This window comes from Phoenix dactylifera, unplaced genomic scaffold, assembly GCF_009389715.1.
Source record: "Phoenix dactylifera cultivar Barhee BC4 unplaced genomic scaffold, palm_55x_up_171113_PBpolish2nd_filt_p 000316F, whole genome shotgun sequence".
NCBI classification, from domain to species: domain Eukaryota; kingdom Viridiplantae; phylum Streptophyta; class Magnoliopsida; order Arecales; family Arecaceae; genus Phoenix; species Phoenix dactylifera.
In genome coordinates, this window is record NW_024067786.1 from 243,879 (window position 1) to 315,967 (window position 72,089).

The 72,089-nt window shown below is 42.8% G+C and overlaps 3 protein-coding genes and 1 long non-coding RNA gene across 6 annotated transcripts in view; 1 reads left to right on the top strand and 3 right to left on the bottom strand.

Moving 5' to 3' along the window:
• The first annotated feature begins 233 nt into the window (after nt 1-233).
• On the top strand, nt 234-2,306 carry LOC103712420 (3-ketoacyl-CoA synthase 11-like). The gene is made up of 2 exons (XM_008798937.4): nt 234-1,213; nt 1,342-2,306. The coding sequence occupies exons 1-2, from the start codon at nt 545-547 to the stop codon at nt 2,119-2,121; spliced, it is 1,449 nt and encodes a 482-aa protein (XP_008797159.2). The 5' UTR covers nt 234-544; the 3' UTR covers nt 2,122-2,306.
• Nucleotides 2,307-23,459: 21,153 nt separating this feature from the next.
• LOC120105591 (ATPase family AAA domain-containing protein 5-like) lies at nt 23,460-30,813 on the bottom strand. 3 transcript variants are annotated; one of them, XM_039118179.1, is made up of 5 exons: nt 29,690-30,014; nt 29,518-29,609; nt 29,278-29,407; nt 23,901-23,978; nt 23,460-23,799 (listed from the first exon to the last, which is right to left on the bottom strand). In XM_039118179.1, the coding sequence occupies exons 1-4, from the start codon at nt 29,937-29,939 to the stop codon at nt 23,911-23,913; spliced, it is 540 nt and encodes a 179-aa protein (XP_038974107.1). In that variant the 5' UTR covers nt 29,940-30,014; the 3' UTR covers nt 23,460-23,799; nt 23,901-23,910. The 3 variants fall into 3 exon arrangements, 2 of the variants coding, with proteins under 2 accessions (XP_038974107.1, XP_038974106.1); XR_005507943.1 differs by lacking the exons at nt 23,901-23,978; nt 29,518-29,609; nt 29,690-30,014 and adding exons at nt 30,514-30,639; nt 30,721-30,813; XM_039118178.1 differs by lacking the exon at nt 23,901-23,978 and having other exon boundaries at nt 29,690-30,003.
• Nucleotides 30,814-37,346: 6,533 nt separating this feature from the next.
• LOC103712474 (wall-associated receptor kinase-like 20) lies at nt 37,347-38,185 on the bottom strand. The gene has a single exon (XM_008799004.3). It carries the CDS (start codon nt 38,120-38,122, stop codon nt 37,499-37,501), a length of 624 nt encoding a protein of 207 aa, XP_008797226.1. The 5' UTR covers nt 38,123-38,185; the 3' UTR covers nt 37,347-37,498.
• Nucleotides 38,186-55,888: 17,703 nt separating this feature from the next.
• Nucleotides 55,889-72,089, bottom strand: part of LOC120105592 — an 18,240-nt gene continuing 2,039 nt past the window's right edge. The window contains exon 3 of the long non-coding RNA XR_005507944.1: nt 55,889-55,902. This is a non-coding gene — a long non-coding RNA (uncharacterized LOC120105592). The remainder of the gene's footprint in view (nt 55,903-72,089) is intronic.

The window sequence follows — 72,089 nt, forward strand, 5'->3', positions numbered from 1 at the left end:
AGTCTCCTAGCTTGCAAAACTAAAACGCTGATGGGATGACCACAAATATTTAGATCTCAATTAAAGACTCCCCAAACCTTCTGACTGATGGGGGTGATGGGTCAGTCTCATGCACATGCTTGCATTGAAACCCAGTTAATGAAACCTACCACCCTTGGTATGGGTGATCGTAATTGCATCGATCCTTTCTCAGGCTATTTATTGAAGTCCCTGCTCCTCCACACCCGCTTCAGACCCATCTCAATCCCTTCCCTTCCATCCCTCTCCATGCATCTCTTCTAACCCTACCTATCACTCTTCTTCGGAATGCTGGTCCATCAAACAGTTCCATCTCTCCCTTCTTAGCCTATCCAAGCTTCTTGCTTGTTCCATTTCTCTGTTAGTTCTCTTCCCAGTAAAGCTTTCAAACGATGAAGTTGCTATAACGAATAGAAGCCTCAGATTAGCTATGCTCTTACCTCACCTCACTCCAACTTGTTTTTCTTCCGGTAATACCCGGCTTTGAGCATTCAGTCCTCTGAAGGTTTCAAACTGCTTATAAGTCATGCCGAAGTTTGTGAAGCTTGGATACCACTACTTCATGTCATATCTCATGCCGCTATCCCTTGTTCTTCTCATCGGTCATCTCTGGACACTCTTCAGGGGAGACTCTCAGGAGATGTGGAGTCGCCCTCTGACCAAATTCCACACCATAGTCTTCTGCTCTGCTCTCTCTGCTTGTGCTGCCATTATTTACCTCATGGTCCGGCCGAGGCCGGTCTACCTGATAAATTTTTCTTGCTACAAGCCCGACGACTCTTGCAAGTTTAGCCACGAGGCCTTTGTCCAGAGGAGTATAGTCTTAGGGACCTTCACCAAGGAGAACGTTGCATTCCAGAAGAAGATCCTCGAAAGGTCGGGGGTCGGTCAGTCGACATACTTCCCCGAGGCCGTCGCAAGGCTTCCGCCGGATCTTCGGATCGTCGAAGCGAGGAAGGAGGCCGAGATGGTGATATTTGGAGCTGTCGAAGATCTCCTAGCAAAGACTCAACTTAAGGCCAAGGATATAGATATCTTAGTGGCGAACTGCAGCCTGTTCAGTCCCACCCCTTCTCTTTCCACCATGATCATAAACCATTATAAGCTAAGGGAGGATGTTATTAGCTATAACCTCAGTGGTATGGGATGCAGTGCTGGCCTCATTTCCATGGACCTCGCCAAGCATCTTCTCAAGGTAATTAGCCTCATTGCAAGATGGTGGTTATCATTCCTTTCTCCTTTTATGACTGCTTATCATCTATATATATATGTGCATGTGTGGAACTTGGCCTCATGGCCATGACGAACGTTATGGAAGTGCAGGTGCATCCAAACTCGTATGCATTAGTAGTGAGCACGGAGAACCTTACTCTGAATGGATACTATGGAAACAACCGCTCCATGCTCGTCACTAACTGCCTCTTCCGCGTGGGTGGCGCGGCGATCCTTCTATCCAACCGCAGATCGGACTGCAGCCGAGCCAAGTACAAGCTCACACATGCAATTCGCACCCACAACGGCGCCGACGACAACTCCTACAGCTGTGTCCTTCAAGGGGAGGATGACGCCGGGAAGGTTGGCGTCGCCCTGTCGAAGGATCTCATGTCGGTCGCAGGGGAAGCACTCAAGGCTAATATTATGACCTTGGGGCCTAAAGTCCTCCCCATTTCCGAACAGCTTCTCTTCCTTGTTACGTTGGTGCGTCGAAAGCTCTTCAAGATGAAGATTAGTGGGTACGTTCCTGATTTCAAGCTCGCGTTCGAGCACTTCTGCATCCATGCCGGCGGGAGGGCGATACTCGACGAGCTAGAGAAGAGCCTTGGCTTGACTGGGTGGCACATGGAGCCTTCGAGGATGACGCTCTATAGGTTTGGTAACACTTCAAGCAGCTCATTGTGGTATGAACTAGCTTACTCTGAAGCTAAAGGTAGGATCAAGAAGGGTGATAGGGTATGGCAAATTGCATTCGGTTCTGGGTTCAAGTGCAATAGTGTTGTTTGGAGAGCACTGAGGACCATCAAGCCTACTGAGAACTACCCATGGCTGGATGAGATCGATGACTTCCCTGTTGATGTGCCCAAAGTGACGCCTATTAACGTATGATTAAAGTTATATGCTATTGTTCAGGATTAAAGTTGTTATTTATGAGTTTGTGCTGCATCTCGATGGCTGGTTGAAAGAGTTGAACTTTATTGTATGACGGAATTGAAGGTTGATCTTAAATATGGTTGATTTTTTTCCCTATTAAATGAAAAGGATGGGCTGTACGTTGCTGCATGGGTACCTGACACTAATCAATAGCATGAGTTATAGTTGCTACAGCATTTGTCTCAGGTTGCTGAACTGCCTGCTCGCTCTCTTAAACTGCCGCATTGAAGGCATTTATGAGGCCGGAAATGGGGGATTAATTTGCTTTGACCTGCACTTGGCTGTTAAAATATTTTTAACAGAAAAAAAAAATAATTTTATTTTTTGTTCTGTTATTTTTTATATCTCAAAAATTATATATATTTGTATATAAATTTTATATAAAAAAATATAGACTGATATAGAATTATACTAATAATAAAAAATATTGTTAACTCACGTTGTTATGTAATTTCTAAAATTACTTTAATTAAATTATGTTAATAAAAAATATGCTAAAAAAATTATGGACAATATAAATTGTTATGTAATTTTTAAAATTATTCTCTGCCCCCGGGTTATCTTATCCTCTTGGAACTTTCTCTCCTACAAAGCTAGCTTTGGCAAACATATATAAAAAAAAAAAAAGAGAAAAAGAAAAGTTAGCGAACAAAGTTTGGGGTGTGTTTATCTCTCTTAACAAAAGAAAATGTTGAAATGATTGCTATGAACTAGGTTCATCAAGATGAAATTGGAGTTGTCAAAGAACCTGATTGCAGGTCATTCAAGGGAGGTGGTGCCACTACAGCAACAATAGATTTTCTCGACTCATAAATAAAAGATGATCATACTAGGTAACAACATGCGCCGAGAAAAATGATTCAAAGATGTGGAGTTCCAACAATCTCAAATGGAATCATCTCTGATCAGTCCCAACAGTCCTATAAGCCCCAACAATATGATTTCAGTCTCAGTACAAGCCTCATGCTGATTACCCAGGCAAGAAGGCTGTTATGTGTGATTTGCAAATCCAGAGTAATTTGATTGAAAGTCCATGTATTAAGTTTTGTTACAATCTAATTATTTTAATTCATTTACCTTCATTGTTTTAATGCATATTCTATTACATTTTAACAAATGGACAGGAGAGAGTGAGGACGAGATGATGTGTGGCAGCTTCGTAAGGGTGAGAAAATCATTATTCGATGCAACAAATTGGGGCTGCCCATCAAGAGGGTTGGAAGCTTTTTATTAAGTTTTCTTAATCGGTTGCGCATAGGGGTCAATTGTGTCCGCTAAACTATATGAAGTGGAATGATATGCTTTCTTCGTATAAGGTTGAGCTTCTTAGAGTTGTACAAATAAAGAATTAAATTTGATATTATTAATTTGATACCTTCTTAATGTTAATTTGTTTACTATCATAATTTTAATTTTTGATTTAACATTGTTATAACATTCTTTACTTTGATGTAGAGTAAGTTTGTGCTCCCTTCAGAGAACTATGATTGGGTGCTAAAGTTTCTTAACTGCAAATAGAAAGAATATAAGGTAAAGTCGAAGACGGACAATAAAGGCGAGGGTAAGATAGAGGAAGACGTTGTTCGTGTTTATCCTCCTGATATATATCCTCATCAGTGGAGGGAGCTTGTTTACTACTGATTTTTCCAAAGAGGACAAGTTGTATATACGCTTTCAATACCTTATATTGTATTTATTATTACATCGAATATATTACATTGTTTACTTTTTTTGGGCAGACATATTCCGATATTGGTAAAGCTGCACGAGCATCTCAGACAGTTACTCACACTTCAGGCTCAAAGAGTTATGTGAGGCATAGAGATGAATTTGTAAGTTTTTTTGAAACTCTTTGAAACTCTTCTATTTTATAGCATATATAGCTTGCCAATATACTTTAGGTTGTAGATGGAAGAACATGAGAGAGAGCTTGGTGAGGTGAAATTCTATAGGATGACTCACATTCACCGAGATAGCAGCTTTATCTGGAAGGAGTCGAGAGATATAGTTGTATGTATCCATCTTTGATTTGCGCCACAATTTTTTATTAGTTTTATTTTTTTCAACCATTAATATGTGACTATTTTTTTTCAATAGATATAAGACAAGGCTTCATCCCTTATTTCAGAGCGTGTTGGAGTCATCATCATCTAGCACTATCAGTCACGTCGAAGCTCAGGTGTTCGCCGAATTGATATTTTCGAAGTGTTATGGTTGAGTGAGGGGTTATGGCATTGGAGTTACCCCCACTCAATTGTTTATAGTGAGCAGATATACCTAAGATGCCATAGAAGGTGGTAGCACTACAAATTCTTGTAGTCTGAAGGTAGCGATGGAGGAACTAAGACAAAGCTATCATACAGAGACGGAGTAGATGAGGTAGAGCTATCAAACAGATATAAAGGAGTTGAGGCAGAGCCATTAGATAGAGATACAATCTTTGAAGGCTCAGCTTGACCAGATTTCATCTATGTTGCATAAATTTGCTCCTCCTTGTAGAGATGATGAAGATGATGCCATCGACCCCTGATATATCGTAGACTATTTATTTAGGAGTTCTATATGCATACTTTTTATGTTTTCGAAGCACATTATAAATGTAAATTGACAATATAAATGTAATCATATTTTACAATATGAATTTTTCGAATTATCCATTTGAGCGACGTGTGATTTTTGTTATACATGTGTTTGGTAAATGTATACATAATTTTTAAAAAAATTTAAATAATTATTTTTTAAAAAAATAACTCTAACGATGCTTTTAAGCGTCGTTAAAAAGTAGCTCAACTTTCCGACGCCTATTAGCATCGGCAACTGCCCGATGCTAGTAGCGTTAGCAGTTGCCGACGCTTATAAGTGTCATCAGTATTTGCCGACGCTTTTTAAAAGCATCGAAAAATAAATTTTTTACGCCTATATTGATGACGTTTTTGTGATGTTTTAGAAAGCGTCGGCAATAAAAATACCGACATTTATAAGTGTCGATATATGCATTAAAAAGCATCAAAAAATTTTCTTTTTTCAGTAGCATTCTACCAGTGGAAAACCTTGAAGAATATGGAGATGGAATGATCTAGCTTCTCTAATAATGCAATTGATGATGATTGCGAGTCAAAATTTATTATTAAAGGAGCTATTTGGATAATTCTATTGGATTCATGGATTTAGAATTGGATTGCTAGCATTAAGGAGTAGCAAGCCCATCCTGTCCCACATTACCTCTTCCAACCCATCCTTAAAGGAGTAAAAAAAAAAGGACCAATAGACGCCTTTTTCTCTCCTACAAGATGTAAGTTGCAAGTTGCGAGGGTATTGGATTGATATGGTCATACCCAAATGAGCCACCTAATTCATAAATATAGTAGGAAATTTAGTTCAATTCTCTTGTATTACTCAAACAAGCCTGAGGAACCTAACCTGAGATGGCAGTTTCATATTTATACCATCACAAGATAGCCATTTGTAGTTTGGCTCCGAGACCATTGCAAATAGGGACGATGTTGTGACAAAGGGACCCTGGATTATCGCTAGCCAGCACTACAGGAGAACTTACCTTTTTCGACGCTTTTTAGGCCTTTAGCGACGCTTATAAGAGTCGGCGATACCGGAGTGGGAAAACTTTTTGCCGACGCTACATGAAAGCGTCGGCAAAAACGGCTTTGCCGACGCTTTTCGCCGACGCTTTAAAGCGTCGGCCAATACTATTTTCCGACGCTATAAAGCGTAGGAAAAAACCATCGTGACACGTGGGTTACGCCTAGGCCGTGGGTTTTTACCAACGCTTTAAAGCGTCGGGAAATGTAATTATTTTAAAAAAAAATTAAAAATATCAAACTCCATAAATTTACATTTATCATAAAACACGCATTATACAATATGAATACATTGAGATTGACACAAACATTCAGATCATTCGAAATATTTATATTGTCATATCTGATTAAATTTACATAAAAAGTTATGAATTACAATGTACTTTGAAAATATAAAAAACATATACATATCAAACTCCATAAAAAACAATCTACAAAGTATCAGGGACGGGATTCAGCTCCACATCATCATCTCTGCGAGCATTTGAAGTATCAATAATCTACACAAAAAAAAGAGAAACCTTAGATATTTGTAAAAATGGGATACATTAACTTATACATCATAATTGATAATATGTGAAGTATTCAAATATATATAGTTAGTTACATGAGAAGGAAGAAATCGTTATAACAAATATGAAATATTCGTAAACTGAGACTGTAAATTTTCTTGGTTCGGCACTGGATCTCGACTTATTTATCCAACTTTTGTCCATTCTATTAAAATACTGATTGAGCTGCAACTAATATAAAAAAATTAGACAACTGAAATTCATATCTAGTTGTTACGGGGGAACTAAGCCGCCATGCCCCACGTGACCGGCACGCGCGCCCAGGAAGACTACGGCTGCCCTTTGATCCAGCAATCCGACCCCGAGTCGGACGTCCTCGGCTCCGCAGCCCGACCCCGAGTCGGCTGCCCTTTGATCCAGCGCTCCGACCCCAAGTCGGACGTCCTCAGCTCCGCAGCCCGACCCCGAGTCGGCTGCCCTTTGATCCAGCAATCCGACCCCGAGTCGGACGTCCTCGGCTCCGCAGCCCGACCCTGAGTCGGCTGCCCTTTGATCCAGCGCTCCGACCCCGAGTCGGACGTCCTCGGCTCCGCAGCCCGACCCCGAGTCGGCTGTCCTTTGATCCAGCAATCCGACCCCGAGTCGGATATCCTCGGCTCCGCAGCCCGACCCCGAGTCGGCTGCCCTTTGATCCAGCGCTCCGACCCCGAGTCGGAGATCTCTTGATAACGACAGGCTATTCCCCAGAGGCACGCCGCGGCCTCCTGCTCCACTACTCCCTGCAACGACTGTATCCGATGCTGCTCCACGATCTCCTGCATCAGCCGTACAAAACGGAGCCCCACTATGCCCTGACGTGGCCGTACCCGGTGCTGCTCCACGACGCCCTGTAACGGCCATGTCAGTGGCCACACCATCGTGCCCCACGATAACGAACCCCCCTGAGAGACCCCCCAGCCAGGTATATATGCGGCTGGGGGGAGAAAGGGGGGAGGTGAGCAATATCTCCCAGAGCACTCTCTTACTTGCGATTATTACCTCTCCTCCTCCTCCAATCTCCTCTGACTTGACCGTCGGAGGGCCATCACCACCCTGGTGGTGGTGCAAGGCTTGTTTGCAGGTTTCTTGGCGGAAGGTGGAGCGCAACCAACACCAACCAAGACAACTCAGACGGAACCCCGTTCACACCGCAGTGCCAATCGTTCTCGGTTTGGACCACCAGCAACAGTTGGCGCTAGAGGAAGGGTCGAATCTTAGAACGATCGTAATGGCACGGCGAGGTGGTCGTGGAGCTTCCAATGCTTCCGGTCGCGGAGCCTCTCGCGCCTCCGGCCGAGAGGCTGCTGCGTCCCCAACGCACTCTCAGCAGCACTCCACCGCCCCTTCTCCCATTCAGACGGTCGAAGCTGCTCAGTTCGACCAGCTAGCCCAGCAGGTTCGCACCCTCGCGGAGGCAGTGCAGGATCTGCAGGGTGTGATCTCTCGGGTGCCGCAACGGGCTCAGGAGCCGCTGCCCCCCGAGCACTCGCCTCTTCCTCACAACCCGCGCTCCTTCCTCTCCCATGGAGAGGAGCGCCGGCGCGAGGAGGATTCTCGAGTGCGGTCCATTCTGCCAGGACCTTCTCATCGGAGCTGTGCGGGGTACGAGAGGCGGACCCGGGCGCGTTCTCAAACACCCCAGTCCTCGAGGGGCCCGCACGCCAGTCGGTCCCCCTCGCGCCGCTCCTTGTCCCCCACCCACCGGTCGCGCTCCCTGGACCGGCGGGTGGACGATCTCCACAGACAACTCCAGGTCCTGAAGGGCCACTCCAAAGATCCCTTCGCTGACTTGGAGATCTCCTCCCAGCCGGCGCTTGCCTCGAGGATCCTGCGGACCCCGAACCCGCCGGGGTTCAAAATGCCGGCGATCGAACCCTACGACGGGGCGGCGGACCCGCGGGACCATGTGGAGAGTTTCAGGACTCTTATGCTCCTCCATGGAGCATCGGATCCGCTCCTCTGCAAGGCCTTCCCGGCGACCCTCCGTGGCCCGGCAAGGGCATGGTTCGCCGGCCTGGAGGCTAACTCCATCCAGTCCTTCGACCAGTTCACCCGCTTCTTTATCAGCCATTTCGCCGTCAGTAGCAGGCGGCGACTGGTCTCCGACTCCCTCTTTGATGTCCGGCAAAACGAGGGAGAAAGCCTGCGGGATTATCTCACCCGCTTCAACAAGGCTACACTGGAGGTCCGGAACCTGAGCCAGGAAGTGGCTCTCTCAGCCCTGAAGCGTGGCTTCCGGAAGGGCAGACTCACCTTCTCCCTGGACAAACGCCTGCCGCGGAGCTTCCCGGAGCTGTTATCTCGGGCAAACCAGTATGCAGACGCCGAGGAGGCAGCATCCCACCGGAACAAGGAGGCCGCCGAGGCCCCTCTAAAGCCCGGGAAGAAAAGGCGAAAAGAGGCACCCCAGAGGAGGAGCCCGACGCCTCAACGCCGGCGCAGAAGCCCGTCACCAGCAAGGAACCACGGCGCCACACGCCCTCGTTCACCGCCCCCCTCTTAAGGTGCCTCCGCCCTTCGGAAGCGGCTTACGCCCTCAGCGAAGTCCACGAAGGCATCTGCGGATCGCACCTGGGGGCTAGGTCCCTGGCACATAAGATCATGAGGCAAGGCTACTATTGGCCGACCTTATTGGAAGACTCAAAGGATCACGTACGGAAATGCGACGCCTGCCAGCGCCACGCCAACATCCAGAGAGTCCCCTCTGTTCCCTTGGCGCCAATCACCGCCCCCTGGCCCTTTGCACAGTGGGGAATGGATATCCTCGGACCATTCCCCATCGCTTCGGCCCAGCGGAAATTTTTGATTGTCGCCATCGACTACTTCACCAAGTGGGTGGAGGCAGAGCCACTGGCCACCATCACGGAGGCGCAAGTCCGGAAGTTCGTAAAGAAGAACATCATTGTCCGATTTGGGGTACCTCGGGTCCTCATCTCGGATAACGGTCGACAGTTTGATAACAAGCATTTCCGAGACTTCTGCGAGGAGTTCGGGATCGAACATCGGTTCACGTCCGTGTCGCACCCCCAAACCAACGGCGAGGCCGAGGTCACAAATCGGACAATCCTCCAAGGTATCAAAGCGCGGATCGGACGGACGGGGCAAGCTTGGGTCGAGGAACTCGAGAATGTCCTTTGGGCGTATCGGACCACGCATCGGACTCCTACCGGGGAGACGCCTTTCAGCCTAACCTATGGCACGGAAGCCGTTGTCCCTGTAGAGCTCGGACTTCCCTCACCTCGGGTAGCCGCACACCGACCCGAGGCCAACTCGGAGCAACTCCGAGGGAACCTGGATCTCTTGGAAGAAGCAAGGGAAATGGCGCAGGTTCGGATGGCAATGTATCAGCGGAGGGTGGCCCGATATTACAACTCCAAAGTCCGACCGAAGCTTTTCAGAATTGGAGATCTGGTGCTGAGGCGAGCTAAGGCATCTCAACCTACGGAAGGTGGGAAGCTAGCGCCGAATTGGGAAGGCCCGTATAAAGTTCGTTGGGTAAACCGACCTGGCTCCTACCAGTTGGAAGCCCTAGATGGCCGAGAAATTCCAAGGGGCTGGAATTCCGCTAACCTGCGGATGTATTACCAGTAGAACAACAAGGCCAGAAAGACAATTTGAAAAGGTGCAACACTTTTCATTTCAATAATTTCTGGTTACAATGGCGTGCTCGTGTGATTACAAGGAATTCCCAGAGGGGAATTAGGGAGTAAAGAAAGCAAAGAAGAGGTGGAGAATTCGTGGAGCTGAGGACCGAGGATCCCAAACCCTCAATCCAAAGCAGCTGCAATCCCACCGGAAGTGGGTGCTTCTAACCGGAGGCGCCATCCAGCACCTCACCAAAAAGACGAGGAGCCGCCGCAGAAGAAGCTCCCGCTGCCCCCAGGGGAACGCCGCCTCCAAAGGATATTCCCATCCTCCCCAGTGGTAGGAAAGAGAAGGAATACGAGGGGGAAGAGCATATGGAGGCACGGTCCCGGACTGAGCGTCTGGTGCAGAGCTCGATCGGGAGGCTGAACTTCAAGGAGGGGAGATGTGATCCCGGATGAAACGCCTAGAGCGGAGCTCCGCCGGGAAGACCCTCCTTGTTGATCCCAGATGAAACGGCTAGTTGGCTGAAGTCGCAAGGGGAGCGTCTCCCCTTTCCTTCAACAGGAGTCTCTCAGTCATATGCCAAGGAGGAGGTCCGCGATCCATGGCAACCTGAACAGCTCCGGCTTGGCAAACTCCATCGTACCTGCACCTGTATTTATAGCCAAACTGCGGCCCCCTGGTCGTTCCGATGCGGGTGGCTCCAATAAATGCAGGCGCATTGAAACCGGAGCCGTTCCGGCTCCCGAGGCGTATCTCCCCGCGATTTCCTAAGCGTCATTCTCCTTAAACCGCATTCTTTGTGCAGGACAATCCGGGTGTCATGTACCCCTAGGTCCACATATCTCCGCTCGCGCCCAGGCCGTATCCTCCTCGAAGAACCCGCGTATCGCGGCCGCTCAACTAACACTCCTCGCAAGCAGCAGCTGGCCATCCGATTTCCCAGGTAACGCATTAATTAGCGTTTAATGCCCTTCTCGTGTTCCCCCAGGCAACGCTTAGAGAAAAGGAGAAACATGATCGCGGCTGGCCACGGAGAAACCCCGTCGGGCAGCGAGCGACAAGCGCACGACCAGCGAGCGGAATTTCCCGAGGCTCGGCCCTCGGATGCCTGGCTAGCCCGATGATCATCCCGGGAGCAGACTAGCCGGAAGCCCCGACCGGTCGCCTCGGCTTGCGCCAGCCTTGGCCGACCAACGAGTGGAATGTCCCGAGGCTCGGCCCTCGGATGCCAGGCTAACCCGATGATCATCCCGGGAGCAGACTAGCCTGAAGCCCCGACCGGTCGCCTCGGCTTGCGCCAGCCTTGGCCGACCAACGAGCGGAATTTCCTGAGGCTTGACAACCCTCGGATGCCAGGCTAACCCGACGATCATCCCGGGAGCAGACTAGCCTGAAGCCCCGACCGGTCGCCTCGGCTTGCGCCAGCCTTGGCCGACCAACGAGCGGAATTTCCTGAGGCTTGACGGCCCTCGGATGCCTGGCTAGCCCGATGATCATCCCGGGAGCAGACTAGCCGGAAGCCCCGACCGGTCGCCTCGGCTTGCGCCAGCCTTGGCCGACCAACGAGTGGAAGGTCCCGAGGCTCGGCCCTCGGATGCCAGGCTAACCCGATGACCATCCCGGGAGCAGACTAGCCTGAAGCCCCGACCGGTCGCCTCGGCTTGCGCCAGCCTTGGCCGACCAACGAGCGGAATTTCCTGAGGCTTGACGGCCCTCGGATGCCTGGCTAGCCCGATGATCATCCCGGGAGCAGACTAGCCGGAAGCCCCGACCGGTCGCCTCGGCTTGCGCCAGCCGTGGCCGACCAACGAGTGGAAGGTCCCGAGGCTCGGCCCTCGGATGTCAGGCTAACCCGATGACCATCCCGGGAGCAGACTAGCCTGAAGCCCCGACCGGTCGCCTCGGCTTGCGCCAGCCTTGGCCGACCAACGAGTGGAAGGTCCCGAGGCTCGGCCCTCGGATGCCAGGCTAACCCGATGACCATCCCGGGAGCAGACTAGCCTGAAGCCCCGACCGGTCGCCTCGGCTTGCGCCAGCCTTGGCCGACCAACGAGCGGAATTTCCTGAGGCCTAACCCTCGGATGCCTGGCTTAGCGCCGGAAGAGTTTCCTGGGGCCTAACCCTCGGATGCCTGGCTTGGCGCCGGAAGAATTTCCTGAGGCCTAACCCTCGGATGCCTGGCTTGGCGCCGGAAGAATTTCCTGAGGCCTAACCCTCGGATGCCTGGCTTAGCGCCGGAAGAATTTCCTGAGGCCCAACCCTCGGATGCCTGGCTTAGCGCCGGAAGAGTTTCCTGAGGCCTAACCCTCGGATGCCTGGCTTAGCGCCGGAAGAATTTCCTGAGGCCTAACCCTCGGATGCCTGGCTTAGCGCCGGAAGAATTTCCTGAGGCCTAACCCTCGGATGCCTGGCTTAGCGCCGGAAGAATTTCCTGAGGCCTAACCCTCGGATGCCTGGCTTAGCGCCGGAAGAGTTTCCTGAGGCCTAACCCTCGGATGCCTGGCTTAGCGCCGGAAGAATTTCCTGAGGCCCAACCCTCGGATGCCTGGCTTAGCGCCGGAAGAGTTTCCTGAGGCCTAACCCTCGGATGCCTGGCTTAGCGCCGGAAGAGTTTCCTGAGGCCTAACCCTCAGATGCCTGGCTTAGCGCCGGAAGAATTTCCTGAGGCCTAACCCTCGGATGCCTGGCTTAGCGCCGGAAGAGTTTCCTGAGGCCTAACCCTCGGATGCCTGGCTTAGCGCCGGAAGAGTTTCCTGAGGCCTAACCCTCGGATGCCTGGCCTAGCGCCGGAAGAATTTCGGGAGCCAGGAGTCAGCAAGACGCTACCGAGAGTTAAAAGAAATAGAAGGATGAAGGCGAGATGAAGAAACATTCAACTTGCATTAATTTTCATTGTTTCAGGGCCGAGGCCCATACAATTTGGCAAAACCCCGGTATACAAAAAAAAAAAAAAAAAAAAGAGAAGACAACGAAAGGTACAAGAGGTCAGCTTGGAGGAACTCCCGGGTCGGGAACGTCGGGCTCGTCCGCAGGAGGTAGGGAAGCAGCAGGAGAACCAGCAGGCAATGGCGCCGGAGAGGAGTCGAGAAGGGAAATCTCGCTCAGGTCAACTTCGGGGTACTTAGCCGACACCCTTGCCAGGCCCTCCTCGAAGCCTAAGATAAAGGCTTCGGCCCCCGCGTCCGACGCGTCACGGACAAACTCGTCGGACTGACGATAGGTCTGTACTGCCTCCGACATATCATGAGCGAACTCGGCGGACTGGCGATAAGCCTCTACCGCCTGACGCCCGATTTCCGCACTCCTCTCGGCCAGCGCCGCCTCTGCCCGCTCCATAATCTGGGCTTTCGCCTCCAAGACCTTCGCCACAATCCGGCCTTCCGCCTCGGTGGAGACCCTTAGCAGCTCAGCCCGAGCCTCCTTGTGCTTCGCTTCGGCAGCAATGCGAGCAGCCTCAGCCTCCGTCAGGCGCGAATGAAGCTCCTGATCGCTCGCACGGGACTTCTCCAAGGCCGACTCCAATTCGCCCAGCTTAGCTTCAAGAGACCGGATTCGGTTGCGGGCGTTGTCGGCTGACCGCTGGGCCTTCTCCCACCTCTCCCGGTAGTCGGCAGCCTTCCGGGACTGCTTCTCGGCCCGCTCATCCGCCTTCTTGACCTCGCCCTCGAGACCCGAGGCAAGCTCCTGAGCCTCCAACAGTTGCTTCTCGAGGGCAGCAAAGCCGAGTGCCCGCTCTTCGGCCTCCCGGAGCCTCGCCTCGAAGTCCCCGGTTGTCCTGCCTGCCACAGCCTGGCCTCCCTTTTCCACTGCTTTCAGCCGATCCTCGGCCTTCGCCAGAAGCCCCGCCTGTTCCTTGTAGCACTCCTCCAGACGGATCATGTACTGGGCGAGCTAAGAAATAGGAAAAATAAGGGAGTCAGGCGGAGAACAACGGAGCCAATAAATGGTGAAAAGCGGCCAGAAGAATACTCACCGACATGAGACAGACACAGCTGGCAGCCCCAACGTCAGAGACCTCCAACTCCCGGACCCGCCGACGGTCCTTCTCCAGCAGCACTGTTTCGATGAGATTTCGGGCGCCATCGGTAGTGAAGGCAGACCCCGATTTCTCCCCAGAGCCGGACGGTGGTTCTGCAGCCTTACCCCTATCCATCGCCTGGGGAAGAGTCCGGCCGATCGCGCTCGGGGCGGGGGTCACCCCAGGAATTGATAGGGTCCCGCTCGGTCGGGGCCTCGGCGCGTCCCTCCGCGAGTCATCAGGAGCCGACCGAGTCGAAGGCCGGGTCGGGGACCGATCACGTCCGACCCGTCCGTCTCGGGCGGGCTCGGATGATACCTCCGGAGTAGCGGCAATCTTACCACCGGAGGGCTGATACAGCGTCAGCTGCCGGTCCGTGCCCACGACGTCTCCCTGATCGGTGGGCCCAGACTCGTCGGTCGGCGTCGGAGGCACCTCCTTACGGGACTTCTTCGCCGGTGGGGCCCCGCTCGGAAGAGCTCGTTTCCTCCTCTGGGCTGCTTCCAGGAGGGACGCCCTACCAACAGCCTTTGTCTTCACCGACCGCATGACGTCGTCGATCTCTGCAAAAAGGACGGGATAGTCGGAGACGGAGAAACCAAAGAAAAGAACGGGACGAAAGAAGGGAAAAAAGTCAAGAAAGAATCGGTGGCGGACTCACGGTCGGTGGGGACCGAGCTCAGACCGACATTCACCAAAGTATCCTCGGAAATAAGGCGGGCCACCGGGGGGAGCTGGCCCTCGGCAACCAACCCCTTCAAGGCGGCCAAGCCATCGGACTCCTCCCTTGACAGTCTCGATAGGCCGATTGGAGACTTCATCGGGGTCTCCCAGGTCGCCCTGATTTCCCAAGAGGGATCTGCATCAACAAAAAAGAAGCGCTCCTTCCATTTGTGAATGGAGGTAGGAGCCTCCTTGACAAGGCCGCATCCTCGCCGCGCTGCGAAGCGCCACCACCCTTTGTCCTGGGGGTGGCCGCTCAGGCTGTAGAACTCCCAAAAAACATTCAGGGTGGCGGGGATCTCGTGCATACGGCAGAGAACCTGGAAGACCGTCAGGGCCCGCCACGAGTTCGGCACCAGTTGCGTCGGTGCCACTCTTAAACCCCGTAGCACCTGCATGACCAAGTCCGAAGGGGGAAAGCGGAACCCGGCCTGGAGAATGCCCTCATTGATGGCGATCTTCCCTGGAGGAGGATGGGACATCCTCTCCTCAGGCCCCGGGAGCGTGGCGTTGCAGGCCTCGGGAAGGTGGTACCGAGCCACGAATCTGTCTAAATCTGTGGTGACCAGCTCCGACTTAATTTGGTCTGCTCTCACTTCGCCCATTCCTAATGGCCAATAAACCTACGGTTAGGACGGGGACCGGAAGGGGGGAAAGACCGGAGCGACTGGAGTACACTAGTATAAGAGGGGAAAGTATGGAGAGCCCTAAGCAGAAGAATGGGGAAAACTCACCGGAAAAGAGGTAAGAACGGCTCCGAGAGCGCCAAAGGAGAAACGAGTGAACAGTCCGACGGCAGCAACAGCAGCGCAAAGGGGAAACTTGAAAATATCTGTAAAGAAGAAGACGGACGGGGAAAGGCCCCCGATTAAATAGGCGGAAAGGCAAGTGACGCCTCAATGACGCCAGAGGACGCCTGGCTGCCGAAGGGTCGCTCGCGCCCCAAAGGCGAATCGACACCATTAGGGAAGGATGTCCGCCGAAATCCTCAGACTGCCAGGTCAGCAATAACCGCCATACGCCATAAAAAGGGCGGGGAGCTCGAAGCGCGCGCGCCTCTCCGAGGAACGGCGGCAATCTCGAAACATCACTCCCTTCACCTGTTCCCCTTCTGGTTCCAGGCTCGGAAGTGGGGGGCTACTGTTATGGGGGAACTAAGCCGCCATGCCCCACGTGACCGGCACGCGCGCCCAGGAAGACTACGGCTGCCCTTTGATCCAGCAATCCGACCCCGAGTCGGACGTCCTCGGCTCCGCAGCCCGACCCCGAGTCGGCTGCCCTTTGATCCAGCGCTCCGACCCCAAGTCGGACGTCCTCAGCTCCGCAGCCCGACCCCGAGTCGGCTGCCCTTTGATCCAGCAATCCGACCCCGAGTCGGACGTCCTCGGCTCCGCAGCCCGACCCCGAGTCGGCTGCCCTTTGATCCAGCGCTCCGACCCCGAGTCGGACGTCCTCGGCTCCGCAGCCCGACCCCGAGTCGGCTGTCCTTTGATCCAGCAATCCGACCCCGAGTCGGATATCCTCGGCTCCGCAGCCCGACCCCGAGTCGGCTGCCCTTTGATCCAGCGCTCCGACCCCGAGTCGGAGATCTCTTGATAACGACAGGCTATTCCCCAGAGGCACGCCGCGGCCTCCTGCTCCACTACTCCCTGCAACGACTGTATCCGATGCTGCTCCACGATCTCCTGCATCAGCCGTACAAAACGGAGCCCCACTATGCCCTGACGTGGCCGTACCCGGTGCTGCTCCACGACGCCCTGTAACGGCCATGTCAGTGGCCACACCATCGTGCCCCACGATAACGAACCCCCCTGAGAGACCCCCCAGCCAGGTATATATGCGGCTGGGGGGAGAAAGGGGGGAGGTGAGCAATATCTCCCAGAGCACTCTCTTACTTGCGATTATTACCTCTCCTCCTCCTCCAATCTCCTCTGACTTGACCGTCGGAGGGCTATCACCACCCTGGTGGTGGTGCAAGGCTTGTTTGCAGGTTTCTTGGCGGAAGGTGGAGCGCAACCAACACCAACCAAGACAACTCAGACGGAACCCCGTTCACACCGCAGTGCCAATCGTTCTCGGTTTGGACCACCAGCAACACTAGTTTTAATAAATAAAATATTGTCTAGAAATTCATGTGGTAATTCAAATTTGACAACTGAAATGTAAGAACTCTCAGAATCACAATTGTAGCATCAATAAAGACCACTTGGTGCAATTGGGATGCATAATTCACCATATGGTCTGCCTCTGCACATTCCAGATCAGGGTAATGACATTTTGGTAGATGCTAATACATGTTCATTACTAATGCAACCATTTGAAGAGGGATGGAAATGTAAATGGTGTAAATGGTAATAATTTTGTGCTTACAGTCCTAGGAAATCTAGTCGTATATATGCATAATTAAAGACAGGTAGTCTTACTTTATGTTTGAGCTGGTTGTGCTCGATCCCTTGCCATTTCCTTCTCACGTTTTCTTCCATCTTTTCTCCCACTCTTCTTTGTAGTTTTATCTTGTTTTCTTCCTGTCTTCTTTTTATTTGCTCACTTAATGTGTCGAGATTTGAATGGACTGGATTTGACAGGAAGAACACTTAATTCTGTTGATCGTCAATTATCGACATCCAATTTCTAATGTACTTTACTGAGTATGTTTGATAAACAGAATACTGTAATCTAATTTTCGAAGAAACAAGAAAAGTCTGCATGGATATGAGATATTATTACGAAATTAAAGAGATCTTAACCTTCCATATTACCTCTGATGCACCATCCAGCAGCAGCTATATAGATACTGAGATTGCCTCAACATCATCTGCATAAATTTTCTAAGCTCCCTAGCGCCATTGTAAATGGAACAAAACCTCTCACAAGAATGGACGTAGTTGTATAGTATCGATCATCTTCCTATCATCAGTTCCCAAAGAGAAACTAAACTAAACTACACTTTGGAAGCAGACAAGAAGCTGGTTCCAAAGGACAAGAATGCAAGCTTCAAATGGTACGATAATTTACTTCTGCACGTTGAAACCTGCTACTTTGCAACGACACCAACACTAGAAACAGAAATCTGCAAGCTATCTCTACAAAGATCTGGTTGTGTCACCAACATAACTACGACAATAAACCTTGTCAAAATCTAAATTAGAATCCTAAGAACACTTCTATCTTGCCATCTCCTAGCTTATTAACTTCAAATTATTTTGGTAAATCAAGATAAATGTTGATGTAAAGTAAGATTGATTTATGAGGAGATTTTTACATGCTAACCTAGATTAATCCAAAAAATCACAGCATGATTTAAGGACCCCAGGCCCAAACCAAGGAAGCAAACCAACATATGCATACAAGCTCAAAGCTTTCATTATTACAACAATAGAGCCAAAAGAATTTTTTCTGAAAAAAAAAAACAATGTACCTCCATAAAAGACGTTATGGAAATATCTAAGAAATATAATTTTAACTGCCCATTAAAAACCAACTGACTGCAAAAGAGTGGAAAAGACAAGTATTTTGAGAGAAAACGAATTTACCTTGTCGTCCCTTCAGATACCGATCGAAGAGGTTTTTGAACTGCTAGTTCAGATACCGGGAAGGTTTTTGAACTGCTCCTCTCCTATGAACTGCTTGTAAATCAGTACTTCCTCTAAAAGATCGTGTCATAAAACATGGAGGAGGGACGAGAGAAGGGGGATGGGGCAGTATCTTTTTCTCGGGCGGAGGGGGATGGGGTCGGCCGGTTGGCGCCGCAGAGAAGGGAGGAGGAGAGGAGGTTGCGCAGCAGAGGAGGGAGGACTAGAGGAGGTCGCTCGGCGCCGGAGAGGACGGGAATGGAGCAGTATCACTTTCTCAGGCGGAGGGAGATGGGGTCGGCCGGTCGATCGGCGCCGCAGAGGAGGGAGGAGGAGAGCGCCGCAGAGGAGGGAGGAGGGAGGAGGAGAGGAGGTTGCTCGGCGCCGGAGAGGAGGGTGAAGGACGAGACAAGGGTTGGCGCCGGAGACAAGGGAGGAGGAGGGGACAAGGGTCGGCTAGCTCTATTAGGGCTTGATCGATCGAGGATAGAGGGAGAAGAGGGGCGGCCGCGGGTTTTGATGAGATTTGGTTTTCAACGATGCGCATAAGTGTCGTCTTATCCCAACTCTACGACAACGCTAATAAGCGTCGTAATTAGCCGACGCTTTTTACAAGCGTCAGCTATTTTTGGCAGTAGGTCGGAAATTGTTGACGCTTGGAATAAGCATCGGCAAAAAAGCGTCGTTAAAACCCATATTTCTTGTAGCACAGGTTCTTGTATTGGATTCATAGCACTTGAATTTTTGACTTGGTTTTTGTTTGGAGAGCTTCCTTGTTGGTTTGGTCCTTAAATTTTTATGAGGTCTTCATAGGTTTTCATGCTAGGACTCATGCATTAGTCAACATCACTAAACTAACCCAGCATTATCATCATTGTCAAGGGTGGAATAACATGGTAGCCTATCACTCGCAGCTGTAAATAGGTCGAATTCAGGTAAGATCTGCTATATTCGCATCCGAACTTAGTAAGAAACATCGAGTTCAGATCCATCGAGATGAGTAAGCTCCATACATATTCAAACTCGATTAATAATTAGATCTAAGCTTTTTTAAAGATTCAATTTAGCATGTAATTTTAGTCATAAAACTAGCCACAATTTCCAAACTAAAATGACTTTTATCACAACAGTCTTTGGTAGATTTTAATAAAAAGGAGTGGAAAATGAATAATTAGTTTTGAAAAAAATATCCGATCACTTCTCAAATGGATTTAAATTTTTGTTTACATTCAGTTTGGCTGAAACAAAACAAAATCTAAATTTTGGTAATTAAAATAGCAATTGCTGAGAATTAAGGAGTGCATGCATGAGAAAAAGTGTAAATACAAATATGAAGAAATGAATTAATACAAATCATGCAGTCAATTTTATTTAATACAAATCATGTGGTCAATTTTATTTATTTCTATGCACTACAGATAGTTAAACGTTTCTTTGGGAAGACTTGAGACCTTAACGTGATGACGTCTGACTTTGAGAAGATTAGAGGCCAAGGATTGAAAGATAATCAGGTTGTGAGTCTAAGGGATTTCCGAGGAACAATCGACTTGTGTTTCTCAAGTTCATATTTCACTTAGTGCGACAACAGGCAATCATGAGCAAGAATGTGGAAGAGGATTGATAGAGCCGTGGAAACTCAATTTTTGGATTCATATGAGATTCCAAAGGCCGGTGTTTATGAGGTAGTAGCAAAAATCTATTCATCAGCAGCAAGACTCTTCAAGCAACTAAAGGCCACAGTAGGGAAACTCTGCAAAAGTGGAACGAAAACAGTATTGGTGATCCATCCAATAAAGCTGGAAAAATTATAAAACAGCATGTGATGATGATTTGTCTATTTGAAATGAAAGTTGAAGGTAAGGTGGGGGAACATTAGTTATGTTTATTCAAGAGGTTCAAGAATTTCTAGAAGGCTAAGACTCTTAACCAAAGGGTAGAAGGGTACAAGAGGAAAACAACATGGAAGTTGTTTAAAAAAATGAAGGTAAAATGTCACATCTCCGACCCAAGATCGCGAGCCGGAAGTTGCCGCACACTCATAGGGAACTCTCACCACGAGCATGCAAGGCATCTCATCATAATATCAAAATCAAGCAACGGAAATAATTTTACTAATAATATGTAATTTTTACTTTATTAACTAACATAACTTATAATGTCTCATAATTCTAACATTAGTCTAAGGTAATACATAATTTAAATAAACTCTAATATAAGATAACTTGTGCCACAGTTCTTTTACTTGCTCTCCTATGTTGAAAAACTCCAATAAGCTAGTTTTTTGGATCTGTAAAGATAATAAAAAATCATATAATAAGCTAGACAATTTAGTAAGTAATGAACACTTTAGGTAGATAAATCAAGCAATAAAATAATAATAATATACTAAAATTAAGCATGCTAAATACATCGATTCAAAGCTAAATCGATATGCTAATCAGTCATTTCAAAATTTTAAATCTTATTTCATAAATCAATTATCTTTCAAATCATCAAGTTTATTTCGATAGCCATGAACTATGGCCACATTTATATTCTGTGGCTAGGTAGAATATGAGCTCATCAAAGTGCCAACGTATAACCCCCACTGGTAGGATGTCGATATGCCAATGCATAACCCCCACTGGCAGGGTATCGATATGCCAATGCATAACCTCCATTGGTAGGGTGTCGATATACCAGTAATAAGTCCTACTAGCAGGGTGTCGATGTGCCAATGTATAACCTCCACTAGGAGGATGTCGATATACCAGTGAATAACCTTCACTAACAGGATATTCAATACATAGCTTAGCTTAGCTGCGAGTCCAAATCTATTTCGAAGCACAAACTCATTTTTCCATATTTAATGTTCCAAATCGTAAGAAACATAAATTCATACGACATCGAAATTAATCGAACATAATCCATATCAATATCCATACTTCAATTAAGAATCATACAATAATCTAGAAAGAGGCACATATAATATAAAATACTATGCACCAACTTAATAAATCAAGAATAATTCAATTAAGAAAATATATAACTAATAGATCTAGAAAAAGAGTACATACTTATCTTGCAAATGCAATCCATCTGATAGATCTAATTAATTCCAAAAATCCTTCTCAGTGCCTAATATTTCAAAATTATACTTTTTATTAGAATTCTATTATAATTATTTTAAAAATAAAAATTTTAAATTCCAACACCCTCACAAGGCTAACCAAGCATGACTGCCCGACATTCAGGTCGGTCCAATCAAGGTGATTTCATTAAATCATGTTCAAAATAGGGCACTGATGGTTCAACAGAAAACAGAGGCGATCAAATCTAACAATATTTGATAGGGGCTAGGGTGGGGTTGGCACACCGCCCAACGACCCTCGATCAAGACCCTTCACTAGGGTTAATTCAAAATTATTGTGAAGAGTCCCTATTGGATCCAACTACTCTATAGAGAATAGAAAGAGAAAGTTTAGGTGGAGAGAGAAATAAGAGAGAGAAAGGATGGGAAAGAGAGAGAATCTCAATTCAATTCGATCAGGGGTCTGGTTTGGTTGTTAATGGCATAGGTCAACTATAATCAATCAACATGTCTGGTATGAGTCAAGAAAGAGAAACTTTTCAGAGAGAGAAAGATTGGAAAGAGAGAGAAAAGAGAGAGAGAGAGAGTTTTCTTCTCTCTCTAACCAAGGAAGGAAGGAAAGGAGGTGGTTGCAGATGCTGCCCAGGGTCAGGGACCCATGATCGTCCACTGTGGATGGCAGCCGATGGTGAATGACGTCCGGCGACGAAGGAAAACTTTCCTAAAAATAGGGGTTCGACCCCTTAACCCATGGAACAGAGGCATCTCAACGGTAGGGACTCCGGCCATGGCTTCCAACTACTGCGAGGCTTCGGCGACAGTGGCAGCTGAAATCGAAAGAAAATTGGGTTGGTTTTCAAAAATAGGAAAACTAGAGCATCCCCTTTTTGCCCAAAATCCGGCGATCACCAGTCGACATCGAGGCTTCGAAGATTCTGAAAGAAAGAGAGAGAGGGTGGCTCGAGGGGGCTCGGGTCTTTATCTGGTTTCCGGCAACATTTGGACACGACGGCAACCGAGCTTCGAAGGAAAAACCGAAGAGATCTCCGACGAAGAGCTTCAATTGGTGTCGGTTCCTTGGTGAGATAGAATAGAGGATGGGGAGAGGAGCTCTAAATAGAACACGGCTGCGACTGGAATTTGACCCAGAGTTGGATTCCATTTGGCCATCTGGAGGAGAAAGAAGACTCCCATCGGGAGTACTCTTCTCTCCAGATACGTGCACGACACGTACAATTTTTTTTTTTGTTGGGCCAAAGTGACTGGGCTGGTCAAGTGGACCGGGCCCCTTGGTGAGTTTTACCTAAAATGATGCATAGAATGATATGCAGACATGTCATAGTGCTAATGTGGTGTGGCTGAAGACGGGTGTAGCAATAGGTATGAGGACATTGTGTAAGGATAGAGATATGAAAATATCTGAGGGTAAGATATGAGGTTATCATAATCTGGTTTCTCATGGCTAGTGGGCCATATAGCTCTTAAATGATTTGAATAAATTGGATCTTGAGAGCTACACTACAAAAGAAGGAAGAACTCCCGGCGCTTTTTTTTGTCTCTACCGACGCTTATAAGCGTCGGCGAATTCCCAGCCCACGCTACACAAAGCGTGGGTCAGACGTCGGGCAGGTGGGCGTGGGTCGGGTTTAACCCGACGCGTCAAAAAAGCGTCGTTGGTCTATGCCGACGCTTTTAAGCGTCGTTACGTTTACCATACTCCGACGCTTATAAGCGTCGTTAAAGGATTGCTTTTTCCGACGCTTTTAAGCGTCGTTTCTTCTATCAGACTCCGGGGAGAAGGGTTGGTTAATACGGATTTAGGCCGACGCTTAAAAGCGTCGTTAAAGGCTTGCTTTTCCCGACGCTTTTAAGCGTCGTTTCTTCTATCATACTCCGACGCTTATAAGCGTCGGCGAGAAGGGTTGGTGACTACGGCTTTATGCCGACGCTTAAAAGCGTCGTTAAAGGCCTGTCATTAGCTTTACATTCTTGTTGCATTTCCCGACGCTTATAAGCGTCGGCATTAAATTTTTTTTTTAAAAATTTTTTTTTGTAAAAGTAATTTTTAAATACTCTGTGTACATTAAATTCTTACAAAACAATATAAACAAATACACTGAATCACATTTATAACAAAATATGAGTCACAAACAAGAACTTTGATTACATTCATATTATCATATTTGATTACATTGTACTTCAAAAACATTCTAAAAACATACAAGTCAAATTCCTAAGTACACAATCTACAATATGTATCAAGGGTCGGCATCATCATCTCTACAATATTGTCATTAAGCTTGGGGCGAGCCCAGTCAACCAAGCTCTGCTGCTTGCTCGGGACCCTTTGTTCTCATAGAAGCCTTCTGCTGCTTGCAGGGGCAGACACCTTTGTTCCCATAGAAGCCTGGGGGCACGCAGAGGCACTTCATGCAGCATTTCTGGCAGAAGAACATGCATGGCTTGTGGTATTGGGTATTCGAGCATCTCCTTGAGCATTGAGAGGGGCATTCTGATTACAGAAATTCAGAAGTTACACAAGGTAAAAAAAAAAAAAAAAACTACAATAGTTTCAAAACAATTGATCCAAGAGCTAAATTTTGGAAAGTTTACTGCTCCTAAGTCATATGAGATGTGCAGCATCAATATCAAATGGGAGGGGGCTGTATGTGGTGAATTGCATTTTCCAGTCTGAAGGATAGAAAGAGTAGAAATCACTAAATAATTATTTAGAAGAGTATGATAAACACTATATTATAACTTATTAACAAACTTTCTGTAGAAGTAGATGCAATTTGACATAGGTAGAAGTGAACTGGGAAAACAAATGATTGTTAAGCTTAGAAACAAGATAAGAGTTGCAGAAAGGTAATATAACACCATAACTTGATACAATTCAACTTCTTAATTACTCATAATCATTTACAAATACCCAAGGCCTAGTTCTGTGATTAGTGAGAGTCGAATAAACATATCGCAATCTAGGGGCATCTAGCTAAAGTCACCAGAAAAATCTATGACAGGAACAATGCCTGCCACTAGGTTTTAATGTTTAATCTTCACAGTGAAAAGTAGACAATGGGATTCCAGAACCAAGCAATAAGACAGTTCATGGCATGAGATAACATGAAATTTATAAGCTGATCCTCTCATCAGAGGATCAATCTGCGTACACAAGAAAATACAGTAAACAAACACAGCTTCAAGGCAGCAAAATATATACAGTAGCAATATTGAAGAGGTGGATGGAGGAGAAGAATATTGTAGTATTTTTCACTAAAGAATGAAGAGGACTTTTCTCTATATTAGATTTCTTCAATTCTCTTCATTACAAAATGACTCAAATAACAACCCTTTATAAAGAGGATTTTACAACCCTTCAAGTAACCCTATGCAAAATACTAAGAGTCATATTTATGAATGACACTTCGGTTTCATTCATGAAGAGGAATTCTAAGTAACTTTCATAGATAAGATAAAAGGTCTTTTTGGAAACACAAATGTCTTAAATAATATCTCTTGAATCAATGCACAATTAAGTTTATCTATTTCCAACACCCCCCTTTAAACTTAATTGTCTTCCATCCTTCATACCAAGCAAATCTTTGAATTTGTTGAAGAGATCAACTCCAAGTGGTTTAGTAAAAATGTCCGCAACTTGATCATGAGTCTTCACATAAATAAGCTCCACATCTTTGTTCTTCACATACTCCCGGATTGAGTGAAAACGAACATCTATATATTTGCTTCTTTGATGATAAACTGGATTCTTCCCTAAAGCAATTGCCGACTTGCTATCAATGTAAATTTGTGTAGTTTCATTTTGATCAATATTAATCTCTTTTAGCAAGCTCCTTAGCCATATTGCATGACTAACACATGAAGATGCCGCAACATATTCTGCTTCACAAGTTGAGAGAGTAACAATTGCTTGCTTCTTAGACATCCATGAGAATGCCGTATTACCCATAAAAAATACAAATCCGGAAGTACTTTTTCGGTCATCCAAGTCTCCACCCCAATCACTATCAGAATAGCCTTCAAGTTGAAAATTATTAGAATAAAAATAGAATAAGCCAAGGCTTAGAGTACCTTGAACATAACGTAGGATTCTCTTTGCCGCCTTCCAATGAGATGATTTTGGTTCCTCCATGAACCGACTCACCAAACCAACGCCATATAGTATGTCCGGTCTTGTACATGTCAAGTATCTCAAACACCCTACCAAGCTTTTGTAGAGTGTAGGATCAATCACCTTGCCTTCATCATTCTTGGACAATTTTACACCACAATCCACTGGTGTGTTAATAGGATTGCAATCTTCCATCTTGAACCTTTTAATCACTTCCTTTGCATAGTGCTCTTGGGAAAGAAAAATTCCATCTTCTAATTGATTCACTTCCAAACCAAGAAAATAGGACATAAGTCCCATGTCGGTCATTTCGAACTCCTTTGCCATTGCTTGTTTGAATTCTTTGATCAATTGTATAGAATTGCCGGTGAAGATAAGATCATCAACATATAATGACACAAGTAATTTGTTCCCTTCCTTCTCTTTGATATAGAGAGCTTGTTCATAGGGGCATTGAACAAACCCATTTGCCTTGAAATAAGCATCAATTCTTGAATTCCAAGCTCTAGGTGCTTGCTTCAAACCGTAGAGCGCCCTTTTTAATTTCAACACTTTGTCTTCTTGTCTACTTCTGACATAACCTTTGGGTTGCTCAATGTACACTTCTTCATTCAAATAGCCATTAAGAAAGGCTGATTTGACATCAAGTTGAAAAATCTTCCATTTGTTTTGAGCCGCCAAAGAAATCACCAAGCGAATGGTCTCCATTCGAGCAACGGGAGCAAAAACCTCCTCATAGTCAATTCCGGTCTTTTGCTTGTAGCCTTTAGCCACAAGTCGTGCTTTGTATTTCTCCACTTCACCTTGTGGATTTCTTTTGACTTTGTAAACCCACTTTACTCCAATTGGTTCAAGCCCACTTGGTAGAGAAGTAAGCTCCCATGTCTCATTTTTTTCTATGGCTTCTATCTCTTCATTCATGGCTTTCCTCCACTTCTTATCTTTGATAGCATCTTCAAAAGAAATTATTTCTTCATTAGCAAAAAGACAAATAAGATTTAAGGGAGTTGTCACCTCATATAAATCTTGAATGCTTCTTGTCTTTAATGGTGTTGAAACATCTTCAACCGATGAAGTAGGAGATGAAGGTGGTGTTGGAACTCTAATTTGCTCCTTGATCTGCTCTTCATCTTGTATCATCACCATGTTAGTGTTCCAATTCCAAACACCGTCTTCTTGAAACTCCACATCTCGGCTTACAATGACTTTCTTCTCCTTTGGTTCATAAAGTTTATAAGCTTTGGATCTTGCATTGTACCCGATGAAGATGCATGGTAAGCTTTTATCATCTAACTTGCTTCTCTTTTGATCCGGAATGTGTGCATAAGCTATGCACCCAAACACCTTCAAATGAGAGATATCAGGCTTGTATCCACTCCATGCTTCTTGTGGTGTTACTTCTTCCAAGTTTTTTGTGGGGCATCTATTAAGCAAATAGACCGCACAATTGACAGCCTCGCCCCAAAACTCCTTCGACAACTCCTTTGTTTTAAGCATGCTTCGGACCATGTCAAGTATAGTCCGATTTTTTCTTTCCGCGACGCCATTTTGTTGAGGTGAGTATGGAGCGGTCAAGGGCCTCCAAATGCCATGAGTTTTGCAAAAAGCTTCAAACTCCTTGGATGTGAATTCTCCTCCACGATCTGACCGCAACGCCTTGATAGTATAGCCACTTTGATTCTCCACCAAAGTTTTAAACTCCTTGAAAGCTTGAAATGCTTCTGACTTCTCCTTCAAGAGATACACTCATGTTTTCCTGCTGAAATCATCAATAAAAGTTAGAAAATAGCGACGACCTCCAAATGAGCTTGGAGTGATTGGCCCGCAAATGTCGGTGTGGATAAGTTGAAGTGGTGTTTTTGCTTTGTTGTGAGACTTCTTTGGAAAGCTCCTCCTTGAGTGTTTGCCAAGAACACACCCCTCACATATATTATTAGGGACATCAATATAAGGCAGCCCCTTCACCATTCTTTTACTTGAGAGAAGCTTTAGAGCACCGAAGTTTACATGTCTGAACCGCAAATGCCAAAGCCAAGATACATCCTTCATACATGCACTTAGACATTTGGCAACAATATGATTTATGTTTAATACAAACATGCGGTTATTTGACATAGGAACATGAGCAATCAATTTATTTTGTTTCCTTAGATAGAAGCTTCCTTCCTTTAGTTGCATATCAAATCCTCTCTCCAAGAGTTGCCCAATACTAAGAATATTGGTTTTCATATCAGGCACATAATAGACATTGGAAATAAATTGTTGGCTTCCATCTTTGAGTTGAATAAGTATCTTACCAATGCCCTTCACCTTTACCTTGGAAGCATCTCCAAATGAGACATGGCCATTCACCGATTCATCAAGCTCCATGAAAATTTCTTTGTGCCCCGACATGTGGTTACTTGCACCGGAGTCCAAGTACCACATATTTTGATTGATAGCATCTCCTCCTTTTCGTGCTAGTAGAAGCACGTCATCTCCATCATCTTCCTTTTTGACATAATTGGCTTTCTCATGAACTTGACTAGATTGATTAGAGTAGCACTCAAAAGAATAATGCCCAAATTTGTTGCAATTGTAACATTGAACTTGACCCTTGTCATACCTTCGGCCTCTACCTCTTTGTCCTCTTTCTCCACGATTTTGGTTGCCTTCCTCAATATTATTGTGGTCATCACGGCCTCTACCACGACCATAAGATCCACCTCGACCATAAGATCCACCTCGACCTCTACCATGAACACGTCCTCGGCCACGACCACGGCCTCTTTGGCTACTTTCGCCTCTTGACTCCTCCTTTTTGTTATTGATGGAGAGCTTGCTTTGTAGAACTTGCTCCAATGGCTCTTGTCTTCTCTTTAGTATTCTTTACTCATGGGCTTGAAGTGAACCCATAAGCTCATCTACCGTCATAGTGTCCAAGTCTTTGGACTCTTCAATGGCCACCACAACATAATCAAATTTGTGGTCCAAGGATCGTAGGATTTTTTCCACAACCCGATTATCATCAAGTGTCTCACCGTTCCTCCTCAATTGGTTCACAACGGTCAACACCCTTGTGAAATAGTCCGACACAACTTCGGACTCCTTCATTTGCAAAGCTTCAAACTCGCCTCTCAAGCTTTGGAGGCGAACCTTCTTCACCTTTTCTACACCTTTGTAAGAATTTTGTAAAATCTCCCATGCTTGCTTGGAATTGGTAGCACTAGCAACCTTCTCAAAAGCGGCCTCATCTAGGCCTTGGTAGATGAAGTAGAGAGCCTTCTTGTCTTTCTTCAAAGTCTCTCGTTGTTGCGCCGTAAGAATATCTCTATCTTCGGCTTCTACATAGCCTCTTTCGACTATGTCCCAAATATCTTGAGATCCAAGCAACGCCTTCATTTGGATACTCCAATTCTCATAGTTGGTATTAGTAAGACGAGGAATGGGAAGCACACCGGTAGCCATGATCTAGCTCTGATACCACTTTGAAGAGGTGGATGGAGGAGAAGAATATTGTAGTATTTTTCACTAAAGAATGAAGAGGACTTTTCTCTATATTAGATTTCTTCAATTCTCTTCATTACAAAATGACTCAAATAACAACCCTTTATAAAGAGGATTTTACAACCCTTCAAGTAACCCTATGCAAAATACTAAGAGTCATATTTATGAATGACACTTCGGTTTCATTCATGAAGAGGAATTCTAAGTAACTTTCATAGATAAGATAAAAGGTCTTTTTGGAAACACAAATGTCTTAAATAATATCTCTTGAATCAATGCACAATTAAGTTTATCTATTTCCAACAAATATAAACTAAAATCCTGGCCTTCTCAACAAAGAGCAAAATACTTGTCTTGTTATAATTTGCTAACCTGTATGGTCTCTCTTGCCCTGGCACCAGAACTGAAGAAGCATAAGAGTCTTACGGATATCACCTAGACAAGACCTGATTAAGTGCTCCATCAATTGGGCAGAAATTTGAGCTTTCTCAGAAGCACAAATCTACAGAAAAATTGAGAATGAACAATTTGTAACACCAATTAACACATCCAAGGTACCCAAGGCATGTAGAAATGACAGATATATGATTTCAAAATTGCAATTTTTTTTACCATGTGTACAAGTGACAGCAGCTCCTCAGATGATGGATGTTTGAACTCCAAAGTGACCCGGTCCAGAAGCTGTGGTAAGATAGGATTCTTATCTACATATCAGATAAATATACAAAGGATAAGAAATTTATAGTCGCTAACAATCTCTACCATGGATTGATTAGTTACTCACCATTGCTTGTAAGTATTATGGGTCGCTTTGCAGTTTCAGCCAGCTGAAGTATAGTAGAAATAAAACCACGATCTTCATCAAAAACAGTATCTACATCCTCAAAGAGAATTAGGGTTTTATTTGCAACTTGGGTCAGGGCACGTCTATTCTCTACAACATTACAAGAGCATTCTATATGAGCTTTCTCTATTTCACATTCTCTTAAAGCCATCTTAATTGAGCAATTCTCTAAGTCCTCAGCTTCTCTCATGCAAACTGTGTTAGGCAGTAACTCAGAGTTATGCTTTTCCCTCGGACCTATCAGTTGAGACCTGGATGAAGGAACACAAGCACATCATGTTAATCTTCATCAATAAAAATAATATAAAAACAATGCAGTTTGTTTTATCCCTGACTGCATTGCAAAAGCAGTGGAGCAAAATACAATACATGCAAACATAGACAGTCTGTCAAAGTCATCGCTCAAAATATACAGAGAACAATCAAATGAAAATATAGCTTAAACAAGCTAGAACACCACCTATTTTATGTGTTGCATTCAAATGGGTCGGCACTTGTTCCTTTCAGATTGATAGAATAATAGAACCATCATAAAAAAAGATCCGTATAATCCTTCTGTGCGGCTCATCTCTATCATAGTAGAGATTTAATACTGCAGAGAGCTTTTTCACAGAATCTAGAGAATATTTTGTACCGAGATCTAAAAACTAGAGAATATCTTGCTAAAAGCAAACTAAAGAAGAACATGTAAATTAAGTTGATAAACAGCGAGAGGGAACTGGCAGAAATTAATGAGCAAACTAGTAATGTTATAATTGATTTACTTTTGGATGTGGAATCTCTGCTAGTGCTCCTTTCTGTAAGTGATGATGGCTCCATTTCTCCTGTTATATTTGTATATTTTTCATGCAATGCCTCTTCAGATAAACTTGGCTGAGCATTCCCATATGCTGCAAGCATTACAAAGTAAGGTATGCGAGATTGCTACATAGCTAGAGTTGATGCCAAGATATAGGGGGGGAACTACTTACGCTTGATATAGGTAAGAGCCATAGTGAAAAGGATATTGAAAAGGATCATATATCCGGCCAATGCACCCGTACCAATCCAGTACCATTTGGCCTCTGTAAAAATTCCACGCCTGTGGAAACAAGATTCACACCTTGTACATATGCTTGGCATGCCTGTGGAAACACATCTTTTGTGGAAGTATTTGTCCATATATAGTTAGAAAGCTAAGGACAAGCTCATAAATATGCATTATCTATCTTAAACCGATCAAACTCTACAAACTAATTGTTATACATAAGATTTTGGAAACCATGTTCCTGTCAAGTCAACATAGAACATACTAATTAAAGTCCTTTCCAAGATCTATACTTATCAAAGTTCTGGCATAATCGTATTTTGGAAATTGAGGTAAGTATCAAAAAAAAATTTAAAACAATCTAAAAACATTCATCTCAAAATCGTAAGTACACAATCTACGATGTATCAAGAGTCGACGGCATCATCATCTCTACAAGTAGATGAAGTATCAGCAACCTACAAGAAAAAAATACTTTAGAAACTAAAAATACGAAAGTCATCACGCTCATACAAGAATACATTATAATTATATAAAATATTCAAATATATTTAGTTATGTACCGGAGGAGCAAATCTCTGCAAAAAAGATGAAATATGGTCAAGCTGATCCTGCAAAGATTGTATCTTCAACTCTTGGCTCTGCTTCAACTCCGCCATATCAGTCATATGACTCTGCCTCATCTCCTCTATCCTTGTCTCATATGACTGCTTTAACTGTGCCATCTCTGTCTTCAAACTACAAACCTCTGCAGTGCTAGTACCTTGTCTGGCATCTTGGGTATATCGGCTCACTGCAGACAGCTGAGTGGGGGTAACTCCGACACCGTAACCCCTCACGCGTCCATAACGTTCTGGGCCCATCAATTCTGCATAGACCTGAGCCTCGACGCGACTGGCCGCGTCGGATGATGATGACTCCCCGACGCGCTCTGAAATGAGATTTGTAGCTCTTTCCTATATCTCTCTCAAAAAAATAAACAGTCACATTAATAATTTAAAGGAAGTAAAATTAATAAAATAATTATGATCAAATAAAAAATGAATACATACAACTATATCTCTCGACTCGTCTCGGACAAAGCTGCCATCTCGGTGAGTGTGGGTCATCTTATAAAACTCTACCTCACCAGGCTCCCTTCCATGCTCTACTATCTACACATACAGAAAGTATATTGCCAAACTATCTATCATGATACGTGCTATATGTTAGTAGAGTTTCAAATAGTTTCAAACAAACTTACGAATTCATTTCTACGTCTCGCATAACTCTTCGAGCCTGAAGTATGAGGAACTGCTTGAGATGCTCGTGCAACTCTACCAATATTAGAATATGTCTGCCAAAATAAAAGCACACAGTATAATATTATTCAATGTATATATTTACAATCTATATTAATAATAAAGATAATATAAGATATTGAAACAATATACGTGACCTGTCCTTTTTCAGAAAACCAGTAGTGAACAAGCTCCCTCCACTGCTGAGGGTATACATCAGGAGGAGTCACACGAGCAACCTCCTCCTCTGTCATACCCTCACGCTTGAAGTCCGTCTTCAATTTTGCTTTATATTCTTTCCATTTGCGGTTGAGGGACTTTAGCACCCAATCATGGCTCTCTGGAGGGAGTACAAACTTACCCTACAACAAGATACAGAATGTTATAATAATATTAAACCTCAAAAGTAAAATCATGGTAGTAAGCAAATTAACATGCAGGAGGTGTCAAATTAAAAAGAACAAATTCAATTCATTACCTGTATGAGTCTAAGAAGCTCAACCTTATACGAAGGAAGCATGTCATTCCACTTCGTATAGTTGAGCGGACACAGCTGACCCTTGCGTGCAACCGATCCTAAAAAGCTTGATAGAAGACTTCCAGCTCTATTAATGGGCTGCCCCAATTCGTTACATTGGATGATGATCTTCTCACCCGGAGGAAGCTTCCACACATCCTTTGCTTGAGTGGGTCCCCGTCTTGTCCTCACTGTCCCTTGTCCATCTATTCAAATTAAATAAAATGTCTTAAAAAGTTGAAGACAAATATGAACATAAAATATGAACTTTAAATCGAATTACCCTGGATCCGGAGCTCATCCTCCGGACAATCAGCAGGAGGCTCGCGCTGAGATCCTGACTCGTGCTGCTGGTGCTCATATGGCTGCTGGAACTGCAGGGACTGCTCAGAAGTAGATCCCACCTGAGAATGCTGGAACTCCACATCTCTAAATCGTCTCCATCGGGGCATATTGTTACCTGGTATGCACAAAAAAGAATCAATATTATTTTCAAGCCTAAAGTATGCATACACATATGTAGTTTCATAGGAGCCTAAAGTTGATCTTATCATTTCTCATAAGGGTAAGTGCACCAATCCAAGATATTACGAATCAAGATCTAATATGCATAAGGGCAAGTAATGCATAATGCATCAAAGTTATATCAAAGTAATGCATAAAAGTATGCATAAGTTTGTAATGTCCATACAAGAAATCAAAGTTAATATTTCTCCTATCAGATAGCAAAATCATCAGCACTCTACTATAAAGTTACTAGGAAGATTAATGGAAACTTAGCCTTCTGATTCAGAGAATGCATTCACTACATGCTAATTATTCTGAGACAAAAATTATCCAATTTCCTTTTGATCACTAGTTTATCAATATTCCATGGTACGAGGAGAGACTGAAATAATCCAATTTATCAGCCAATAGGCTATCAAAATATCTGCCAATTTTTTCTAATCAGTTTTCCTAAAACCGATTAGAGCTTCAAATAAAGGTCAACATCCGCTAGAGCAACCGGTCTTGGTTGAGCAATGCCTTCTATCAGAAGTTGATGGCTCTTCCGATTATTATAACACAAACATGCAAGGATAAGTATGAAATACATCTTAATTAAATTGATGATTACAACATCAGCTATTCCTTGGAAGAAACTACACACATCACTGGAATAAAACTATAGCTCAGGTCAATGCTTTCCCAATTTCCTTCTCCCATCACTCTCATCCGAAACAAAGCCTTTTGAAATTTGACTTTATCAAAGAACCTTAGATACCTTGATGAGGTTTAAGGATTGTATTAACCTTAATATCCTTCACATACCTTCCCCTATGTTTAAATTAAGCTCGAGAGGATAATTATGTGATATCCATCCATCACACACACAACATCCTTTAAATTGCACGTTCCACTATCTTTAAATTAAGCTTGAGGGCACATCAAGTGAACCCCATCCACCGAGACCAAAACACAAACACACATAAAAAAAGGTGAATAGATCAAGGTGTTTTTGTCCACAAGGGCATTTGCATGATAAGACTGTTTGCCAGAGCTTAATGAGACACCAGCAAATAAATAAAGTCGGTCTGAAGTCGTGATGTTAATGCTGCAATAAGACCAAGAAACAAAGAATTAAATTGGTTACAGGAAATAGTCAGGTCCTAAGTAAGCAAAACAGCTAGTGTCCAACATACAAGGCTAGAAGAAACAAGTCATTGGGCAAATTAACTAGAATCAACATTCTTCATTGCTCATCTGTTAAACTTGAAACATTGTACTGTTCTCTGCAATACCCTAACTATATTACAAACCGAAGTCCTGAATGGGCGCTGGCCGTCCACTTTCAATGGAATTTCCACCATGTCCATTTATCAAGACTATTTTCCTAAGTTTGTTCTATTTTCCTAAATTCTGAATTAGTTGAAATCCAGTTCTTAAGCACCAAATACAGGGGTTGGGGTGTTAATATGGAGCTGACATAGTAATTTACAGGAGATGCTTAGCAAAAAAAAGTGAGAGTAGATTTATATCTGATTATATAAATATAATATAATAACTCCTGTAGAATGTAACTATCATATGTAAACTTCTTCTGTTACATATAGGTGATAAATTAAAAACAGAATACATTATAGTATCAGGAATTACAAACTTTCATACTTTCCCTTGCATGCATTGGACATTATAGGCAATGATGTTATGAGGCAAACTCAAAACTTGATGATCGTCAGACTAGCCACCATACCATCACCATTAAATACCACGTAGCTGACACAGAAAAGTGAGATATTTCTGTATGACTTTTGCATGCTACTGCAGCATTACTCATCGAATTTGTCCTAAAGAACTACTCTCCTATTGCATGTTGGGGCTCTTTTACCATATCACTTCTTTCATGTATGATCTGCGTCTTTTGCAGAAAGTCACAACAGTTTGCTAGGCTTCACAAACTCTTGTATTATCACAAAGTATCACTCAGGCAAAACAAATGTAATCTAAAGCTTGCACCATGCCCCCAAACCCAAGGTGCGAAACAAATGTAATCTGAAGCTTGCAACATGTCTCCAGCCCTAAGATGCGTTAACCTGTCTTATTGCTTGAATTCCCAGCAGGCGGGCAAAAGAAAAGGGAATAATGAGCGTTCAGACCTCCTCCTACTCCATTAGATCACAAATATCATTATAACTATAATCTGACATCCAAACAATAAAAAGTCCCCTCTACATATGTATATCATATATTTCTAAATAACATCTATTATATTGTATAGCACAGATAATGTCCTTAAGTGGACACATATGATGTTTCTTTGTTTTTAAGAATGTCACAGCTGTCTGTTTAAAGAGGCTGACATGAATTCATTAACAGATTCAGGCTATACTCATTTGAATGAAAATATGGTTTCGGGTCCGGATTTGTAGTTTTTTAAAATATATATATTTGGTTTTTTGGCAGATTCAGTTGTGCCAAGTTTCCACAAAGTCCAATACCAAAATCATTGCAAATACAGATTGCCGTGTGCATTCAAATTGAGATTATGCCAAAAAATTCCAAAATAATTGGATGTAAACATGCAATGGGTTCTTAGAATGACTACTTACATACAAAACCTGATCTTGTTTGCATTATGGTTAATAAATCAGATTTAATTAACAATAGCAGGGATGGGGATATACTGCATCATCAAACTATTGTCATTGTGGAGACAATTTCCAAATGCTTGCACCCAACAGTGCCTATATGGTTCAGCAAATAACCCCATCATGATCCCAAATAAATACAGACATGCTCCTAGATCAACATCCTATATTATTTTCAAGCCCCATGAACACGGTTGGCAAGAGGATTAAAATAGCAAAGAAGAACTAAATTAGTGGAAGTGTAGATAGCAGCCATTCACGCAGTTCAACCCAAATATAATGAGAATCAAGCATAAATACTGAAAAAACAGGGTGTTAACCAAAAGAGGGATCATACATAAAACCAGAAATGGTGACATGTCATTCAAGAACTAATTAATTCTCTATTTCCATTCCCGATCGATTGAATGCAATGATGCCATGAACCAGATGCAAACCTTCGTCAATAATTTAGAAGATTCAGAAATCATAAGAAGCGGACGCTCAAAAGAAAGGGAGAGAGAGAGCATACGATTGCTGGAGCCGAAAATGGTTGCGAACTCTCTTCGATCGCTGAGACGGAGAGGATGTGGATCTGCGACGATAGAAGATACGAATCGATTAATTGGGGCCTGAATCGATCGGGACTTGGGGCCGGTCGGTCGACGCCGGAAAGGAGAGAGAACAAACCCAGAAGACCCGAAGAAGAGGAGGAGGAGAAGAAGGAGAACAAGCGAGACGGTGGGAGAGGAGGGAGGAGGAGAAAAATACCTCCGGCGGAGCGGGTTGGGATCGGTCTGCGCCGGAGAGGAGGTAGCGCCGGAGACGAGGAATGGGGGCTAAGGCAGCGCCGGAGACGAGGAATGGGGGCTAAGGCAGCGCCGGAGACGAGGAAGATGAGGGTGCTCGGGAGTAGCTAGGGCAGATTTGCGGGCTCGGGGTCGGCCGCTGGGTATTAAGTGGGCTTCGGCGACGCTTATAAGCGTCGTTTGATGTTAGGTCTTGGACGACGCTTTTAAGCGTCGTTGATTGCTTCGAATTACCAACACTCCTACAAAGCGTTGGAAACAGTGGGCGCGGGAGAGGAATTTGCCGACGCTTTTTCCTAGCGTCGGCAGATAAGCGTCGGCGTTTTATTCTTTTACTGTAGTGCTAGTTTGCGCATTATTGGATTATGAGTGCTGGTTAAAGCATAAGCGAAGGGCAAAATAAATTCGGGAAAGCACTTGAGGGAGGTTAAGTAATGATCAAAGATGGTTAATGATTCGGATTACTTATTTAAATATATGGATTGGAACGGGCTAAGTGGACACATGACACTTTGAGGTGTTTGTACTCTATAATACAATCAAGTAATTAAGTCTAGAATTAATTTATACGACAACCAGACTTAAATTATTATGTGAACTAGGGCTTGTCTCAGTAGATACACCCCTTGGTTTAGCATGCATGCATGCATCCGCACATGCGCCTATGCTCGCACGTGCATCTATATTAGAGAGACTAAATAACATCCAAATTCTTTTCATAGAGAATCATTAATAAAAAGGTATAATTAATTTCATAGTTGGCATGACCGAGAGAGAGAGAGAGAGAGAGCACAGATAATCTTTTCATAGCTTAATTATCAACGAGATATATAGAAAGCTTTAACTTGCATGGTAGCTAGAGAGTGCGTTTTTTATTCATATCTTAGGCTTATTAACATCACACATAATTAAGCACAAGAGATGAGAGTGCAAACACAAAGAAAACACAAGCGCACACACACATGGAAAACAAGCAGCCAAACATGAAGAAAGGTGCGATTTGGTGGAGTCAAGTACGCCGTGGTAGCCACTGCAACTCAATCCCAAAGTTCCACAAGCTTGGAGGATCATTAGGATCGATGTCCACCACACTTGTGTACGCAGTGCAGCCTCCAACCCTAATCCTAATCCTATGAGAAGTCATTCTTGAGTCCTTCAAGTAGGTGCAGCAAAGCGTGTCCCTGCACGCACTCCCTTCTTCGGTCTCCTCGAACTTTCGACAAAGGCTGTTGGAAGAGCAATTCAATGGCGAGAACAGTATGGTTTCATTGCAGTCGAACAGCATGACCGTGTTACGGTTGGATATATTGAACGGGGAGCTCTCGTCGATCTTCAGGCCGCCTTCGAAGAGGTCAGAAGAGCTGCAAACGTTCATATCGATTGCAGGAACATGGATGATGAGCCTATAAGCTTCCGGATTAATGCTCAGAACTGGATGAGGAGTCCCACCAACTGAAAGGAACTCGAGCGAGTTGTTGTTGCAGTATAGTTTGTAGTCGGGGTCACCACAGTTGGAGCTGGTGCTTAGAGGGTAAGGGATCTCGGTGCCACCACAAGGAGGGCAGTCTCTAGAGCTTGCCCCGGCTAGAGTTGCAAGGATGGCAAGGGCAAGTAGGGATAGTGTGGCTGCCATGGTGGGAGAAGCTTGCAGGAGGAGGAGCTATAGCTAGCCATGAAGTTGGAAGCCTATTTATAGTGTGAGCTCCTCCGGGCCAAGGAAAATATATTATCTCAAGTTTGTAGCTTGAATCCATTGATTATTGTACAGACAAATCAATAAGAAGGTTGCATGATTGGAGTGGGGGTGCACCATTCGATGGGATACGGAATAAAACTTATAGTAATGTCTTATACAATCTAATGGTGAGCTTTTTTTTTAACTAAATTTTATTTCTTAAGAAGAGAAAAAATTAACCATACAGGTAAATTTTCACACCATGTGAAAGATGAGAAGCTTCCAACACAATTTGCAACTCTTTTCCCAAAAACTTTTATAGAAAAAGGAGGGATCGCACTCAAGGTGTTAAATGGCATCCAGCCACTTCGTCAATTAGATTATTGGCGAAGTTTATAATTTAAAATTACTGTAATGTTAGATATGTAGGTAATTCTCTAAATACTGATCAGGTACATACATTCTGTTTCTTTTGATATTCTCTTAAATATCAAATTATATTAGTGAAAAAAAAGAAAAAAAGAATATAAGCCTAGAAAAAACTGAACTGAGGGAGGAACTAGTTACTTGGGAATCCAGTAGTTCATTTTCGAGCATTCTGGTTTGCATGATGACCATCCTCACGGCAGACGTATCACACCTGAGATTATGTCCTTCCGTGATCATGGTCTTTTGTGGCCCAATATACCAAACTCACTAGATATATAATATTGAAAGATATAGAGATCCCTTGCCACCTTAGGAATTGAGGAATTAACAATGGAGATAGTACAATGCCACTAGATGTGCTTTGAAAAGTATGGTGCCATTTGGGGCTGTGGCAGTAATAAATAATTAGAAAACTCCTGCTAATTGTCACACCAAGGGCCATAGAATCTGACAGGGATCACAATCTTGCCATATTGTGATGACTTCCGGCACCGACTAGATTTAGTTTAGAATTTCCTGATCCACCTTCCATATATAGTAATGTCATTTGTCCGGTGATCAGGACTTAATTGCGTGTTATTGCTTCACTTGTGCTATTAGATAAATTGATTAGGCTCATTGCAGATCCTAAAGCTTGTCCCATTCATGATTGGTGTCCTCCTTGTTGGGACAAACGAAAACATAGAAGAAGAAGTTGGTTGCTTTTAATAGTACGATCCTCTTCTCGCCATTATCATCCCAGTTAGTCATGTCAAGGGACACACGCGGACGATACAAACGAGAGGACTACTACTCAACCTAACTTGGCATTGATCGTTTCTAAATCTAGCACCTGAATCTATATCTGTTCATAAACCACCACCTATAAGTTAATCTGGGGCTGGGTAGAATATGCTTACAGCTTAAAATATGCATTTAATTTTTTTATTATCAAGACATGCGCAATATATATAATAATAATATTTTGATTATATGAGGCTCGGTGCAGGCATATTAGCTATATATTAGATATATTTTAGGCACTTATATAGAACGAAGAAATCTAAATAATATTTTTAGTTTGTCCTTTTAGGAAGGGTTTTAAATTGTTACGAATGATATTAAGGTAAATTTTAAACGAGGAGATATTGCAGTACGGATCTAGATTGAATTCATGATCCGTGTGATTGAATTTGAACTCTTAGCTCGGTAAAGATGTCCGAGCTTAAATAGAGGGAGTATGTGAGGATTCGTGCGAGTGTGTATTTAGTTCTGAATATGTGAAAATACGTACACTGGATAGATCTTAAATACTTATATAGAGCCAAAAAATTTAAATAATACTTTATGATTAGCTTTTTTTTGTTCTGAATTGTTACAAATTAAAATGAGAAAATGCAGCATAATATTTATTAAAAAAAGAAAAAGAAGAAGAAGGAGGATGGCGCGCGGAAGGCGGATAAAAACCCAACCAGTTATATTTGATCCAAATAGAACAAAACAATCCCCTATCAAGCCTAGTATGAATGCAACTTAAACCGGAAAGGAAACATAAGATTCACAGCAACTTTAAATGCAATCAAGCCCACTGCATTCAAAGGAACTTGATGCTCACCACACCACCTGACGCCAAACCCGTGGACCACTGTGTTGATTGGTCTAGTCCAGTTGAACCATACTATATTCTGAACCGAGACCGCCGTACCACTGCTGTCTCCCCGACTTCAATATTTTGAGCCATCACCAATGGTAGTGCCTTCTTTTTGCCTAAACTGGACTCCATCTCTAGTGCAGCATGGCTCCCTTGCCAACCTAGACTCCTCCATAGATGGCATCTCTATTGCGGCCTACTCTATCTTCACCATCACTATGATGTTAAATAAAATAGGGATCTAGCTAACTTCTTTTAGTCAGAATTCTATTTAATTAGCTGATAGATGGAGACTCAATTGGCCTACCAACTAGGATGCTTAAGCTATGCGTAGGGATGATAACGGTGCGGATTTTGGTGCAGTTAGTGAAAGTATCAAAACCGGAATCCATATCCACTGTCACCTCTGAAACTAAAATCGAACAGTTTTTCAAATAAAAGCCATAATGACCATTGAAAAAAATCATAAAATTGAAACTAAAAAAATGAAAAACTATTTATTTTTTTATTCAAAATTTTATTTTTAAATAACCAAATTAAAGATATCATCCATAATTTTTATTATAGAATCCATAATGTGTCCAAATTCATAATATAACATTTTGGATGTACATGATATACAAAGAGTTTTAAGGGTAATAAATATTGGATATGTTCGACTTTAGTTTCTGGTTGGGTTGGATTTCGAATAGGAAAATTATCATAACGGTAACCAAAACTAAAATTGAACGATTTTTAATTTTTTAAATCTAAAGATGTTCCTATTTAATTTTAGTTAAAACTGTTCTATTCAATTCAAGAACGAGTAAAATATTCTAGCATCCATCCTCATTGATATCCCTAGCTATGCAAGTGAGCCACATAAATTGGCTTCACCAAACAAGAAGAGCTCTAGTCTCTCAATACTTGCTAAAAGAAGACGTGACATATAAGTTATTTTGTTTGATAGGAATGACTAAGCTGATGAAGAGTATTATTCTCTAGGCCATGACGTTTGGTGTTGCGCAAAAGGCATTGGCATGTTTGGTCTATGTCCATAAGAGATGAGACAAATTGATTTCCTTCTCTACTTCATTCTGCACTTCATTATCCTTTCATACTCAAAATTGTTTCTAAATTTTTTTTTAATTCAAAATTGTAACACCTAAATAAAATCTATATTCAAACCATGATCATGTGTTATGGGAAGCCCTCAGGGGATGAGGCTCCTCACCTGAATTGTTTTAAATGTCCATACATGGATAGGATTTACCTTGAGTACTTATATTTTTTTAAGGCTTTCGTGTTAGGGTTTTCTCCTCCCTCTTCTTTGTACTTTCTCCACTATTAGTAAAGCTTTCTTAATTGTCTCCCTAAATGGATATAGAGGGAGGATGAACTACTTAAATTTGTTTGATAGCTAATGACTATGCTGCACGCAAGCCATTTTAGGCACAAGCTTTAGGGTTAGCCAAGAGGAATTCCTCTGTAGCCTTGAACATCCTTATTGCTTCCTCCTTATCGGCCTTGGCATATTAATTAGGAATCTCCATGCCTAGGATGGGGGCACCTCTGCAACCTTCTTAAATATTTTTTGGCTTCCTTAATCCTATTTGAGTACCCAAGATTTTTTCAGTGAATAACCGATGTGGAACTAAATACACATCCGTACAGATCCTCACATACTCCTTCCGTTTAAGTCCTGACGTCTTCGTCAGGCTAAGAGTCTCAATTTATTCAAATTTAATCACAAAGACCACGACCCACCCGTGGTCAGCCTCAAATAGCCCATGTTGCAGTGTCTCCTAGTCCACATGAGTCATAGGTCGGGTCTGTCGGGTTATTTCCGCACGCGTTGCGACGATCGCAGTGAAAATACACGCGCAGGGTTGTTCATCACATGAACGTCCCATGAAAGGTAGAATTCAAAAAATTCTGATTTCACAAACTCGGAAAATTATGAATTCAAAAGAAAAAATTAAAATTAAAACTTGATTAATTTAATTCTATAATAAAGAATTGTAAAGATCCTATCTTTACCTTTGAGTGGGTAGATCTTTACCGCTATCTGATGAACGAGGTATTCGGGTTCGTTTGAAGCCGCATCAGTGTCCAGCTTCTACAGGTATCCACATAAGGTACAAATTGCTCCAAGCACCTTGATCTCACCGGGGTGCTAGCTCCCTTACAGAGATCCTCTCTTGAAGGTTGGAAACTTCTCTACTTGATTGCTTCCAAGAGGAGGAAGAAGGAAGAAGGAAGAGAACTCTAGATTGCTTTCCTTGCGGCTGAAGAAAAGGAAGAGAAGGAGGGGCGGCTTGATTCAACAATTGAATTCAATGATTACTCTCATTCAGCCCTCACGCCTCCTTCCTCTTATATAGGCATCTCATGCCAAGTTAAACAAGAAAAAGGATCTGGAGAAATCCTTCCTTGTTTCACCCCTCCTAATTCCTTACTTAAAAGGGATTAGAGAGAATCAAGGAGAGGCAACATGGCCTCTCCTTGTGCCGTGTGGAAGGCCAAGAAAGAAAGGAGGGGCGGACGCCCCTCTCCTTGGGCGTGTGGTGATCAAGAAGGAAATGAGTCAGAGAGAATCAAGGAGAGGCAACATGGCCTCTCCTTCTGCCGTGTGGAAGGCCAAAAAAGAAAGGAGGAGGGGCGGACGCCCCTCTCCTTGGGCGTGTGGTGATCAAGAGGGAAAGGAGGGGCGGACGCCCCTCCTTTCTTGGCGTGAATCAAGGAGGAGGGGCATCCGGACGCCCCTCCCTTGTTTCATCCATGAAAAAAAGAAGGGAGAGTCCCTTCCTTTCATGCTTAGATTTTCTAATCCAATTAGGAATCATGTAGTCCCTTTTGATTAATTGAATTCTAATCCAATTAAAACCCAATATGTCATTCAATTTGATTCATATGAATCTTAATCTAATTAGGATCCAAATTGGATTTTATGAATTAAGTTTCTTATCAAATAAGGAGTTCTAATCAATTAGGACTTTCCATCCTTATCTAATAAGATTAAGCCTAATTGATTTAGTCTAATTAAATCAATCAAATTGCAATCCAATTGCAAATCATTCTTCTTTAACTTACTAACTCTTAGTTGGTTAAACTAATTATCAATCAAATTGACAATCAAGATCTATTGCGATTCTAAATCGCAATCCAACCGTCGGAATGATCAAAACCTCTTATGTGTGTAACTTCATAGGTTTTATTCTGTCTAGTAGTGAGATATATTGTGATGTCCATCACAATATCATTGAAACTCCTTTCAATGAGTTAAAATAATTTCAACTTTTCTCTTCAGGGTTCATTGATCATCAAGTGAATGCCTTCGAGTCTCACAATCCACCAGTGACACCTAGCAGCATGTAGTGGCAACCCAGCAGAATGAAATAGATGAACCTTTAGGTGCAGTTAGCGTATGATACATTCCCTCTATCGTAGATTCCGACAAGACAGAGGCCATGAATAACTCATCAAACCCCATCATTTGTCATATGTTAAAATTTATTTGACTCAAGTTTGAGATTGAAAAACCTCGTTTCTAAAACTGCCCTGGCCAAGCTCTTTCAAACTCAGTTTCATAAATCACTTAGGATCTCTCCTAATCGATCAAGGTCGATAGATTCCATCTAGATGCATCCCTAATCTGACAGTGAACCTTCTGCAGTCAATCTGCACCACAATGACCCTTATGGATAGGGCCCATGTTTATGCGCTCATCAAACTACACCAACCTCACTGTAAATAGCTGAGGCATCACAGGTCTAAGTACCAGTCATATAACTGCAGCATCAAGTAAGTCACTGACGAGTGGATAGATATTCAAGTGACTTCTTGCTTTGGTCACGCTTAGTACCCTTGTTCTTTAACAAGCACTTGTGCAATCACTCTAGTGTTCCCACACTGTGGACTCAAGACTCGTCCATCAAAAAAAGTGATCTGTGCACTAATCTCATCGGATCGATCACCGTCCTTTGCGATGATCCACCGATCAAGAGCAATTCAGAAATTGATCACCAATGACACATGCCTTAAATTCTCAACTCTTGAGAATATGTGTCATCATCTTATTAATTTTTTGGATGATTTATGGACACATAATAACATGAATGAAAAAAATGTCCAATTTTATTAATTAATAAAATATCAAGTACAAATTTATATTTTAGAATAAATATAATGCGTCTGCCAAATTGGCTTCTAGGATATACTTTTAACAATCTCCCACTTGCACTAAAGCCAATTAGACATATATCTAAGCCCCATCTTCTGAAGATGTGCTTCTGTCTTCTGCTGACTTAGCTGCTTAATAAATGGGTCTGCCATGTGTCCGTAGAGTCTACTCTCTGTACCTTTACATATTTCTTTTCGAGGTAGTTGTGTATTAGATGATATCTCGCTCTATGTGCTTGGATTTCTGGTGAGATCTTGACTCCTTAGCTAATATTATGGCACCATTGTTGTCGCAATAGAGTCTGATGGCATCTGATGACATCACATCTAACTCTTCAACAAACTTCTTGTACCAGAATGCTTCTTTTGCAGCTTCAGAGGCGGCAATGTACCAGCTTCCATGATAGAATCTGCAATGATCGGTTGTTTGGAACTCTTCCAATTTACCGAACTGCCATTGCACAAGAACACATATCCTGATGTAGACTTTCTATCATCAATGTCAGAGATAAAGTCTGAATCTGTGTATCCTTCTACCTTTAATTCTGATCCTCCTCCAAAGATCAAGAACATATCCTTAATTCTTCTTAAATACTTAAGAATGTTCTTCATAGCTATCCAGTGCTCCTCGCCTAGATTCGACTGATATCTGCTCGTGATACTCACAGCATGTGCTATATCAGGTTGTGTACATAATATGGTATACATGAGGCTCCCTATAGCCGAAGCATAAGGGATCTTGCTCATCCGCTGAATCTCTTCAAATATTGGGGCACATCTTTTTGGAGAGATAGGGGTAATAATCCCCTTTTAGAGTTTTGTATGCTGAACCTCTTCAGCACTTTCTCTATGTATATTCTCTGTGACAGGCCAAGCATCATTTTAAATCTATCTCTATAGATTTTAATTTTCAAAATATAGGATGCTTCTTCAAAGTCTTTCATGGAGAATTTTTTAGACAACCATACCTTGACCGAAGTTAGCATGAAAATATCATTCCCAATTAGAAGAATATTATCTACGTACAATACAAGGAATAGAATAGCCCTTTCACTAACCTTCTTATAAACATATGGTTCCTCTTCATTCTTGATGAAATCAAACGATTTGTTTATATCGTTGAAACGAGTATTCCAACTCCGAGATGCTTGTTTAGCCATAGATGGACCTTTGCAGTTTGCAGACCTTGTGACCACTATCACTGGAAGTGAAACCCAAAAACTGCTCCATATAGCTATCTTTCTCACCCATTTAGGAATGCAGTTTTCACATCTATCTACCATATCTCATAATCATGATATGCTGAAATAGCAAGCAATGTTCAAATGGACTCAGTATGGCTACAGGTGAAAGGTTTTCTGATAGTCAATGCCTTCGTGCTGACTATAACCTTTCACCACTAGCCTTGCCTTATAGGTTTCTACCTTGCCATCCGAACTTAATTTTCTCTTGTAGATCTATTTACACCCAATAGGTACTATACCTTCTGGTGGATCTACTGAGGTCCAAACTTGGTTGGAATGCATGGAGTCCATCTCTGACTTCATCGGTTCCAGCCATTGCTCAGAATCGATGTCAACATCACCTCGTTGTAGGTATTGGGATCTTTACAATGATCCCTATTTTCTATGAGAAACACTTCCTCTACTTTCTCTGTAAGCATACCTAAGTACCTTTCAGAAGGATGGAAGATCCTACTAGATCTACGAGGTAGAGGTACTACATGTACTGGCTCAATATGAATAGGATCTATAGGCACAGTGGCTTGTTGCTCTTCAGAGACTTTCTCTTCAAGCTCAATTTTTCTTCCACTATCTCTATCAAGGATAAACTATTTTTCCAGAAAGACAACATTTTGGCTCACAAACACTTTGTGAACCTCTGAGACGTAAAAATTATATTCTAGTGACTCTTTAGGATATCCAATAAAACGAGTACTAATTTTTCTAGCCTCTAACTTGTCCGCCTGTCGTCTCTTGATGTGGGTCGGACATCTCTAAATCTTGAGATAACCAAGACTCGGCTTCTTACCATGTCATATCTCATACGGTGTGGTAGGAACAGACTTAGAAGAAACTCTATTCAATATGTAAATTGCTGAAAGTAGGGCATCTCTCCAAAGGAATAAGGATAAATCAGTGAAGCTCATCATAGACCTGACCATATCCAATAGGATCCGATTCCTCCTCTCTGACACTCCGTTGAGCTGAGGTGTTTCAGAAGGTGTCCATTGTGATACTATATCATTCTTCTTGAGATAATCACGGAACTTTCCACTAAGGTGTTCACCTCCTCGATCTGATCAAAAAACCTTAATGAGTTTTTCTGTTCGTTTTTCTACTTCATATATGAACTCTTTGAACTTTTCAAAAGTTTCAGATTTGTGTCTCATAAGATACACATACCCATACCAAGAGCAATCATCGGTAAATGTTATGAAATAAAAATAGCTACCCATAGCCTGCACATTGAATGGGCCACACATGTCAGTGTGTACTAGGATAAGTATTTCAGTGGACCTCTCCAAGTGTCCTACAAAAGATAATTTGGCCATCTTTTCTTAAAGGCAGGATTCACAAATACTTTAGATTTATCTCATCTCTAAATCTTTTGGATCCTATGGTGCTCATTGTTTGCTCAGATACATTCACAAATACATCCAAATATAAGTACTAGAGACTCAATTATAAAACCACATGCAACCATTTTATTTTTCAAATAAACGGAACAATAGTTTTTATTAAAATTGAATTCAAAATTTTTCTGTACTAAACAAGATATAGAAATCAAATTTCTGCTACCAGTAGGTACAAAATAACAGTTCCTAAGTATCAAACTAAATTCAGACGGTAAAAGCAAATGATAGGTGCCCATAGCAACAGCAGCAACTCTTGCTCCATTGCCAACCCGAAGGGTTATCATACCTTTCGTGAGCTTTCTACTTTTCTTTAGACACTGAATAGTAGTGCACAAGTGAGCACTAAAACTCGAATCTATAATCTAACTGAAAGTAGAAGAAACCGTTAGATTAGTTTCAATAATGAGCATATTTGATATACCTTCAGAAAGTGGGTCACCCTTCTTGATCTTTATATTCCCCATGTAAATAGGATAGTTCCTTTTCCAATGGCCGTCCTCGTTGCAATGAAAACACTTTTTCTTGTCATCGGCCTTTTTTTTTAGAATATCCTTTCTTGGCTTCTTCTCGGTCTTCTGCTTCTTCACAGGCTTCTTCTTCTTCCAGGTAGACTTTCTTTTGGAAATAGAAGCCAACTCGGCAGCGACAACTGTGCCCCTTGACTCTTCAAGGCCCCTTCCATAGTTACCAACATATTTAACAATTCTATTTTGGTATATTCAATCTTGTTCATATGGTAGTTTAATATAAACTGCCCATATTATGGAGTGATTGAGTATTTTCTAATTAATTTTGATGAGCTCAAAGCATTTAAGTATGCCTTATGTTGCTCTAATGAATTCAATCTAGTGTTTCAGGTAAATCTTTATAAATTTCTGTCTAAGTGCCTTGAGCTTTGGTTCAAAGTATTTTGGTTAAGTATTGAACTCTATTTGAACCAAAGTCTGCATCATGAGTCGACTCCTGAACTTTATGAGTCGACTCTGGGATACTTGAAGTTTCTGGCACAAGCTCGAGTCAACTCTGGAACTCTCCGAGTCGACTCTGACTGAGAACAAACAGAAAGACAGAACGATGGATTTTAGATCCTGTTAGCGAGTCGACTCCAAAAGGTTGCGAGTCGACTCCGATGCTTGGCGAGTCGACTCCAGATGGTCCCAAGTCGACTCCAAAGGGAAGCAGACAAAAAGACAGAAAATCAGTTTCGGAGATCCTGTGAACGAGTCGACTCCAAGTGTTTTAGAGTCGACCCCCAAGTTAGCCAAGTCGACTCCATCAAGGCCCGAGTCGACTCTGAGGCAAATCAGTTCAAAAGATAGAGAATCAATTTTTTGGTCTCTAAGAGCGAGACGTCTTCCGAAGATCTCAAGTCGTCTCTCAAGATAGCCGAGTCGACTCCAAGTAAATCCGAGTCGACTCGAGGAAGAAAAATAGAAAGTTGGGTTTCTGGAACCCTGAGAACGAGCCGACCCCTAAGTGCCCGAGTTGTCTCCAGCTGTTGGCGAGTCGACTCCAGTTTGGTCCGAGTCGACCCCAGGACGAGGCATGCACTTTAATTCAAATCTGGAACAGTGGGTGAGTCGTCCCCAGTAAAGCGCGAGTTGACTCCAGTAACAGTCGAGTCGACTCCAGATCGCGCGAGCCGACTCCGATCCCAACGGATACACTGTCAGAATGTGTAGACGGGTCAGAACGGCTCTAATCTCCTCTCTAACGGTTATTTTTCGAAGAAAATCACTTAAATAACTAGAGTGAACAGTAGTAGACAACAAGAAAGTTATTCCATTTAAGCATTAAAGTTTTTCAACCACCACGAGCATCTTAAGAGTGAATCCAAGCAAGAGAAGGGAAAAAGGGCATTCAACTCAAACCAAAAAGGGTTCCTTCGCATTCAAAGCTCTATTGTTTGTTCTCCAACCTCCGACTCATTCAAGAGGAGACTCAAAAATCGAGATGCCCCACTTTCTTATCTCAAATCTATTTGAGGGCTTCTAACTCAATCTTGTTTATATAGTTTAATATTTGCTTTTCAGAAGCTTTACTTGTGAACTTTAAACTCTTTTCTTTTGCACTTGATTCAATCAGGGGATTGAATCAAGGGTTGTAAGGTTTGTTAGTGAGCCAAAGATAAAACCAACAGTGTAAGGTTATGGTTGGTGAACCGAAAAAAACAATTGGGTTTGATCGTCATCCCGAAAAAACAATCGTTTGGTTCTAGTCGGTGAGCATGTGAAAATCGATCAAGTTCGTTGTGATCTCGTGAAATCAACAAGTTTGGTTGTGAGCTTGCAAAATAACTGGCTGTAATCCTAGGAATTATAGTGAATTTCCAAATGCGGCTTGGAGAGTGGATGTAGGAGTAAGTGTTGGCTCCGAACCACTATAAACCTCTCTGTGTTTGTATTGTTCTCTGTCTCTTTTTCTCTCTTCGTTCATTGCATCTAGTGATATAACTAATCCACTTGCAATAGATTTAGTTAATCACTCACTTTATTTTTGATTGGTTAATAATTAATTAAAATCCAATTCACCCCCCCTCTTGGGTTATCTCCTTGGGCAACAAGTGGTATCAGAGCGGGTGCTCTCATATCGATTGGTGTTCCAATCTTTGAAAAGAGTAAAAGATTAAGATGACAACCCCATTTGGATCTTTTCTTAGTGAGGGGCAATTCACCAATAGGCCTCCATTGTTCAATGGAGCTAATTATACCTATTGGAAGGCTAGAATGAGGATATTTATTCCAGCCCAAGATTATGATGTTTGGAGCATCATAGTTAATGGACCATATATTCCTTCTATCTATGTTGATAACATTGCTATACCCAAGCTTGAAAAAGATTGGAATAATAACGATAGAAGGAAGGCACAACTAAATGCCAAAGCAATGAATGTTCTTTAGTGTACCTTGGATCCTAATAAATTTAATAGGATTTCCACATGTAATTCTACCAAAAAAATATGGGATAGGCTTGAGGTTATCCACGAGGGTACAAAAAATCAAGTTAAAGAATCTATAATCAATATGCTAGCTCATAAATATGAGTTATTTAGAGTGGAATCTAATGAAACCATCATTTGCATGTTCACCAGATTTACTGATATTCTCAACGGTTTAAAAAGCCTTGGCAAAAGTTCTACCAAGGTCAAGAAGATTCTTCGCTCTTTGCCAAGGTCATGGGAAGCCAAGGTCACAGCAATCCAAGAAGCAAAAGACTTGAACACGCTGTCACTCAAGGAGCTTCTTGGATCTCTAATGACGCATGAGCTTACGATGAAACAACACAGCAAAGAAGAATCCTCTTATAAGAAAAATGTAATTGCCCTCAAGTCTACTTCTTCTAACAAAGATCCCTCTTGCAGTAGCAGTAGTGAAGAAGAAGACAATGAGGAAGATGAAGAAGAGGCTCTCCTTGTGCGAAAATTCAGAAGATTCATCAATAGGAAGAAGCCCTTCCATAAGAAGAGGTTTCCTTCGAGTTCCTTCAATAAGGATAAAGGTAAGAAAAAGAAAAGTGAGGGAATTGGATGCTACGAATATAAGAAGCCCGGTCATTTCAGAGCCGACTGTCCCTTGCTGAAGAAGGTCAACAAGCACAAGAAGAAGAAAGCTCTTGTCACCACCTGGACTAACTCCGATAAGTCATCATCATTATTGGAAGAGGAACAAGAGGAGAAGGCCAATTTCTGCCTTATGGCCAACGAGGATGAGGAGTGTCTTGCAGCCAAGCTCAATAAACACTATTGGTACTTGGATAGTAGCTGCTCAAGACACATAACGGATGACAAGGAGCAATTCTTCACCCTAGAATCTAAGAAAGGAGGTGCGGTGACTTTTGGAGGCAATAACCAAGGTCACATCATTGGTATCAGTAAAATACAAATCACACTTTCAACCTCTGTTGATAATGTTCGGTTCGTAGATGGTCTCAAGCATAATTTACTTAGCGTTAGTCAATTATGTGATAGAGGTTTTGATGTTTTGTTTAAGTCATCTTTATGCATCATAACCAATTCAAATGACAATAGTTTAGTTTTCAAAGGACTAAGACGTGGCAATGTTTATGTAGTAGATCTTGATGATCTTGCTAAAAACAGCCGCTGCTTAGTAGCTAATGATACTAAGCTCAATGAGGCAAGTTGGTTATGGCATCGTAAATTAGGTCATGCAAGCATGGATACACTGTCTAAATTAATTAAAAGAGATTCTGTGTTTGATTTGCCAAAGCTGAAATTTGAAAAAAATAAAATTTGTAGAATATGTTAATTTGACAAACAATATAGAAGTTCTTTTAAGTTTATAAACTGTGTTTCTACTACTAGACCTCTTGAGCTACTTCACATGGACCTCTTTGGACCAACTAGGACCACAAGCCTTGGTGGAAAGAAGTATGGTCTCGTCATAGTAGATGATTTTTCTAGATACACATGGGTCATATTTTTAGCTCATAAAGATGAAGCATTTTCAGTATTTAAGAAATTCTATAAAGAAGTAACTAATGTAAAAGATACTTCAGTTATAGCTATTAGGAGTGATCATGGAACAGAATTTGAAACTCATCTCTTTAAAAAATTTTGTAGTAAAAAGGAGATAACCCATAATTTTTCTATACCTAGGACTCCAAAACAAAATGGAGTAGTAGAAAGAAAGAATAGAACCATAGAAGAAATGGCTAGGACCATGTTGTGTGAAAGTGATCTCCCAAAGTACTTTTGGGCTGAAGTTATTAATACATCATGTTATATTCTAAATAGAGTTTTGTTGAGACCAATTATAAAGAAAATACCTTACGAACTTTGGAGAGATAGAAAATCCAAAGTAAACTACTTTCATATTTTTGGTTGTAGGTGTTTCATTCATAATAATGGTAAAGATAGCTTAGGCAAATTTGATTCAAAATCTGATGAAGGTATCTTTTTGGGATACTCTACATCAAGTAGGGCATATAGAATTTTCAACAAAAGAACTCTTGTTATTGAAGAATCCATTCGTGTTATTTTTGATGAGACTAATGATGCTTCTTCTAGAAAGGAAGTAGCTTTTGATGATGATGCAGGGATACTTGAAGAAAAGATGAATGACATGACCTTGCAAGAGGATGAACCGAAGCAAATTGAAGAGACTTCAACAAGCCAAAAGGTAATTGCTGATCATGGGCTTACAAAGGCTTGGAGGTATTCTTACGGTCATCCTAAAGAGTTAATCTTAGATGATCTATCTCAACCTGTTAGAACTAGAGCTTCTCTTAGGAACTTAAATAATCATCTTGCATTTGTATCACATTTAGAACCTAAAAATATTGAAGAAGCTGAAAATGATGTAAATTGAATAAACGCTATGCAAGAGGAACTTAACCAATTTACAAGAAACAATTTATGAAACTTAGTTGAAAGATCCTCTGAATTCTCAACAATTGGAACTAAATGGGTGTACAAAAATGAGCTTGATGAAAATGGAGTTGTGATTAGGAACAAGGTTAGACTAGTAGCAAAGGGCTATAATCAAAAAAAAGGTATAGACTTTGATGAGACCTTTGCTCCTGTAGCTAGACTTGAAGCAATTAGATTGTTACTAGCATTTGCATATTATAAAAATTTTAAATTATTTCAAATGGATGTAAAGAGTGCCTTCTTAAATGGGTATATTAATGAGGAGGTTTATGTAGAACAACCTCCTGGTTTTGAAGATCATCAATACCCTAACCATGTTTACAAATTAAATAAAGCACTTTATGGTCTAAAGCAAGCCCCTAGAGCATGGTATAAAAGACTTAGCAAATTTCTATTAGATCATGAATTTTCAAGAGGAAATGTTGATACAACCTTATTTTTGAAAAAGAGAAACAAAGATATGTTAATAGTGCAGATTTATGTAGATGATATTATTTTCGGTACTACTAACAATTGTCTTTACAAAGAGTTTGCTGAATTAATGCAAAGTGAATTTGAAATGAGCATGATGGAAGAGCTGAACTACTTCCTCAGACTTCAAATTAAACAATCTAAGGAAGAGATTTTCATCAATCAAGCTAAGTACATCAAGGAGATGCTAAAGAAATTTGATATGGATGGAAACAAGTCAATCGGCACTTCCATGAGCTCATCATGCAAACTAGACAAAGATGAATCAGGTAAGTCAGTAGATCAAAAGCTGTATAGAGGAATGATCGGTTCATTATTATATCTTACAGCAAGTAGACCTGATATCATGTTTAGTATATGCATGTGTGCTAGGTATCAATCCAATCCTAAGGAATCACACCTAATTGCAGTTAAAAGAATTTTTAAGTATCTAATAGGAACAAAAAATATAGGTTTATGGTACTCTAAAGAATCAAGCATAAACTTAAATAGGGTACACTTATTCCGACTTTGCTGGTTGTAAACTTGATAGAAAAAGCACCAGCGAGTCATGTCAATTCTTAGGAGAGAATTTAATCTCATGGTTTAGCAAGAAACAAAACTCGGTTGCACTATCTACGGCGGAAGCCGAATATATTGCTGTCGGGGATTGTTGTGCACAAATTCTATGGATCAAACAATAATTGAAAGATTATGGCATTAAACAAGATAAGATTTCCATAAACTATGATAATACAAGTGCCATAAATCTAACTAAAAATCCAATTCAGTACTCAAGAACTAAACACATTGAGATAAGACATCACTTCATAAGAGATCATGTGTTAAATGGTGATGTGATACTTGAGTTTGTTTGTACTGATGATCAACTTGCTGATATCTTCACAAAACCATTGAGTGAAGATCGATTTTGTATTCTTAGAAGAGGGTTAGGAGTGGTTGATACATTTATTTGATTCTTATCTCTCATTCATTGATTTTGATCACTAATTTATATTTTATATAGTATCCCACACCAATAATCATCAAATCATTCCTTAAGCTCTAAAGGTTACCTTCTCTCTCTCTCTCCTCTGGCACGGTTCTGATTGAGACTTTGGTGTGTGCCAGAGCTCGAGTCGACTCGGATGATTCTGAGAGTCGACTCGTGCGCGAGTCGACTCGCGAATTTTTAGAAGTTGACTCGAGGTTGGAAATTTGACTTTTAATCCTAAACGAATCGATTTTTTCTCAAACCTTTCTTTTCGGCCGTCATTGTGCCAAAACCCTCGAGTCGTCTCCTACGATCGTCTCCGCTTCCTCCTTTTGTTTTTTCTCCTATTTTCCTCCCATTTCACATCTCTCCCTTCATGGGTAGGTCGGGATGCCTAGGAAAGCCATTGTATCTCGCCGAAAGAGACCTCTCGTTACGAGCGGTGCCAAGAGACGATCCAAAGCGAGGAATGAAACTGTGAGACCACCTCCTCCGGTTTCCTCTCCGCCTCGGTTGGTTTCCTCGCGCTCGTGTGCTGGGAGAGTCGTCTCTACCAGGAGGAAAGTCGATTTTGACTTCCTCTCCCGAGAAGGGTTTACGGTAGGGCATCATCTTAGGGCTCAAGGTCTAGATTTCTTTTGTTCTGTTGATCTTCCCACATACCCTGGGTTAGTCCGGAAATTTTATGGCACCATCACACGGGATGGCGGCGGTCTTCAAGGGAGGGTAGCCAATGTCTCTATTTGCATCTCAGAGGATCTCATTGCCCGAGTCCTCCACCTCTCTCGTGAGGGTATAGCTCCCACTCACCTCTCTGATAGATTCGAGGCCCTTACGACCATTCTAGGGAGAGTACCCCCGTCCCCTATTGAGAAGGTCTTCGCAAATCAGCTCTCTGCTGAGATACGCCTCCTACTTAGCATCATTTCTCGCACCTTCCTCCCTAAAACGGGTAGGTTTGATTTTATTTCTGAGAGAAACCTTGCTATCATGTTCCACATCCTACATGACGTCCCTCTTAACTTTCCTAAACTCATTTACAATCATATTTGTGATCCCCTAGAAAAACCAAGATTGAGTCTTCTATATGGCATGCTCTTCACTCTGATATTTTGGGAGTTTGAGGTCCCTATCCCTGAGGGGGAACCCTCTCGTTCACTTCGTTACACTGACTATATGAACGAGAGGACTCTCCACCGAATGGGATTCCATAAAGTTGAGGGTACATCGGTTAGGAAAAATTCTTCTGCCATACCATCTGACCCCGTTGCTCCTCACTCTCCCACTTTTGATCATGATCCGGATACCTCCGCAGATCCTTCCACCTTCCCATCCACTGCTGGCCCTTCATCCACTGTGCCACCATCTACTCCCTCTGATCATCCCTCCTCCACCTCGGGTCCTTCCGTACCACAGCTGAGTACTGAGCTGATCGATTCTTTGGTAGGGAGGATTGCTAGTGAGATGACCGCCTAGTGTGAGCCTGCTTTTGAGAGGATGCATCACAGAATTGACGCTCTTGAGGAGAGTGTCAAGTCACTTGAGAGGAGCCAACTCAGACATCAGGAGAGCATCACTGAGCGTTTCGAGAGCATCCTCGCCCGTGTGTCAGGACTGGGGCAACCTGAGCAACTCGACATCTCCGAGTTTGCAAAGGAGGCCGCAATTCTAAAGGGGAGGATGGAGCTTCCACAGCTAAAATTTGCTCTCAGCTGGCGACTTTTTATGAGCTGCAGCGGTCAAAGTTCGATACGTTGACCGATGCAATGGAGAATCTCCTACTTGGATTGGAGATCCGTTTTAGTGTGGGCGCGCCAGCACCTCAGCCATCTCCTCCCAAGCCTTCTGCTCCTCTGGCCAGAGCCTCCTCACCTGATCCGTCCCAGCCTTCATCTTCGAGGTCGAGCTCGACTTCATTTGCCACTCAGGCACGACCATCATCATCTCGACCGTCATCTTCTACTCAGCCGGATCAGCGTGGACGACGTACTGCGTAGAGGAGTGCTCGCCCTCGTCCTTCCTCCCCTAGAGGATAACTTTGTATTTGCTGCATAGTGTATTTTGTGTTGATTATATGTATTTTATCTTTTTTCAACACTATGTATCTCTTTATTGTAGATGTACTTTCTGAACATCACTTATGTATTCAAATTTTTAGTGAATGAAAAGCATATCCTTTTGTCTCATTTCCTATGCTCTTGTATGTTTTGACTCCTTGATACTTCACCTTTTTGATACGATGACAAAAAGGGGAAGGAAATATGATATATTGTATGTAAAGGGAATCACTAAACAAGAAAATATTTAAGCAAAATGTGATTTGCTCTTAGTGGATTCGATACCTCGAGATTCATTATTCCTCCATTGGGGCTCCTCAAGGAGTAATCTTCAGAGTTTATTCAAGGGATATTCGGAGATTAGTTGGATTATATTCAAGAACAAAGATTTTTCCTTCTATAATTAAGAACTTAAGTTCAAGTTTAAAACATTAAAAGAAAATTCAAAAAACTTGAGCAAAGTTCAAACAAAATTGAATGCACATGTTGAGAGGAAGAATCTGAAATTCTAAGAAAGCAAATTCATTAAAGACATATAAGCCAAACAATTGATTATATGATTTGAAGACTTATATAATTCCAAATGAAAGGGGGAGCTTTAATTTCAGAGTTTACTAACTCATACCTTTCAATTTTGGATACACTAAATGATTAGACATTTGAATTTATTTCAAAACTTTACCTTGAATAATTCCTTGAATGAGTAATTCACTTTACAAATACTCAATATTTTGTCATCATCAAAAAGAGGGAGATTGTGGAGTGATTGGATATTCCCTAACTGATTTTGATGAGCTCAAAGCATTTGAGTATGCCTTATGTTGCTCTAATGAATTCAATCTAGTGTTTCAGGTAAATCTTTATGAATTTCTATCTAAGTGTCTTGAGCTTTGGTTCAGAGTATTTTGGTTAAGTATTAAACTCTATTTGAACCAAAGTCTGCATCACAAGTCGACTCCTGAACTTTACGAGTCAACTTTGGGACACTTGAAGTTTCTGGCACAAGCTCGTGTCGACTCCTGGACTCTCCGAGTCGACTCCGACTGAGAACAGACAGAAAGACAGAACGATGGATTTTAGACCCTGTTAGTGAGTCGACTTCAAAAGGTTGCGAGTCGACTCCGATGCTTGACGAGTCGACACCAGATAGTTCCGAGTCGACTCCAAAGGGAAACAGACAAAAAGACAGAGAATCAGTTTCGGAGATCCTGTGAACGAGTCGACTTCAAGTGTTCCAGAGTTGACCCCCAATTAGCTGAGTCGACTCTATCAAGGCCCGAGTCGACTCCATCAAGGCCCGAGTCGACTCCGAGGCAAATCAGTTCAAAAGACAGAGAATCAATTTTTCGGTCTCTGAGAGCGAGATGTCTTCCGAAGATCTCGAGTCGTTTCTCAAGATAGCCGAGTCGACTCCAAGTAAACCCGAGTCGACTCGAGGAAGAAAAATAGAAAGTTGGGTTTCTGGAACCCTGAGAACGAACCGACCCCTAAGTGCCCAAGTTGTCTCCAGCTGTTGGCGAGTCGACTCCAGTTTGGTCCGAGTCGACCCCAGGACGAGGCATGCACTTTAATTCAAATCTGAAACAGTGGGCGAGTCGTCTCCAATAAAGCGCGAGTCGACTCCAGATCGCGCGAGCCGACTCCGATCCCAACGGGTCAGAACGGCTCTAATCTCCTCTCTAACGGTTATTTTTTGAAGGAAATCACTTAAATAGCTAGAGTGAACAGTAGCAGACAATAAGAGAGTTATTCTATTTGAACATTAAAGTTTTTCAACCACCAAGAGCATCTTAAGAGTGAATCCAAGCAAGAGAAGGAAAAAAGGGCATTCAACTCAAACCAAAAAGGGTTCCTTCGCATTCAAAGCTCTACTGACTGTTCTCCAACCTCCGACTCATTCAAGAGAAGACTCAGAAATCGAGAAGCCCCACTTTCTTATATCAAATCTGTTTGAGGGCTTCTAACTCAATCTTGTTTATAAAGTTTAATATTTGCTTTTCAGAAGCTTTACTTGTGAACTTTAAACTCTTCCTTTTTGCACTTGATTTAATCAGGGGATTGAATCAAGGGTTGTAAGGTTTGTTAGTGAGCCAAAGATAAAACCAACGGTGTAAGATTGTGGTTGGTGAACCGAAGAAAACCAATTGGATTTGATCGTCACTCCGGAAAAACAATCGTTTGGTTCTAGTCAGTGAGCCTGCAAAAACCAACCGAGTTCGTTGTGATCTCGTAAAAACAACAAGTTTGGTTGTGAGTTTGCAAAACAACCGGTTGTAATCCTAAGGATTGTAGTAAATTCCCAAGTGCGACTTGGGAAGTGGACGCAGGAGCAAGTGTTGGCTCCGAACCACTATAAACCTCTCTGTATTTGTATTGTTCTTTGTCTCTTTCTCTCTCTTCGTTCATTGCATCTAGTGATATAACTAATCCACTTGCAATAGATTTAGTTAATCACTCACTTTACTTTTGATTGATCAATAACTAATTAAAATCTAATTCACTCTCCCTCTTGGGTTGTCTCCTTGGGCAACACATATGAAGCAAGAAGGGACTGTAGGATCAAATCTGTTTACAATTCCTTGTGTATGGTCATACCGAGCTTCTCAAGCTCCTTCAAGTCTTTTATCATGGTCATAGCATGATCATGGACAGACTGCCCTTCGCGCATCTTGGCCTTGAAGAGCCTCTTGGACACTTCAAATCGAGCTGTACGACTCTATTCACCATACAACTCTTGCAGGTGATTCAATATGTCCCTGACAGTCTTCATATTCTCATTCTGGCATTGTAGTTCATTAGACATGAATGCTATTATGTAGCACCTAACTTTATTGTCATCGTCTATCCACTTAGCATGCATCTCACATTGTTTAGCAATCAGACGGGCTGGTAACACGGGGTGTCATAGTCCAGCACATACTCTAATTTCTCACAACTTAAAATAATTTTAAGTTGCGGTGCCAATCTTTATAATTAGGTCCGATCAATCGGTTGTTCTCAAGGATACGGATCAAGAGATTAGAGGCTGACATTTTATCTGCAGAGAGTAAAGATTCTAATTAGAATTTTGTACTTAAATTTTTATTTATTTTAGAAATTTTTAAAATAAATACCTCCCACTATTTCCTCGAATCTCTTACACTCCTCTAGTAGAGAAATGGAAACTTGCGACTCTAGGTTTCAAGTGGGATGCTACGGTCCTACCAATCTACATGCCACCTCACCTAACAATTATTGGCGACACATAAACGATGAGTGTACAACTCTTTGTACAATGCTTCTCAAGCAAGTTGTAGCCAACTTGGTCTCCAAGTCATAAGGACCTCATCTAATAGTTATTAGTCTCGTTTCTTAGTTAAGTCGGACCCACCATATTTCCTGCAGAAGTAAAGTCATCATTGGGTCCTCACCTAACAGTTATTGGCGCCCAACCCCACCTTTACCCCCACAGCATCTCATGCTAATAGAGAGGTCTGGTCCCCCGATGCAACTTGCCCACTGTATCCAGCCAAGACAAATTACGCCGAAAAGACTTTAGCAGCTCTACTATGGTGGAAGACCGCTAGACTTAATATTAAGTTTTTGGACTAATGATTTCAACATTAAGCCATCCATAAAAGATAATTAACCCAATTGGCCATGTAAGTAGGTGGAAGGCTCCCCGTGCGAGCACGATCCTAATTAAGTAACCACCTTTAATACTTTTTTAGACACCAACTGATCAATTAATCAATAATGGGTTAGCTCAAAGTATCTTTCACTACGACTGAAAGAGGAGATTTAATTTTATTTAGGTCTCAATTATGGTTTACATCTTATGTAAATGACAAATCATTTATCCCTTGTTCCCATCTTATGCGAATATGAAACTCTTTTCATATGTTATGTGTTTACATCTTATGTAAATGATATATTTATCTAGGTTTACATCTTATATAAATGACCTATCTCTTTAGATTTTTATTTAGGTTCCAGCCAACTCCTCACCGTTTCCTTTAGAATTCCCACTCCAAGTCTTCTGGATTTGCTGAAAGAGTTGACTCCCCAGATCTCGAGTCGACTCCAAGGATACTCGAGTTGACCCCAGCTTTGAGGTTATTTTTGTTTATGCTTATGCTCAAAAATAAACTTTGATAATCATGAATCTATGATTGGGTCATATCACATGCATCTCATGCATATAATTCAAATCCAAAAATTTTAATTTAAAGATGCTACCAACTAAAACTCTGATCATGCAAGACATAATTTTATTGCAATCTCATTGTAATTAAAATAAATCTGAAATTTCAACACGCAAAAAATTCAGCAAGCATAAATATTAAAATTTAGATCTAATATAATCCTAATCAAACCTATTAATGTTAATCTAAATCCTAAAACCGTGACTCTGATACCACTGTCGGGTTACCTCCGCACGTGTTGCGACGATCATAGTGAAGATACACGCGCGGGGTCGTTCATTACATTAACGTCCCAAGGAACGTAGAATTCAAAAAATTCTAATTTCACAAACTCAGAAAATTATGAATTCAAAAGGAAAGATTAAAATTTAAACGTGATTAATGTAATTCTATAATAAAGAATTGTAAAGATCCTATCATTGTGGGATACATGCACCTCAAACCACAGCACCTAGGGCGTCCCCTATACTGCAAGAGGCGTTGGACCTTTATTGAATGGTGAAGGAGAACAAGAGCCAAGTGGAATTTGGCTCTTCTTCAACGATGGCAGCATGCCCTAGAATTCTTAGGGATGATGGCGTGAGAGGAAGAGAGGAACGAGATTAGGGTTTCAGGGAGAAAGAGTTTCCAATGATTTCATTTCATACATACACAAATTACAACAGTGTATATATATGTGGTCAAACATGACCCAAACCCAAAAACTCTCCTAGGCTAAACCACATGAGCAAGCACTCAACCCAAGCCCATGTACACCCATGACTTGCATGCTTTCTCTTCCTTGAGCCTAAACCTAGCCCAAATAAAGTTTAGCCACCTTAAGACTCAAAATACCTAAGCCTTAAGCAAGTAGGAGACCAATTCCCGTTCCTACTTAAATCTGTCGTAGGCCTGGAGTCGACTCTTGCACAGCTCCAATCAACTCCTGCTCTCTCTGTATCACTGGCCCTGACTTGGGGTCGACTCATGGATTGGTCAACTCCTGCAATCCATGAGTCGACCCCTTAACAGCACGAGTCGACCCCTGCTCAACTGGAGTCAACTCTCTCAGGCTTTTCAGAGAACTATTTTTCTGTCTGATTTCAGGGGTCAACCCCAGCTCTCCAGAGGTCGACCCCAGATCAGCACGAGTCGACCTATCTGCTATTTTTACTGCAGTTTCTTACATTTTTTTTGCTTTGGATGCGCCACACTTGTGCCAACAATCTCCACCTTGGTGCTTCAAAGCCTCTGCAAGCTCCACCTGGTCCGACAATCCCATCAGCTCCACACAAGAGAGAAAATTTTCCCGTGGAAGAGTCTTCGTTAGTGCATCCGACTGATTCTTCTTTGTATGAAATTTCACCAGCATCACTTCACCATCCTCCACTAACTCTCTGATCCCATGGTACCTCACGTTTATATGCTTTGTGCGAGCATGATAGACTGGATTCTGAACCAATTGCAGAGTACTTTGACTGTCGTTGTGCAGCACCACTGTACTCTTCTTCACCCCCATCTCCTAAATGAGTCTCTTCAACCAAAGAGCCTCCTTGGCAGCCTCTGTAATCCCTATGTACTCGGCCTCTGTGGTGGACACGGCTGTGATAGGTTGAAGGGTCGATCTCCACAAAATCGATCCACTAAACATGCTGAACCTATAACATGTAGTAGACCTTCTCGTATCCAGATCACCTGCAAAATTTGCATTCACATACCCTTCCAATGGACCTAAGAACTTCTTTGAGGCATTGGAGTTCCTCCCATGTCTATCTTGCTGCTCAAAAGTCAGACCAAGGCTCTAAGTGCCTTGTAGATATCAAAATATCCACTTCAGTGCCTGTCAGTGCTCCTTCCCCGGGTTTAAGATGTACCTGCTCATCTGACTCACCGCATGTGCTATGTCTAGCCTACAACACACCATAGTTTACATCACACTGCCCACGACACTAGCATATGAAACTCTATCCATGTACTCTTTCTCTTCATCTGTCTGTGGGCACTGCAACTTCGAAAGAGACATGTGGCTTGCAAGCGGTGTTCCAACCGATTTGGCTTTATCCATCCCAAACCTCATCAAGACCTTCTGAATTATCCTCCCAATGACAAATGAAGGACACCGTTGCTTCTATCTCTGCTAATCTCCATTTTAAGAATTTTTTTGGAAGGACCCAAATCCTTCATCTCAAATTCAGCGGACAATGCTGATTTCAGCTCATTCACTGCTTGATACTCTTGCTGGCAATGAGCATATCATCCGCATATAGAAGAAAATATAGAGCATTCTCCTCATCCACATCCTTCACATAGACACAATTATAATGCTCACATCTGGAAAATCCAAGGCTAAGAACAAAGGTATCAAACCTCTTGTACCACTGTCAGGGTGACTGCTTCAAACCATAGATAGATCTCTTCAGTAGACACACCTTTTCTTCCAACCCTGGCTGCCTGAAACTAGCTGGTTGCTGCATGTATATTCTCTCCTCGAGGCTCCCATGTAAGAATGACGTCTTCACATCCATCTGCTCCAATTCCATATCATACTTTGCTACCAAAGACAGCAATATCCAAATTGAAGCATCCGCACTACTGGAGAGAATACCTCTGTATAGTCCACTCCCTCTCTCTATGAGTACCTCTTTGCAACAAGCCTTGCCTTGTACCTAACTCCATCTTGCTCTGAAGGCACCTCTTTCTTTGTGAAGACCTATTTAGAACCAATGGCCCAAGCACCTCCCGGTTGATCCACAAGCTGCCATGTCATGTTCTTCTTAAGAGACTGCATCTCTTCCATCATGGCTTGAATCCATGATTCCCTTTCTGAGCTCTCCATGGCCTCTTCAAATGTCTCTGGATCTCCATTAGAAGTGATGAGGGCATAGGATATAGTCTCATCAATGCCATACCGAACAGGTTTGTATATGATGTGCTTCAGCTTATGTGGTGAAATTCTCCTGACAAGGTCCCTCAAACAGGAACTCTATGGCTCTACTTGCACCTCTTCCTAGACTGATGGCTCTCCTAGCTGGTCCTTCACACGTGTGGGAACATGCCTACCAAATTCCATCTCAAAAGAAACACGTTTCGAGGTAAAATTTGAAGGAATATCACCTGCTAGTGAGTGTTGTCCACTGCTACCCTGTACAGTCTTTTCAGCCTCATCTGTAAATCCTGACTTCTTTAGAATGCTCTCCTCATCAAAGATCACATTTCTACTGATGGTACACTTCTATGAATGAGGATCCCACAGCAAATAACCCTTGACCCCTTGTGGATATCCAATGAAGACCATCTTCTGCAATTTCGGATCAAGTTTGTTTCTTTCGGTTGCCTCTACTAATGCATAGGCCAGGCAACCGAATACCTTTAGGTGGCCAAGCTCCACCTTCTTTCCACTCCAGATCTCCTCTAGAATTCCTCCATCAAGCTTTCTATTGGGGGACCTGTTAACAAGAAAATAAGAGAAAGTTTTTGCATCATCCCAAAAAGTTTTGGAAAGTGATGTCTGCAGCCTCAAACTCCAGGCCTTCTCTGTCAATGTACGGTTCATCTTCTCGGATATACCGTTCCGTTGGGGATTCATCCTCACTGTGAAATGGCGTTTGATCCCATTCTCCTCACAGTACCTTTTGAACTCAGAGCTTGTGTACTTCCCGCCATTGTCAGACCTGGCTGCCCAATTTTCTTTTCAACTTCAGCCCTCCAAAATTTAAACCGGGCAAACACCTCTAATTTTTTTCTAATCATATAGACCCATACCTTCCTAGAGAAGTCATCAATAATTGTCAGAAAATATATTGCTCCACCTCTAGCTGAAACAGGCGCCGGTCCCCAAATATCCGAGTGAACTAGCTACAGAATGCCTTCACCCCGCTTGAAATTGTTGGCAAACTTTACCCTATGCTGTTTTCCATAAATGCAAGACTCACATATGTCATTCCCTTCCTTTTCAACTACTGGAATCAACCTCTCTTACCAAGTTCCGTGAGCCCCCTGTCGCTCTTGTGACCCATCCGATAGTGCCACAATTTGTATACCAATTGCTTCTCCTGTGCTGCCGCCAACACCTCTGCACTATCCGTCACCACTGAGCCTTCCATCTCATAGAGATTATTGGCTATCCTTCTGCCCTTCATCACTACCAAGGCCCCTTTGGTGATCCTCAAACAGCCACTATCCGGTTGGCTACCAAAAGCATACCCGTGTTTCTCCAAGTAGTCCAATGAAATCAGATTTTTCTTCAACTTCGGGACATATTTCACATTGGTCAATATTCTGATGACTCTATCATACATCCTCACCTTAATGGTGCTTACCCCAGCAACCTTGCAAGGATGATCATCACCTAAACTCACACTTTCTCCATTGGTTTTCTCATAGGTATCGAACCACTCCCGATGTGAAGTGTAGTGATGCGAATATGCTGAATCCAATGTCCACCGACTATTTTCCTTCATGTGACCATCTGAAATAACTAGGATATCATCTCCACTATCTTCAGATGTAAGAGCACCACCTTAACTGGCCAAACCTTAGAAGAATTCTTTTCCTTCTCAGATTTCAGCAAAGGACAATTTCTCCTTATGTGTCCAATCTGATGACACTTGTAGCGCTTCCAAGCCTTTTGCTTACCCCGAGACTTAGAACTACCCTTGGACTTCTCTCTAACCCTTTTCTGAGGCCTCCCTTGCCTCTCATTAACAGCAAGAACCTCTAAGTTAGAACTTCCCTTGCAAATCTTCTCTCTTTACTCATTAGACCGAAGAATACTAATCACCTCTTCATAATTCAGAGTTTCCTTCCCATACACCAGAGTCGTGATCAGCCCATCATATGATCCTGGGAGAGAACACAGTAGCAGAAGGGTCCTATCTTCTTCCTCAATCTTCACATCAAGGCTCATGACTTTCGAGCAAACTTGATTGAACTTCTGAATATGAGAAATCAGATATCCTCCCTCTGGCATCCGCAAACTATACAATTGTTTCTTCAACCACAATTTATTTGTCATGCTCTTGCCCATGTAAGTGTTTTCTAACCTCTCCCATAGCCCTTTGGCCGTGGTCTCTGAGCAAATCTCAGGTAGTACATGATTAGTCAGGCATATTCTAATGGTGCTAAACGCTATCTCCTCTAACTCCTTCCAATCTTCCAAACTGATCATTTTCGGTCTTTCTCTAACCAAGACCTTATATATCTTTTGTTGTACCAGCAAATCCTTCACCCTTTGCTGCCATAGGGTGAAGTTTTCCTTGCCATCGAACTTCTTAAAATCTGCTTTGAGATTTCTCGAAGCCATAACACCAAACAGAAATTTAATGAACGCAGAAAATTCTGTTTTGAAGGTTTACCACAGATTTTGATTTTTCTCCACCGAATAGCAACCAATGGCTCTGATACCAATTGTGGGATACGTGCGCCTCAAACCACGGCACCTAGGGCATCCGCTATACTGCAAGAGGCGTTGGACCTTGATTGAATGGTGAAGGAGAAGAAGAGCTAAGCGGAATTTGGCTCTTCTTCAACAATGGTGGCGTGCCCTAGAATTCTTAGGGATGATGGCGTGAGAGGAAGAGAGAAACGAGATTCAGGTTTCAGGGAGAAAGAGTTTCCAATGATTTCATTCCACCTAAACATAAATTACAAGAGTGTATATATATCTGGTCAAACATTACCCAAACCCCAAAACTTCCCTAAGCTAAACCACATGAGAAAGCACTTAACCCAAGCCCATGTACATCCATGACTTGCATGCTCTCTCTCCCTTGAGCCTAAACCTAGCCCAAATAATATTTAGCCACCTTAAGACTCAAAATACCTAAGCCTTAAGCAAGTAGGAGACCAATTCTTGTCCCTACTTAAATCTGTTGCACGCATGGAGTCGACTCTGGCACAACTCGAGTCGACTCCGCTCTCTCTATATCACCGGCCCCGACCTGTGGTCGACTCATGGATTCGACCCCTTAACAGCACGAGTCGACCCCTACTCACTTGGAGTCGACTCTCTCAGGCATTTCAGAGAGCTGTTTTTCTGTCTGATTTCAGGGGTTGACCCCAGCTCTTCAGGGGTCAACCCTAGCTCTTAAATGGTCGGCCCCAGCTTTTTAGGGGTCAGCCCCAGCTCTTCAGGGGTCGACCCCAGATCAGCATGAGTCGACCCCTCTATTATTTTCACTGCAATTTCTTGCATTTTCTTGCTTTGGATGCGCCACACTTGTGCCAACATCTATCAAGAGTCGACTTGCCCAAGCTGGGAGTCACCTTGAGGGCGTGCTAGATAGCAGCCTTTGTGTCAGAGTCGACTCGAAAATCCTTGGAGTCCACTCAAGTGCAGAGCAAAGACTAAAATGGTTCTAAACATTGTAAAAACTAGACTTAAAATTCTTGAACCATTTTCTATGGCATTCTAACACATTTAACAATATATTCCCTGAAACACTTACTTGAATTTGTTAGCATAATATGAAATATACTCAAGTATTTTGGGCTCATCAAAATCAAATAGGAAAACAACAATCACTCAACAGTCTGATTCCTCCTCTCCGACACCTCGCTGAGTTGTAGTGTACCAGGAGGGGTCCATTATGAGACTATGCCATTCTCGTTGAGATAGTCACAAAATTTTTCACTAAAGTATTTCCCTCCTCGATCTGATCGAAGAGCCTTAAGAGGTTTTCCAGTTTATTTTTCTACTTCATTTCTGAACTCCTTGAACTTTTCAAAAGCTTCAAATTTGTGTCTCATAAGATACACATACCCATATCGTGAAAATTCATTAGAAAAGGTAATGAAGTATAAATAACAATCTCTGGCTTGCACATTGAATGGGCCACACACATCAGTATGAACCAGAAAAAGTATCTCAGTGGTCCTCTCTCCATGTCCTACAAAGGATAATCTGACCATTTTTTCTTGAAGTCAGGATTCACAAACTGGATATGACTCGGAAGTCAATGAGCCAAGATGCCCATCTTTCTCCAATTTGTTTATTCTATCTTCTCCAATATGGACAAGTCTGAGATACCACAAATACTTTCGGTTGATCTCATCTCTGGATCTTTTGGATCCTATGGCACTCACTACTTGCTCAGATATATTCACAGATATATCCATATGTAAGTGATAAAGATTGTCAATCATGAAACCACGTACAACCAATTTATTTCTAAAATAAATGGAACAGTAGTCTTTATCAAAGTAAAAATATGATCATCCTGTGCTAAACATGAAACAGAAATCAAATTTCTGCTAGCAGCAGGTACATAATAACAGTCTTTAAGTATCAAACTAAATCCAGACGATAGTCGTAGAGGATAGGTGCCCACAGCTACAATAGTAACTTTTGCGCCGTTGCCAACCCAAAGGGTTACTGCACCTTCCACTAGCCTTTTACTTTTCTTTAGATCCTGCATAGTAGTGCACAAGTGAGTACTAGAACCAGAATCAATAACCCAATTGGAAGTAGAAGAAACTGTGACATTAGTTTTAATAACGAGCAGGTCTAATATACCTTCTGAAGGTGTGTCTCCCTTTTTGTTCTTCAGGCTCTCGAGATATAAAGGACAGTTTCTCTTCCAATGACCGTCGACGTTGCAGTGGAAACATTTTTCTTTGTCATCAGCCTTTTTCTCTTCAAGTTCTTTCTTTGGCTTTTTCTCGCTCTTCTGCTTCTTCACGGACTTTTTCTTCTTCCAAGTAGACTTTCTCTTGAAAGTAGCAGCCAACTCTGCAGCGAGAACAGTGCCCCTTGAACCTTTCAAGGCCCCTTCAGCAGTTACCAACATATTTAACAATTCGATCTTGGTGCAATCAATTTTATTCATATGGTAGTTTACTATAAACTGCCCAAATGAATCTGGAAGGGATTGCAGGATCAAATCCACTTGCAATTCTTTGTGCATGGTCATGCCGAGCTTCTCAAGCTCCTCTAGATCCTTGATCATAGTCAAACAGTGATCATGGACAGACTGCCCTTCGTGCATCTTTGCCTTGAAGAGCCTCTTGGACACTTTAAAACGTGCTGTGTGACTTTGTTCACCATTGACTAAATTAAAGCATTCAAAAATTTATAAGATGCTTTGGCTCGTCACCACAAATATGCAAAAATTTAATCATCATCTTTGTCTTATGCATGTATCACCCTTTTGTGAAATAACATATGTCAGGGGTCTCTTAAACATATTCAAGAACCTTTATGTAATTTTGATTTCCCCTGGGGATTAAGTATAAATTTCGGAAGCACCGTTTTCTGAATTAACATACTGAAGGGGGTTAACTGTAAAACTTCCCTTTTTTCAGCCAAACGGATTTGGGTTTCGGGTTTCGGGTTTCGGGTTTCAAGCCCGAACCCGAAACCTCTTCTCCTTCATCTTCTTCCCCAACCGATCCAAAGAGGGAGAAGAAGAGGGAGCCAAACCGGCGGCGGCGGCCGCCTCCTCCCTCCTCCTCCCATGCGGCCGGAGAGGCCTCCCACGAGTGGCCGCCGGCGTGAGCGCGCGGCGCCGCGCTGCTCCCTCCGACGGGAAGAAGACACGGTGGGAAGAAGACCCCCTTCATCTCCTTTTTTGTTTTTGTTTTTTTATGGTGGCGCGGCCCGGCGGAGATTCATTGCCGCGCCCGGCCAGTGGCCTTTCCGGCCACCGGGAGAGGAGGCCACGGCGCCTCGGCGGCGGCCGTGGCTTTCTCTCCCATTTCCCCTTCCGCCGTCGGCCATGGCAGCCGTGGGCGGCGGCGGCCATGGCTGGCGAGGGAGGCCTGATTCAGCCGCTTCGACCCGTGATGGAGGCGGCATCGCAATGAGGAAGCCCTTTGGGCAGCGACGTCCGCCCGCGGCGGAGGCGTGCGAGCCGCCTGGACTCACTTCCGTCGCACGGCATAGGGCGGCCGTCCAGCGGCGGGAAGCCTCCCTTGCTGTTCTTCCTCTTCTTCCCCTTCGTTCTCTCATCCATCATGAATCAGATCTAGCCAAGAAATCAAAGAATGATTCATGGCCAGATCTGTTGGTAAGGGGAATTTTAGGAGTAGAAAACGAGGAGGAAGATGGAGTAAGATGGGTTTAGTCCCGCGTCGCCCAAACAAAACTATTTCCACATGCTTAAATAATATAAATTCTCCATTGATGCTAAACAACATGAGCCAAAGATAGGCTTTGATGCCACAATATAAGAAAAACTATGCGCAGCAGAAGATTTCATAAAGTAAACAAATTTTTACTAACCTTCGCCCATAAGAAGAAGAAGAGATCTGCAGGAGAAATAGAAGATTTGGAGCTTCCAACCGCAGGACTTAAGTACCTTAAGCGATGGATACACATTTATAGTGCTAGGTTAGGAACATAGATCTTTATTTTTAAGGTTTATCTCTAATTAGTTTTCATCCATCACAGAAACTACCAGTTAAGATAAACTCCATATAACATCTTTCTTTATTGGATTTAATCACCATTTAAACGAGGTTTATCTTGATGTGGGATAAGCTTGATCAAGTGGGCCACATCAAGTCTCCTAGAATTAGGAGATGTGCTAACACAAGCATCATCTCATAATTGAATAATTCTTAATGGAAATCAGTGAAACTCATAGCCTGGTGTCACACAGAGATTGTCAGAGCAGTAATAAATTCAACAAAGTGAGGATTGAGGCCATTTGTGACATAGGAGATAAGATCAGCATCTAAGATTGGCTATCCCACAGTCGAGAGTTGATCTGCAGAGAGCTTAGCCTGAGTTAGATACTCATAACAGCAACGGAGGTTACCTTGTTGTAGAGTCTGCAATTGCTTCTTGAGGTGAGTGATTCTGGATCAAGATTGGGAAGCAAATCTTGTTGTGATTGATTCTCAGGTTACTTGGAAAGTATTCAATCCATACATAGAAGAGAGAAGTGATGGTTCTAGAGTAGACAGTATGAAGGTAAGTAGAGTTTGATCCAATTTATACCATTTGGCATATTCTGTATTAATAATACCAGCAATCTTTGCAGCATCATTAACAAATTGCACAAGTGCTGGTTTCGATCCATCAACGAAGCCAATGAGATCATAGCTTCGAAGTAGTGGCAGGAACGTAGCCACCCAACCAAGGTACTCATTAGGGCTAGACAATTTCACATTCAAAGTAGGCAGATTAAGTTGTTGAGAGGAAATAGCATCAGAGTGCGCCATAGGAACATTAATGGCAAAACCTAATATTTGCAAGACTCTAATACTATGAAAGATAACAGGTGGTACAAAAACATACTAGGCCTTTGATGTTTTGCATTAATATAGATGTACTGTACATGTGTTAAGTATAGAAAACAAGGTTTCAAGAAAAAATAACAAGTGTCCTAGGCTGTACAAAACTATCATCTGTAATCGTGTGAGATCAGCTTAAATTAGGAAAGTATTGGCTGAATTAGCTGGAGGATCCGAAGAATCAGCTGGAGATGATTGCGGTAGAGATTCAGCTTAATTAAGAAAGTATTGGCTGAATTAACTGGAGGATTCAAAGAATCAGCTAGAGATGATTATGGCAGAGATCTAGCTTTAATTAGGAAGGTATCGGCTAAATTGGCTGGATGATATGGAGAATCAGCTGGAGATGATTGTGGCAGAGATTCAGCTTAAATTAGAAAAGTACTGGCTGAATTAGCTAGAGGATCCGAAGCTGGAGATGATTGTGGCAGAGATTCAATATTATCTCTAACACAATTGACAAAAAAAAATAAAAGATTGAAGTTTACAAGCACACAAACCGATGCTAAATAGCATATTCTCAAAGAAATTAAGAAAAAAGGGGAAAAAGTCAATGATCGAGTTTAACATAGCACTCATGCACCCAATAACTGTTGGAATCATTGACATTGGGAAACTCGACGACCGACGGATGCCCTCGGGGGCCGCGGCGGTGGGGAAGACGTAGCCCTCCTCGAGATCGAGGACGAGGAGGAGGAATGCGGTGAAAGCAAGGAGGGAGATGGCCATGACGATGGGGAGGACCAAGAAGCAAATCTGCTGCTACAAAGGGAAGCCTGGGGGAGGGTGAGGGCATTTATAAGAAGGTTGGGGAGGGCGGAGGAGAGGGGGTTACTGTATTCTTCCTTCGAGAGAGGCTATGGGGCATGGGTGGAGACATTGCATGCTCCTCTCGCCCCTCCAGAGGGGATGACCGAAAGCAAGATGGAATAAAGCGAATGACTGCGCCTTCGTCCATGGTGCAGGCGGCGGCGGCGGGCGAAAGAGTGGTCTTTCTTTGAGGAATGCAATGAGCTTGGAATGGTGCCCGGGGCCGAGGAAGAAGCTAGGGCTCCGGTGTCGAATCCACCATTGAATCATGCAATGATCGCTTTGAGATCTGTATAGGCTGATGAATGAAATAAAGGAGTTCGGAGTGCTTTCAGATCCAACACTCGATATTGTGAAAGAAGAACGAGCATTCTTTCGTGCAGAACATACAACCTAACCATTCCAATCCTTCGATAGGGTTTATTTTTTATTCCATGGACACGTGGTGGGTTAATATTGATCTGATCTATAGCCAAGCTGGTAGATCGGGTGCAGAATATAATTACTTTTGATGGTATTGCTTCTCTATTTTAGATTTTTTTTTTGCCAGCCTATTATACAGGGTTGGTATGAATACAGCTCTAAAAGTCAAAAAATAAAATATCCCTAGATATACTGAATATATGAGCCTCTGGAGTCTATGGGAGCCCTTTCGAATAATCCGCCACAAAAGTGGTCATCCAGTCCACAGCACTATTGCCCCCTGTAAACATGCCTCACTCCAAAGAATCAGCTAGAGATGATTGTGGCAGAGATTCAGGTTAAATTAGAAAAGTATTGGCTGATTTAGCAGGAAGATTCAAAGAATCAGCTAGAGATGATTCTGGCAGAGATCCAGCTTCGATTAGAAAAGTATTGGCTGAATTGGCTGGAGGATCTGGAGAATTAGCTAGAGATGATTGTGGCGGAGATCACTACAAGAAAAACTATCTTTCCCGACTTTTGTCTGCCGACGCTAAGTAGAAGCG

Bases quoted from the DNA above. Each gene is read 5' to 3' on its own strand.
- LOC103712474 (XM_008799004.3), bottom strand. From the start codon at position 38,122: ATGGCAGCCACACTATCCCTACTTGCCCTTGCCATCCTTGCAACTCTA.
- LOC103712420 (XM_008798937.4), top strand. From the start codon at position 545: ATGCCGAAGTTTGTGAAGCTTGGATACCACTACTTCATGTCATATCTC. The intron at 1,214-1,341 runs GTAATTAGCCTC...ATGGAAGTGCAG, and splicing joins TCGCCAAGCATCTTCTCAAG to GTGCATCCAAACTCGTATGC.
- LOC120105591 (XM_039118178.1), bottom strand. From the start codon at position 29,939: ATGAGAGAAGCTGAGGACTTAGAGAATTGCTCAATTAAGATGGCTTTA. The intron at 29,610-29,689 runs GTGAGTAACTAA...TCTGATATGTAG, and splicing joins CATAATACTTACAAGCAATG to ATAAGAATCCTATCTTACCA. The intron at 23,800-29,277 runs GTTAGCAAATTA...TTCTGTAATCAG, and splicing joins GGGCAAGAGAGACCATACAG to AATGCCCCTCTCAATGCTCA.